Source organism: Trematomus bernacchii, unplaced genomic scaffold, assembly GCF_902827165.1.
Source record: "Trematomus bernacchii unplaced genomic scaffold, fTreBer1.1, whole genome shotgun sequence".
NCBI lineage: Eukaryota > Metazoa > Chordata > Actinopteri > Perciformes > Nototheniidae > Trematomus > Trematomus bernacchii.
This window is the reverse complement of record NW_022987608.1, coordinates 6,084,427-6,145,374: the sequence shown is the minus strand read 5'-3', so window position 1 is coordinate 6,145,374 and position 60,948 is coordinate 6,084,427. Positions and strand designations below refer to the sequence as shown.

General features: G+C 41.6%; 2 protein-coding genes across 4 annotated transcripts in view; one reads left to right on the top strand and one right to left on the bottom strand.

Annotated features, from left to right (window-relative positions):
* Nucleotides 1-491: 491 nt before the first annotated feature.
* On the bottom strand, nt 492-42,131 carry cerk (ceramide kinase). The gene is made up of 13 exons (XM_034131627.1): nt 41,890-42,131; nt 29,478-29,612; nt 27,446-27,568; nt 25,812-25,937; nt 24,670-24,736; nt 23,158-23,303; nt 11,352-11,426; nt 11,036-11,188; nt 10,404-10,509; nt 9,852-9,931; nt 7,376-7,575; nt 3,370-3,584; nt 492-1,685 (listed from the first exon to the last, which is right to left on the bottom strand). The coding sequence occupies exons 1-13, from the start codon at nt 42,056-42,058 to the stop codon at nt 1,565-1,567; spliced, it is 1,716 nt and encodes a 571-aa protein (XP_033987518.1). The 5' UTR covers nt 42,059-42,131; the 3' UTR covers nt 492-1,564.
* A 2,314-nt stretch (nt 42,132-44,445) lies between these two features.
* tbc1d22a (TBC1 domain family, member 22a) overlaps nt 44,446-60,948 on the top strand; it is a 112,167-nt gene continuing 95,664 nt past the window's right edge. For all 3 annotated transcript variants that reach the window (XM_034131438.1, XM_034131439.1, XM_034131437.1), the window contains exons 1-5: nt 44,446-44,655; nt 45,131-45,187; nt 47,616-47,799; nt 48,729-48,981; nt 52,469-52,651. In XM_034131438.1, coding sequence (XP_033987329.1) covers nt 44,594-44,655; nt 45,131-45,187; nt 47,616-47,799; nt 48,729-48,981; nt 52,469-52,651 — 739 coding nt within the window. In that variant the 5' untranslated portion in view covers nt 44,446-44,593. The remainder of the gene's footprint in view (nt 44,656-45,130; nt 45,188-47,615; nt 47,800-48,728; nt 48,982-52,468; nt 52,652-60,948) is intronic.

The following is a 60,948-nucleotide window of genomic DNA, read 5'->3' as shown; positions in this document are numbered from 1 at the left end:
CCTCACTTTCATAGTTTCTGTGTGTGTCTGAATATACATTTGTATCTGTTTGTGTGAGTGTTCAGAGGATTCAATGCATCCCACTCCTTGAAAGAACATCATAAACTAACAAAAGTGGGCACTGGAGGTGAAACATTACAGACATTGAGAGTCAGCATTAACAGAGTTATTGGATTCAAAGTGAGGAGCAAGCTGTTATGGTGTTAAAAGCCGCAGTGTGTGTGTGTGTGTGTGTGTGTGTCTCTTTACTTTAGGTGCTTGTGTTAGCAGCAGTGTCTTGGCTGCAGTGACACACACACACACACACACACACACACACACACACACACACACACACACACACACACACACACACACACACACACACACACACACACACACACACACACACACACACACACACACACACACACACACACACACACACACACACACACACACACACACACACACACACACACACACACACACACACACACACACACACACACACACACACACACACACACACACACACACACACACACACACACTTTTTATTGTCGATGTTGTTTAATATACCTATTTTTATAAATGCGAAAGTAGGCTAGCATTCTCTGATGGTTTTGCTTCACAGAAGGGAGCACAAAAGGTTAATTTAGCAGCCATACAATACATAATCTTTAATAAAACTGTGAAGAATTCTGAGCCTGGCTAATACCAAATGATGATTCAACTTTCAGTGGTTTTTGGCCAGGGAGGAGCAGCGTTCAGAGCCACAGGTGCAGCAGTGCTGAGACACACCAAATCACTTAGCAACCACTTTGCCTTATTACCCAGAATCCACCAGGGTCCTGTTAGTGTATTAGCAGGGTATTCAGCTCTTTTCATTAGAGCCCCTGGCTCATATCGGCTCTCACCTGGGTCACAGATGAAATGTTATTTCTCTCCCAAAAAGGGATGATCGGATTGCATGTGGCGTTTCATGTCTATCCAGTTTGGCTACTTGCTTTCTTCCTCTTTCCCCAAAATAAAGCATCATCTCCTTGGCTGTCTCTCTTTGCTACACAGGGAGAAATCCTGTTTGTGTTCTTCTTCATGGCAGTATAAAACCCTCCCGCCGATTGTGGTGGCTGAGTCCAGATCAGTCCTGTTCAGCTCCGTTTCATCTGGCGCCTTGAGATCCTCTGAGCTTCGAAATCTGCCTTTTTCCAAAAAGTACAGATAAAAGAACGGAATCGGAGGTTTGAAATTTGGCAGTGCTGGCACTAGCAGCTGTGTCAGTTTTGGGTTAAAGCTGCATGATGCAATTTTGCACATTAAAGCCCCAAGCGCAGCAAGGAGATCTGAGTGATGGATCTCCTTAGTGACAACAAAGAGTGCAAAATAACTTTTTCCTCTTAATGGCTGGGGATGGCAGCCACACCTTTGAGGGCATTGAGAGGACTTCCTGCTATTTTTGTTGAAGTTACTACACTAAGGAGGGATAGGATGCCATCGTTTGTGGTTCATACTTTTTGATATTCCAGGACAATATTGCCAACTCAGTTTTTGTTTCCTAGCAGCTAATTGTCCGATCTAGCTCTCAGTCCACTGAATAGTGTGTGTTTGGTTCCAATGCCCACAGTGTGCAAGGGTCTTCTAACAAACACTGCTGCTGCTCCTCGATACCCCGGGCAAACAGCCTGATCAACTGGGGCTGGACACTGCAGAGGGGAAAAAAGAGTGTACACACACATGAACACACGCATGCACACACATGCAAAACGCATCATTTAGCCCGAATAACAAACCATCAACTTAATGACTGTGCTCATTTCAATGAGACTTTACTGTCCATGTGGCAGATGTACAAGCAAGGAAATGGCCCCCCTGTGTGCAGACTTGACAAGCCAACTTGAAAGTTAAGAAATCGTTGTGGTGTGTTAAGTATAACTACCTTTTAAAGAGCGACCTAAAGCAGATGTTGGAATACAGATGGGGCTGACAAAGTATAATGACACAATAATAACACGTCCTGACGCATACGAGGTAAAAGTTTACGGGCAGAGAAATAAGCCGTAAACAGGCAAGATGGCTTTTATGGTACAGTAAGTTGTATTGCCTTAATTATGGCTTTTGCCTTTGTCTGAGAAATGATACCTTTTATTTTTACTGGATCACCTGTTGTTTACTCGCAGGCTTCACTGATAGTTATAATGTTGGAACAGCGCAGTATATCACAATTTTTAACTCAACATGCAGTTTTTTTTTTTCAGAATACCCTCCGAATGTGAATAATAAATACCAAAAGTTTAATAAAATATATAAAATAACTCTAAAATCAAGAATGCACTATTTTGTTGCCATTATTTCATGACAGCATCATAGCTTGTTTCAGTTGTTTGGTTCAGTCATTGTGGCAACTTAGATTTTAAAATTTGTATTTCTGACTTTCAAAGCAAAATTCTTTCTTTCTTGCCGTTTCGCCTGGGCTGTTACCATTAATTATCCGCATAGCACTCTGGCTGGCTCACTCCAAGAACGATTAGCCGAGAGGAAGAGACAATAAAGGACGGACTTCTGCTTTAATTAAAGGGGAGTAGCCTTTTAACATGGGGAGGGCCGTTAAATTAGCAACATTACAGCGCCATGCATCATTGGCAAAGTACAATGGAGCGTGAAATAAATGATGCCTCCAGCCGTGCCACGCTGGCTGTGTAGAGATCTGATAGTGGGGAAGGCTGAAGTGTGGACAGAGCCAGAATAATAAGGGAGGCTAATTCCATCGAGTTGCAAAGATCGTCCAGCAGGGAACAGTGAAATAGTCTCCTTACCACCCACTGTTGGACACTCGCAGCGCTAATGGCACTGCTGCTCTCATTTCTGTCTGGCCAAGTAGAAGAACTTCCTTATCACCAGCTATCAGGATGACTTAAATGTCCTCAATTTTGACTTTTAAAGGACATATTGTTATGGTGTTACAGAACAACAATGCCAGATCCCTCTTCTTGATCTATCTACAGTTTGGAACATGTGTTTATTTGCTTAATTGCAAAAAAAGTATTAATAGAACTCTTAGTTTAGCATAACGACGTGAAACTCTTAAGCTAACGTATTATCATCTTGTTTGTTTAATCAACAACAAAAAAGTTTACACACACCAATCTGTCATTTAAGGAGTTATATTATTTATTGGCCTGGATAAGTTACTTCTTGAAGTCCCTTCCTGTTGCCTGACTGACGTTTTAATTTATTAAACATTTCTGTCTAAATTATTTGTAACTTTGTTCGGTTGCACCTCAGTTATGACTAGCACAACATGTAGAAACAATGTGCTTGAAATAAGTACCACAGGTTTTTTGGAGTTGACTTGTACATTGTACACGAGGTGATTCGGTGATTAGTTACCTGACACGGATGGCAGCGTGAGGTAGAATCTCCCCGTCGCAGTTCCAGCTGCTGTGGGAGTCCTGGTAGTTGTAGTTTGTTTGAGCAGAGCATATGGGCCTGAAGCCTGTCTTATTTGGAGTCTCAGTCAGGTCTTCTAGAGAATGCATCTCATTTAGCTGTGGCTGGAAATTAAACTTCCTCACCCGGTGGACCTCTACAAACGAGTGGTCAAACTAGGGAAGGAAGCAGAGGAAGGAGAGATGAATGGATGAGGGAACAGATGTGCCCACAGATCGTTCAAAGGGTAATAGCGCCTCTCTCCGGAAGCACTTGAAGAGTTTTATCTCAAACTGCAGCAAGGGAAGGAACACAAGAGTCCATCTTGTTTTATGCTTCACCAAATTATATTTTGCGTCAAATTCTTCTAGTTTTTTTGAAAAGTCAATGCATTTAGAGTGTTTTTTTGTCATTAGATACACTTTGACATGCATCCTTCATCCAGAGAGTCACAAGGAAATATCAACCATCATACAGAACTCAATAACAGACAGTGATGGCACTACTTCTATTCTATTTTATTGTATTTACTTGCACTATTTTATCTGTTTTATTGTGTTGCAATGTTGGAGGAGCCTAGGACCTAAGATTTTCATCGACATAACTACACTGTAGCTATGTACGAATGACAATAAAAGCCTTGAACCTTGAATCTTGATATTCAAGACTCACTGTGTATTCTCAAAGTAGCTTTTCAGAAAAGTGGACTTGATGGATTAAGGTCAAATAAGTGGTTTTATTATATATAATCAACATACTGCTTGTGATGAAATTCCAGGAGCAAAGAACCGGAGCAGATCGGAGAGCTTGAACTGATTTATTTCAATACTGATGGAGAATTGACATAGACATATGCTGAGGAACCGTAGTGAGACAGCCTCTGCCCAACCAGCTCACTTCTTAATATCTAATGGCTATTCTTGGCATGTGCATCTTACCTTACCTAACCCTTTTGATTATCGGCTCATCGTGGGTGAGGTAAAAAAGTTAATTTCATCTCCATTGTCTTTTCATTGACTCCTGCTGCTTTTATAATGAAAAAGCAAAAGGGCATTAAGGTTTGTCCTTCTTTCTCTCCATTTCCAATAAAAGAAAATGGCCAACAAGAGATCAAATGCAAACTGTTGAGAGGGACAAAGGAGGTTAGATGAAATGGAGGTGCATACAAACTATAGAGAAGTGAGGATAAGAAGAAAGAGAGAGATGAAAAGAAATTATTTTGTCAAAATCCCCTTTCATCTCACTCAGTGTCGCAGAAAGGTTGAGCTCTGTCCAGTGCACTTTCTTCTACTTCACGGGGTGCCACTTTCCCTCTATTCCCTTCCCTTTCCTCTCCTCCTTTTCCTTCCTTCTCCCCTCATTCTTGCTCTTTCTCACCCTCTCATCCCGAAAGCAGAGTGACAGCCATTTATTTCACATCAGACCCACTTTATGACTGCAACCGCTTTGCATTCATGCTGGACGGTCTGCCTAAAAGGCTTTCTGACAAGGCCATGAATACGCTTAGTCGCTTCTCACTTCTTGTTTCTCTCCGCTTGGCTGGACAGTGATGCTGATATTAACTGAACTTTGATGCAAAGTCCCACTATCCGTACTCATACGACTACTTGTCTACCTTTCTGTACCGCAAGTGAAGCAGCAGAGACAGACTCAAACTAGAAACCACTACATCAGGCCATCTCTTGACCAATACCACTGAGGTTTGTGGTCATTTACGAGATATAATTCGCGAAATGATTCATGTCGCTGGTCGTTCCCACATGATATCAACAATGCTGCTCAAAGAGATTGGCTCGTTTCCCCAATAAAAAACGTTCATAAAGTTAGAAGTATTTTACCTGTATGAAAATGTAAAGTCATACTAAATTACCTAGAAACTAGCCAAACATCTGACAAAGAAAGTGCTGCTTGGAACAGTTTTTAGGGTTGCTAACTTGCTTACACAAGGCTAGCTAATGAACAAGCTAATTGCTGACCACGGGGAAACAAAAACGAACAATTGACCAAAGTCTTCTAAAAGGGAGTAACCATAAACGTAGCTAGCTGCGCTACAATGCTAACATTTGCATAATAAACTGCGAAGGTTCTCATTTATTTTTAGAAAATGTTTACAATGTTCACCTCAGTTTAGCATGTTAGCATGCTAAACCCAGATATATGATTCAACTTGTGTCTGACAGTAGATAGTTAGGCTTCAGAAATAGCTTGTATTATCAAACTAACACATACAGTAAAAAGAGCCATTACAATACAGTGCAAATACACAGATACAGCTTGCTCCCCATGTCCCACCCACACAGGCCCTCAGCTGTACAAGAAGGAATTGGTAACAATGACCCAGATAATACATCAATTAACTCAGCAATGAGAGCAAGCAGTTTGTCTTCAATAATGCACAAATTAAAATATAAACAGGGTAAATTAAGATGAGAAAATAAAGATTCTCAGTATTGGATTTTAATATATTGCGAAAATTCTCGGTCATAAAATCATCTTTAGGGCTCTCTGAATTAGCATCACCAGGGAGTGTTGTTAATTCCATTTTGCTCACATCATTTCATTCAGTCATCTGGATGTAGTATATTTTAATGGGGTCGTGATATTCCAGGGGCACGCTTCATGTCACAGAGAGCAGGAAAATCATTCCTCAAGATGCAACATTTCCCTGTAGAAGCAGACTTTCCATTATTTCCTTAATTTTCTTTTTGGTATTTTCTACCACAGGATCGTTTAAATGTTGCAAATACATAACATCTGCATTAACATCTTTTTCAAGACTAATATGAGTCGTTGTAATGTGCAAATTGGATGCACAAGTCAAGATGTGGATGTAAACTCAGCGTAGGATGTAACCGTTAGCTCAAAACAGTCTGTGAAGTGAACAGTAAAACAGCTACTGCAGGTGAAATTACTTACAAGATGCTTCTAAATGGGATGAACTTCCTAAGGCCCTTCCTGAGGTAATAATTACTAATCAACAGACTTCCCCTGGCAATACTTGTGCTATCCTAAGAGGGCATTAGTCTGGTATCAGCCTGTTCTTCCCTACAGCATATCCCTGATGCAGCGATTACCGGTGCCTCCCCGGACCAGGGTGGAGGTTATTTATGATACGTGGGAAGGCACTCGGGCTAAGGCATTTGAACTAAAGTGAACCACAGTTGGGAAATTGAGCCGAGTCAGCAAAAGGAGGTGCTAGCACAGCAAGTGGGCAAACTCCTGCCTTCTGCTCGCTCTTCTACAGATTTAACTCACTCTCAATTCATCTGTGCACGGACCGAGCAACTCCTGACGGCAGGAAAGTGTTCTGCACCAAAGTGATTGACAGGAAGAATAAAACGGTTTAAAAGTGTAGCTGTATTACAGTGACTCTTTGAAGGTCACCTATTATACAAAATGCACTTGTCTTTTCTACATAAACATGTGTCCCCCTCTGTGTAAAAAGATTCTGAAGGTTTCAGGAAAAAAGATTCTCTCACTTTTTGTCCTGATCCATTTATATAAAAACCTGTCTGAAAATGAGCTGATCAGATTTTGGCCACTTTATGATGTCATAACGATTTTTTGTCTTGTGTAACCATTAGCCAATCAGCAACCAAGGTAACCCCCGCCCACCTTATCACCTGAATCTCCTCCTAGAGCACCATTGTGTTCTTTCTAACCAAATATCTCTCAGAGGGGTGTGGGGAGTGGCTCCTTATTTTCATCTAAAGTAACAGACACAGAATCAGCACTTTTGAAACAGGGCTGAAACAGAGGGGATTATGGGTAATGCTGCAATGATCTGTTTGGTATTTCGAGCCAAACACTTCAGAGACATGTTTTGTATATATCCGAGACCTATAATATATTGATGAAAAAGAGTATAGGGGACCTTTAAAGGACCGGTTTTCTTAACTTACTTTAGAGGTATGAATTCATGAATTAAATAGTGCTTTGCAGTTAAATGATACAGCTTTACTCGTACCTGGTCTTCTTTGTTGGTGTGTCGAAGGAGATGCGTGAGGAAGTCCAGACGGGAGCACTTCCTGACCAGGATGAGGTCTGTGGTGCCGTCAGCGAGGTGGGCAGAGGGCGACAGACCCTTTGGACTGCGGGGACACGCGCAGCTCATACTGGCCGCATTTATTGCAATGAACTTTCCACGGATAGTCCTCCAACCACCAACTGAAACAGAGGAGTCAAGAGTTGGAGCAGGACCACACATACAGTTCATTTAGCTGTGATTGCTTCTGTTCGACTTACAAGACTCCTTTGTTTCTATACCTTCTATCCAAAGTTTCCATATTTAATATTTTCCATATTTCATTGAATGCCACTGCAATGCAGAAAAACACTTAGTTGTATAGTAGTCAAGATGAATTATTTTAGATGTATAAGGGGCTCTAAGTTCATGCATTACCGGTTGTGTTTTTTATAACTTTTAGACTTTTTTTCGCAATGTTAAACCCCCTCCATCTGATATTGAAACTTTTAAATGAACAGACTTTGAGCTGCAGTGAATACACTAAACAGTGATTTATTTATTTATTACAAAGCAGTTTCGCAGCGTTTGCAAACATGCCACATCAGATTTAGCTTGAAGTATTGTGTCAGCTTTCAGCTACTTACTTCTACAAGTTAGATACAAAATAATCTAAACCTTTGGATTCCTTTGAACTCCAGAAGTGCTGATGTTAGACTGAAACAAATAATCTGTGCACCATCAGGTATTGGGTTTAGAAATTACACTGTTTATTTTGCCAGTGCTTTATGAGTCCTTAAGGTTAAGTTCCCAGCATGTTACACATCAGCACTGATGCTTATCAGAGTCCATTAGGACCCAGATGTCTTGGCGGGAATTCTCAGAGCAGCTGATGATTGAGCCAATATAGGAACTCTGATGCTGAAAGTAATGAGTGTTATTGCCCTTGTAGGAGAGCTGAATGTCTTATGTTTCAAAACGCAATTAATTTTAGCCAAGCAAGGCTTCGCAATATCTAAAGAGGAAGTGGTATGGATAGCAGAGTGATTGGATTAACCTCGAGTTTGCTTGTTGCGATTAAATGCACACGTGGCCTCCGAGTCTTTAAAAGACAGACGTGTCGGTTTCACTTCACAAATCACAGCTCTGTTCCCCCGAGATTAGCGACTGTTTGCGATGGTGGCGTATCAAAGAAGCAGCATCATCCTCTGAGGCTGCCAGTGCCTGTCACCGGGGTGATAGTCACCGGAGTAAGCTGCGAAAAAGTGATCACAGACGTCCAAACCTCGGAGGGAAAATTATGTGATCTGGGAAAGCAAAACGATTCATTACCTTTCTCCCTCATTTCGCAAAGCAAACTTACAGAGGTGATAACGCAAACCGACGATAACAAGCCCGCTGAGGCTACATAAAAACAACAATATTCTAATTGGGAAGCAGTGATTAAAGCTGGAATAAAAAAGAATTCGACTGTAGGCACTGCATAAGAAGATATTTTTCCAAATGAGTATTTGCTTTCGGAGGAGAGGCTGGCTCATTTGCACAGAGCGAGTGTGCCGTGCCTCATTGATTTAGCAGTGGTCTGAGAGTCGCCAGAAAAAAGATGAGAAAAAAGATGAGAAAAACTAAAAGATCCCAAAACAAACGGCAGCACTGGCATGAGACAAACCCCCTGTCAGAGCTGGCAAAACTAAATTTCTTCCTGATTAGTAAAAGTCTGTCACATCTCACAAACAAACAGGTTGTGTTCCCCTTTTCATTTACACAGGAAAAACACACAAACCATAGAAAGACTCAAATAGCCAAGAAAGAAAATGTCAAATTTAGTATCATGACACTTATTAGAGAGGAAAAAACGTCTAAAAATTACTTTCTGTATTTCATATGCCTCCAGGAGTTTGTTCAGCAGTGTCAGTGGGTTGAGAGAACCATAGATTATTAAATGTGTGTGTATGTTTGTGACGGTCAGGGGGACAGACGAGGGAACAGGAGGTGACGTCCTACTCGAGGCTGAGCGGACAGACACCACCCTGTCAGAGAACATGTAATCTCATCAAGTAGAGGCAAGGGTGGATGCGGGAGATTTGGAAATCGATAGGTGGAAAAAATAAAAAAGGCTCCATTGTTGGGGCACGGCGGGGAGTTGTGCAGTGTCACTAAAATCAGTTTATATTTTCGCGTCAATAACTCATCAAGAATCTCATCAGGAATTCTGCCGTGGTGCGGGAGAATAACAACCCCAACTAAAAAAGAAAAAAATTAGATTTTTGAGAAGATGATTATTTAAAGTCCATCTCAGGTATAGCAGAATATAAATGTAAAGGGAGAAGAAAGACAGCGTGGGTTTTTCACACGTCTCAGAAGTTTAGAAATAGTTACAAAATAGACGAACAAGCAGATAATGAGGCAGAGAAAAGAGAAATTCATTTTTCCGTATGATTACTTTGACATATTTTGTGTGATAACCCCAAAGTCGTACCTTTATCAGACTTTTCCTTCTCCTCTGACATCTCCCACTGCGTATCCTTTGATGAGGGCTTATGCTGACAGACGCTGCACCTAAAATATCAGCATAACCTTGTTTTATCATGATCAAACCATTAGTGACATTCAAGGTTTTTAACGAGCTAAGATGACTCATTATGAGGGAATAAATGTATTCCATCTTAAAAGGGGCCACCTTAGGTTAAGCTATTTATATTTAAGTCACTTTTGTAGGAAATCCTCAAAGAAGTCTGCTGCCAGAAACGCCTTATGTAGCATAATGATATGTTTTTTTATGGTAAAATAGATGTCAGGAAACATGGAGTCTTACAGATTAATGGTTTTTGGACTCCATAACAAATGCAAACATTACCTTTTTCTGAAAATACCAAATGTGCTTTCAGTCTATAACACATCAGATAGTCTTCCTGACAATATAAAGTATCCCATTTAAGCTCTGGCAGGTGCACCGCTGCTATTGAAGAGCATCAGATAAGTAAGCACATTGAAAAGCTATAGAGTTGGATATCTGTGATGCTGTGTTTACCCGGATCGACACTGCAGCTTGTCTCTGGGATCCCCCATGTTGTTCTCAGCGGGGAGGAAAGAGATGGAGCCTTCATAGTAGTTGTGACTCAGAAAGGTTTTCACACCTGGAACAAAACAACAAAGTGTGGGCAACAGAACACATGTCAATTTGAGTATAAATGCTCCTTTTCTATATAAACGAACCTGTCTATGCACAGGCAAATGGATTTTTAAATAGGTGATATCTAAAGATCATACAGGTTTATTTTTCAATAAGCAGTTTTTATGCACACGTTAACAACTTGTTATACACTCATCTCTGCCGTTGGACCCAGTTTAGTTTTGCTGTTTCATAATTTCAATCATAAACTTGCTGCCTCTGTTTAAAGCCCCTTCCAGTACAATGTGTGCAAGTATTTAAGTGCGGACGCAGTGGGAGGATGAATCTTGCCGATGTTAGTGAGTCCCACTACGGAGCTACACAAACACTTGCACTGAATCCACAAAGGCAGAGTCTCTGTGTTAGATTTATATTTGTAATCCTCCAAAGTCTGGACCGAAGGCAGGAAGAGCCAACTCGGGGATAAACTCCAGGTAGAAAGGCCTAGCTTGTAGATTCACCCAGGGTTATATAAATGACGGTCCTCATACCTGACAGGTCATATCTAGCAGGACCCATCCATCTCTTCCTTTCGCTGTCTGTCAGTACATCACCATAGAAACCGTATCCAAGCAACGAGACAGAGTATCTGAGAAAGCTGTCGTTGTGGTGAACTGAGCACACGTCCATCGGCTGGGAATCACCTGCGAAGAGATATCGAGTAAAGTGTTAAAAAAGCCAAACTGTTGTTTGTGGCTTCCTACACAACACTGATAACATTTTGGGAAAATGTACACAGCACGCCAGCCTGACACATAGCGTGCTGTAAGTCCTGTAAGTGTTTTCCAAATACTGGTATTCACTCACCCACAATGATGTGTAAAGCAGAAGTAACTGGATCGTTGGTTCCCACTGTGGCAAAGCAGATACAATCAGTGGACCCTGTTGGATAGGAGACACACAGGTCAATAGTCAGCCATTATAGCCTGGGTATTGACAAGGTAAACACACTGCAACCTATAAAATGACTACAGTGGCACAGATACATGCTATAAAAGATATAACAAACCTCCAATATAAGCGGGATGAAATGCTGTGTTCTCACTGCATGGTGCGGAAAAGCTCTACTGGACTCTCTCTTTTGGTTTTTCATTAAAAATATAAATTTTCTTCCCACTGTAGTCATCCAAAACATTTGGAAAGGGAGATGTATTTACTTGGTTGCAATCTCTAACCCTAACTTATACTACTACTAGCAACAACTTAGCTTCTTGATGCTAAGAGGGCCTGGCATTTTCAGTGGTAGAAAGTTACTAAAGTTAGCGTTTAGCGAAGCTCTTATTTCTGCAGGCTGTATGTAAAGTAAAATGCTTAAAGTGATTATGCTAACATGCAGGTATAATGTCTTAGAATAGCTTGCTAGCTAGCTAACATTAGCTTATTAGCAGCACTGAACATAGAATACAGTCGAGGCGGTCTTTTTTATTTTGTTCATAAACCAAAGAATTGGATTAATTAAATATGTGAATTGACCAATAAGCAGGCAAATAGATATCGAGACGTTTTATTGGAAACCACAAATATGTTGTAAACCTCCTGTAGGGGTTGGACAACATTTCTGCCAATCAATTAAAAAAAATGTGGACTTTCTTTTTTAACAAGATAAGGACGATTTCCCTTTTTTAATGAGTGAACCTTTCTTATTTCTTTATTTTCATGCATCAGCAATGGCCAGGAAAAATGACCTAATGCCATTGTCATGCCATACTTTAAAATACTGTTCTTCCGCCATTGCTGCAGACAGGAAGTAAATCACACGATGAAATATAAACAGAAAGGGCAGTTTTATGTGTTGATTTCTACAGTTGTGCAACTCTATTAGCATGTAATTATGTTCATCACATGTATACATCTCTTAGTTATATTTAAAATCAATCATAAAAGTTTTGGTCCTTGGAACATGTCTTTCCACATTCAAGTGTGAATAATCCAGTTGAATGATTTTATTAGCCGGTACGTTTTTGGTCGTAAAGCAAACTAATAGGATAGCTCCGGGGCCCCGGGTTATCAGCAGCTCTCCTCAGCCAACAAATGAAGGATAAGAGAAACCCCCTGCCTTGAGAAAATGTTAGATATTACATTTTTCAACTTGAGAGACAGGCTCTATCTCTCTTTCTGCGCCACACAGCGTCATTTCAGACCTATCTGCCCCACTTTGATCATCTTCAAGTGGTGAAATGGACCCACTGCTACTGATAAAAGACAGAGAGAGTGAAGCAGAGAGGAGAGGACAGAGTGAAATCTAACTAGTGATGTTTTGAGCTGGCTCGCAGAAGCGTGACAGGGCAGATCTGGCTCGTCATTCGGCAGTGGACACACCGATGAGTATGAAGATGAGAACTTTCTCGGCCACATTCTGTGAATGTCCCTTATCTGCCCTTTGCTTCCTTTTTGAGAGCTTTATAATCACATCCGAATCCTTTTGAATCCCTCCACACAGCCTTGCACTGCCTGCTATTTTGATAGTAAAAGAAAACAGTGACATATGTTATTTGACTCTTCTAAAGCTACTCAGTAAAAGCCAACTGACTTTGAATGGGTTTAAGTGGCACACGCAGATGTTCAATGATGTTCAGTCAGTGCTAAGATGTTCAATGTTACATTTCCTTTAACCGCATTAGCCTGTTGGCATATTCGGAGGAGAAACTGTCACAAAGCACATCCCCAGCGGAGAAGCTCCACTTTTTATCTGCATCTTCCCCCAAAACTGTCGCGCCAGTAAGATCATGTTGGCAGTGAAATTATCTTTATCTCAAGAACAACAATGGAGTCGAGATGCTTTTAGTGCGGCGCCGAAAAATATGTTTTTGTTGTCTGAATTCTCAGTACATGAATGTATTTATAGCTGCACTAGTGACTGTATCTCATAAGGACAGCAGTAAACACTCCCCGACTTGACAAGTGGACATTAGAACAACAAATAACTTTTGCTTCCTTCAACCGATTTGGGTAAGGATTAACCAGCATTCCTTACACTGCCATTGGCTCTATGACCCTAGCCCAGGGACACCTACATTGCTTTTCCTGATGGCCTTTTTTGTAAATGTTGTAAAGGGGGCCAGGGGCCGAGGGATTTTCCCTGGCCCTTTTTTTCTATTTTCCATTAGTCTATTTGATTTTTCTTAATGCACTCTTGCACCTTTTTAAATAAGAAATACGAGGAAGAAACCCCATAAAGTATCACTGCCCTATAGCACATTACTTCCTACTTAAGTATAAATCTTTAAATAATGTTACGAACATATACTTTCATTAGAGAGGAACAACAGGTTAAATACCTTACTGTGCGCTGTTTTTTTTAGCCTCTTCTGGGGGTATTTCCCACATTTTTTTTACATCATTTTTTTGTCCTATCCCATTATTTTCCATTGAAGTATAAATCTTGAAATGTTGTTACAATTATATACTTTCATTAATGAAGAATAAAAAGGTTAAATAACGTTCCCCTACAGCTTGACCCTCTAGTTCACATGTGTCAAACTCAAGGCCCGGGGGCCAAATCAGGCCCTTGGTGGATTTCATTTCGGCCCGCAGGATCATTTTAATTACTATTAGATCTGGCCCGCCGGTATATTGCACGCACACCTTCACTCAATCCTGAGGATTTCCTCCGCTCAGAGCCTGACCCCACACATTGATGAACTTGCACCCAAGATGAGATGCCAAGTATCTGGCTTGAACTAGCATCACAGAGCAGCACACTGAGTTTCAATGGATGTTTCCTTTTGCACTTTTTTTCTTGCGACAGCAGGGCATGTTTGTTTTTTTCTTTGAGGGAAATTGTTTTTTTGAAGCTGTTGTTGGCCTGTGGGAAAATGTAATCCTTAGAAATGACTCTGGAAAAGCTGCAGATAGAGCCATAAGAAATGAATGCAACTGATTATTTAATGTTTAATGTTGTTTTTATAGGCAACAATTTAAGCTTTGTTAGTTCCAGGTTTAATATGTGCAACAAGTTCATTTCAATAAGTTTTGCAATAAACATTGAACCAGTCCGGCCCTCGACTAGTACCGATTTTTAAATGTTGGCCCACTTTGTATTTGAGTTTGACACCCCTGCTCTAGTTCTTCTAGAGGTGTTCCTTAAAAGTCAGTTACAGTAACTAAAAGTTTTAGGGACTATTTTCTCCGGTGGATTAATACACATTTGTTTGTGTAGTGTATATGTCAGCAGGACAGTGTACGGGAGATTTATTTAAACCAAACTACCTAGCCCATGGTCATTTTAATGAAGGGTTATTGTGACAAATGTAAGAAATGTTTATGGTTTATATAATACAGTGTGTCCCTCTCTCCCCTGGTTTAACTTGTCTCCTCCCACTAGGCACTCATCAGGTGTGCTGTTGAATACAGGTGAGGAAGGGGGGCGTGGCCCTGGGGAAGAGAGAGGGAAATGTTTGTATGGAGTTTGTTGAGAGCCAGAGGAAAGCCTGGCAGCGGGTGTTTCTCAATGTCAAGGAAGGATCCTTCAGAGCCACTATTTCAAGTTGAAAGTTAAAGTTAAAGTGAACCTTGTTTTGACTTTGCCTCTTTTGTTGATATTTGTGGTTTATGCTACAATGTGCACCAATATGTGTAAACAAGTTTTGCAGGCATCAAGTATGATATATGAATACAAATTGTATTATTTATTGGTGATGGTGATTTTATGATTTTCTTATGGCTGCTTATCCTCCAGGACTTTTTCAAGGCTGCAAACAGAAGGAGAACGTTTTATGTTAGTTTAGTGGTTCTGTCCTGGAGAGATGATCATTTTACAAAATACAGTTACTCAAGTACATCTTCGAAAATCAGTTATGAGTCTTCAAACAAATCGCGCTCAATTTAAGGCGGGGCATCTCATATGACGCACACCTGCACGCTTGCTAGCCTGTTAGCCTGTTCCATTCTTCGTTCTCCGAATGCCAGGAAGGATTCTTGCCTAGCCTCTGAAGGACCTGACTCGGAGGGACATGTCCTACCAAGGAAGCGTCCTCGACATTGAGAAACCCCCAGCTACTAAAGGGAAGTGAGGAGACTGAGGACCAGAAAGGCGGAGCATGCCAATCCAGAGCTGGAGTTACTCTTTCCCTGCTCGTCTGTCGGTGAGTTGATTCCTTTTTGGATGTTTTTGTTCTTTTTGCAAAGGCCGTGTTTCCCTTGCATTATATTTTAGCTTTTTTGAGTGACATTGGACCTGTTTCTGTTTTTCACTGGATTACTCAGCTACTTTAAGAAGACTGGTTGGACATTGGGAGCTCATTGATGATTTAAAACGATAGTTACGTCTGTAACTACGGTTCTATGAGTCCCGGATGACCGCCAGAGGCGGTGCTTTTAGCACTGGATATGTCCATCGTGCGCATGCGCAGTACGAGTACCAATATCAACAAAGTCACCTGTGACCCACGTGACACCGGCTATATCAGCCAGTGTCATCAGAGGATCTGTTCCCAGAATCTTCTCGCGAGCACACAAGAATTCTGAGTGACAGGAAACTCTGGCGGTCATCCGGGACTCATAGAACCGTAGTTACAGACGTAACTATCGTTCTATTTCGTCCCTACTGACCGCCAGAGGCGGTGCTTTTAGCACTGGATGACTTATACCAACCATGTCATGAAGAATCCCAGCCCTGGCTCACTACTGGAAGCAGCGGAGCTTGGCAAAAGGACCATGCCCAAAGAATGGGGAGTGGCGACTAGGGATGTCCCGATCACCTTTTTTTGCTCCCGATCCGATTCCGATCATTTGATTTTGACAATCTGCCGATACCGATTTTTCCCGATCCGATCTTTATGCAATGCATTAAGAGGAAAAAAAAGGTAACAGATAACGGCTGGTCATCCAACGCGATGAATTCAGCTATCTTGGCTGTTATTTTTTTGGCCTTTTCACTGTTCTGGGGAAGTTTCTCTTTCCTTTTAAAAGTCTCTGAAAGTGTCGGTTGTTTCAGTGCCGTTACCTGAGTGGCCGCTGTGTACTCGTCGTGTTGTTGTTGGTGGTGTTTGTATTAGATTGGTCATGTTGAACGTAGCTCTGTTCTTTCCACCACGCGGAACCTCCGCCTTGCAAACATTGCATCTGGCTGTTACACTGCCTTCGCTTTCAATTTTATAATACTTCCAAACTCCTGACATTTTCTCTGTCCCGACTCCCGAGTCACCAGCTGAACGTAGCCTCTTGTTAGCTTACTGCTACTATTAGACACTGCGCCCACTCTGTTGCCAGATTTGAGAGAAATAAGCAACCAGGTCTATGAAAACAAGCCCAAAAGAAGCAACACATACATGATGTGTAATTTTAAACCAAAACTAAGGCCTCAGGATGACTTTAAGACGTGAACATGGTCATTTTTGTTTTGTAACATTAAATAAAATGTATAAAAATATTTTATAAAAAAAAAAAAAAATCCCCGATTTTTTTCTCCCGATCCCCGATCACGTGAAAATCACGTGATCGGCTCCGATCCCCGATCACGTGAAAATCACGTGATCGGCTCCGATCCCTGATCACGTGATCGGATCGGGACATCCCTAGTGGCGACATTAACCCGATAACTGGAGAATGTGCCAGAAGACGCCCGCGACGCCGCGGCGCAGATGGTCTCCAGGGGCGCCCCTCTCAGGGCAGCCCAAGATGTTGAGATGCTCCTTGCAGAGTGGTATCTCAGCCCAGATGGCAAGGGGCGGCCACTGGCCCCGTAGGCATGTGAGATGGTATCGACAACCTAGTGGGGCAGCCACTGGTAGAGGGCACACCTCCTTTAGTGCCGCTATGGCAAAAACAAGAGTTGCTCCGACTGCCGTATACAGGCAGTAGCCTCGATATTCGCCCTTTGGGCACCCACAGGGCACAGCCACTTCGACGTGCCGTTCTCCCGAATGTCAAAGCGTGCCAGCTGGGCAGGCTGATTGAAGTGGGTTTGTGGAAGCACCCTGGGCAGGAATGCCAAGGGCAACACCTGAGAGTCCCACCTGGGGCATGTATCGTTTATGGAGAGGACATGTAACTCCCCAATTTGCCTCCCTGAGGCCATGGCAAGCAGAAATGCTGCCTTCGTGGGCAGCCACCAAAGCCCCACCTGGGCCAGGGGCTCGAAGGGAGGAGATGATAGGGCATCCGGCAGCAGGGGCAGGTCCCAAGCCGGAGCCCTCGGGGTGCTAGGGGGACGCTGCCGTAAAGCCCCTCTTCAGGAAGAGGGACACCGACCTGAGGCACCCCGCCGTGGCGCCGTCGACCCGAACATGTCGGGCAGAAATAGCAGCCACATAAATTCAGAGTGGAGTGAGAACGCCCACTATCTAGAAGGGACTGCCGTCTGGGCAACAGTGTACCTGCTGTCCCAAGGAACATGCATATTCTTGCCCCTCAGTTGGGGTAGAAAGTACGTGAGTGCAAGCTGCACAGCCCGAAGCTCTAGCACGCTGACATGCGTGCACCCTCCTGGGCAGACCACTGACCCTGAGCGGTCCTGCCCTGCCGCACTGCACCCCACCATAAGAGACATGCACCTATGGTGACGGTCTCCTGGCGGGATGGGATGGCGCCCATGGGCACGCCCATCAGGAGATAGACCCTGCCCCTCCGGCGTGACAGAGAGTGGAGACAACGCTGCAACGCTCTGACTTTCCTGTGCCTGTGCCACTTGGCATCCAAGAGAAGGCTGATCAGCCACATCTGCATGGGGCACAACGACAGCGGGCCTAAGGGCCCAACGGCTGAGGCAGCCGTCAGTCTGCCCAAGGGCCGGAGGAACTGAATATCAGGCACCCTCTTGCCGAGGAAGTAGGCCTCCCTAAAGTCCACGGTTGCGAACCACTCCCACTGTGCATGTGCTGCGGTCAGCATATGGAATGGCAGCACCTCCAGAAATCTGTCGATTCCTCTGAGGTCCAAGAGCAGGTGAAATCCGCCGACTTTCTTGGCCACGAGAAAGTACGCAGAGTAGAACCCCCTGGGCTAAGCAGAGGGTCTACTGGCTCGATTGCCTCCTTGGGCAGAAGGACGGACAACTCTTGGCTAGAGCTAGGGCATCTGCCATTTTGGCCCGGCCGAAGGCTAGGGGCCGGAACTGCGGTTCGTACCCCTGGGTTAAGGTGAAAACCACCCAAGGGCCGGAAGTACAGACAGCCCAGTAGCTGAGCTGCTGCTGGGGGGAGGTCGGTAAGGCTCTGAGGCACGAGGCCGCCTAGAAGGCCGGCAGCACAACGGATGAGTGGGCCGCTGGGACCTGCGCAGACCACCACTGTAAGCTGGTGGCTGAGTGCGGCTGCTAGAGGGGCCCCTGGGCCTGCTGGGAGTGGGCACAGGCCTATAAAAGACCCGATAGCTGCTGCCTGGTCTGCCTAGCTTGGGCAGCACGCTCCAGTGCCTACAGGGCAGCTGCCCCAAACAGCTCACCTGACTCGACTGGCACACTCCGGAGGACATGTCTCCGACAGTGGTGACTAAGCAGGCCAAACCTGGCGACGAGTCTGCACCATAAGGACATGACTCGTCCCAATTCCCTAGCATTAGAGCAAAAGCTTGCAGTGATGCATCACTGAGGCCCAGCAAAGAAGGCTCAGCCGGAGCCTGCTGCAGAGAGGTAGAGACAGCCAGTATCAGGTGGGAGAGGGAGTTCCCGTGCCGCTGTGTCGTAGGCCTTACAGAGCAGCTCGTTTGTGACCCTGCACTGAGGCCGAGGGCGCCTGGCATCCGGGGCCAGAATCGGGGAGGCGATGGCAGGCTCAATGGATGGCAAGCGACCCAGCCCCACCCTCGCCGGATCCTGCATGGCAGCAGAATGGGAGAGGGCCCTGGTGTGTCTCTAGCATGCATGGAGCTCCCTCAGGTACTCCTCTAAAGGAGGAACAGTGGGAATGAAAGGGGGCAGGGTTATGCCTGAAGAAGGCGCTAGCCTGGGTCGGCCTGCGGAACCTGAAGCCGCAAGCGTACCAGGGCCGCACGAATAATGGGCGCCATGGAGCCGTCCTCCGTGCCCTGCAAAGAGCTCTGAGCAGAGGAGTGGGGAGCCTCTTCGGGGGTGAGCGGGGCCCCGCCCCCCGCCTTTCAAGAAGAGGTTCAGCCGGAGCCGCTAGCGACATGGCATCCTCAAGCGGAGGTGTGGCAACCGAAGGCAGGCCAGGCGGCAAGCTAGTAGCCCCCACACCGGCCCCTGGCTGAAGGGCCAACAGGAGCGGCTTTGTCTGCTCCATGATGGCAGCTAACCGATCCACCTTAGGGGACAGCCCACATGAATGAGCCATTCTGTGGGTAGCCAGATGCAGCGTAGCCGGGAGCGGGTGCGGGAACACAGCCTGCACCAGCTACCTGTTTAACGGAAAGAGTAGAGCGGTGCTGCTACTCGCCAAACAGAAAGAGGGATGTAATTACACCCACGTTACCGGCAGAGGGAGCGGGAGCGAGAGCGGGAGCGAGAGCGCTGCCTTCGCCTAGCTGGATTAATAAACAAGGCAGTCTAGCGTCTACCAGGAGCGGGGGCGAGAACACTGCCTTCACTGGTTAAGTTCGAGACGAATGCCGGATGCAGCGTAACCGGGAGCGGGTGCGGGAACACCGCCTTCACCAGCTACCTGCTGAACCGAAAGAGTAGAGCAATGCTCCTACTTGCCGAATACAAAGAGGGATGTAACTACACCCACGTTACCAGCAGAGGGAGCGGGAGCGAGAGCACTGCCTTCACCTAGCTGGATTAACGAACAAGGCAGTTTTAGCGTCTACCAGGAGCGGGGGCGAGAGCACTGCCTTCACTGGTTAAGTTTGAGACGAATGCCAGATGCAGCGTAACCGGGAGCGGGGTGCGAGAACACAGCCTTCACCAGTTACCTGCTGAACGGAAAGAGTAGAGCCATGCTCCTACTCGCCGAACACGAGAGGGGTGTAATGTCCTACACCCACGTTACTAGCAGAGGGAGCGGGGAGCGAGAGCACTGCCTTCACCTAGCTGAGTAAATGAAAGTGCAAGGCTACTAGCAGAGGGAGCGGGGAGCGAGAGCACTGCCTTCACCTAGCCGAGTAAACGAAGCACGGAGCTACCAGCAGAGGGAGCGGGAGCGAGAGCACTGCCTTCACCTAGCTGGATTAAATAAAGAAGTTCAACAGGACAGCTTAGCCGGGCGGCTGCTGCTAGAATCAAGTACACGTCTACCAGGAGCGGGGGCGAGAACACTGCCTTCACTGGTTGAGTCAGAGACAAATGCCAGATGCAGCGTAATCGGGAGCGGTAACACAGCCTTCACCGGCTACCTGCTGAACGGAAAGAGTAGAGCACTGCTCCTACTCGCCGAACACAGAGGGGGATGTGAATGACCTACACCCACGCTACTAGCAGAGGGAGCGGGAGCGAGAGCACTGCCTACACCTGGCTAGATTAAACGAAGAAGCTTAACAGGGCAGCTTAGCCAGGCAGCTGCTGCTAAGAATCAAGCAGCACGCCGAACACGCCAGATGTTAGCCAAGTGGCCGCTGCTAATAGCCAGAGTGATACGTTACAGGGCAACGTTACCGGGAGCGGGAGCGAGAGCACTGCCTTCACCAGCTGAGTTAAATAATGAAGCTAAACGGTCCATGCAAGGTGTTAGTCAAGCGGCTGCTGCTAACAATCAAGCGAAATCAAGTCAAAAAACACAATGTTTAAGACCAGATAACTAGCTTCCAAAGAAGAGAACAGCACAGAGCTGTAGTTACAGTAGTAACCATGGCCAGCCTACACGGCCTAGAACCGTAGTTACAGTAGTAACTATGGACAGTACTTGCACGGCTTAGACCCGTAGTTACAGTAGTAACTATGGCCAGTATTTACGCGGCGTAGAACCGTAGTTACAGTAGTAACCATGGCCAGTACCTACGCGGCTTAGAACCGTAGTTACAGTAGTAACTATGGCCAGTACTTACGCGGCTTAGAACCGTAGTTACAGTAGTAACTATGGCCAGTACTTACGTGGCTTAGAACCGTAGTTACAGTAGTAACTATGGCCAGTATTTACAAGGCGTAGACCCGTAGTTACAGTAGTAACTATGGCCAATACTTAAACGGCTTAGAACCGTAGCTACAGTAGTAACTATGGCAAAAGTAACCGTGGCCGGTGAATGGCCACACATGCGGAGCACACAGCACACACAGTGAAGATTGTTCTCCGCATCTACCCATCCTAGTGCTAGGAGACTAGCACTAGGAGTGGTAAATACAACAATATAGCGCTACTGCAGTCGCTGAGAATGAAGCTAATTAGCTTCTAAGGAATAGAACAGCCCGCAAGAACCATAGGCCATGGTTACAGCAGTAACCATGCCGTAGTTGCATGGCCTAGGATCGTAGTTACAGTAGTAACTCTGGCCAGAACTTACCTTACTCTCTGCACCTAACAAAAAACAGGCAATTTATGGCACTGTGGGCTTTCCATACAAATTAAATGAGACGTAGCGAAAGCTGGGAACTCAAATGCTAAAGACAGCTCGGGCACAACGCCACAAGCAGAACTTTCGAAAGAGCATCATAAGGGCAACTTTATGGGAGAGGAGGCGAGAACACTGTCGTCACCAGAAAGTAGCCCGACAATAACAAGACAGCAATCAGGACAACTTAGCTGGGAGAGGGTGCGGGAACACAGCCATCACCACAAGTTGACACGAACCTGTCCGTCGAGGCTCTGCACGGCGCACCGCCGGCCACAGCTCCTGGAGGACGCGTTAACAACCCGTAGCTCCGACTATCAGTCGCGAAGCTCCCCGCGGCCAGCTGTATGCAGAGAAATCCCTCGGATCAAACGTTCAAACCTGAACCCTGTAGGCTGCAAGAATGCAGCCACGGTACTCTCGCGCAGCGAGAAGATGAAAGGAACAGATCCTCTGATGACACTGGCTGATATAGCCGGTGTCACGTGGGTCACAGGTGACTTTGTTGATATTGGTACTCGTACTGCGCATGCGCACGATGGACATATCCAGTGCTAAAAGCACCGCCTCTGGCGGTCAGTAGGGACGAAATAGAACTTCTCATGCAACTGTATGGATTATTTCTGCTGCTGCTACTGTTAATCTCACAAAGATGAAACCTAATGTCAGCTGGTATTTCTGTCAGTGACTGAGTAGAGAACAAACTCACCTTAAAAACTCACCTTAAAAATCATTTATTGTGCCCCAGACAATATTTAAACCCCTGCATGCACTGTTTCTAGCTCATGAAAATTACAGTGATTTCAAAATGTCACACAGCATGTTTCCATTTATGGCACTTGGACTGATTGACCCCTTGCGGCCCCTGGTGGGACCCCCTGCCACTTCACACAAAAGTATTTTAAGGTATACAATGTCAGAAGGCTGCATGAAATATGAGTGCAATTTGTGACATCAAGTTTATTTGAAGTACGTCATTATAATGGAGAGCGATTTCCTAAATATCGCACTTTGCCGACCATTTACATGCACAAAAACCTATACAACAGGAAATGGAAAACACCAACAAGCATAAAGGGACCAATTTAATTCCAAAACACATGTGAATACCATATTCTTCCTTTACCAGAGTTACATTTCTTTAATATGATAAATATTATAACAAATAATTTCCCCCAACCCCATTCCTCCTGCACTGGATATGGTTATTAATGATATAATGATAAAAGCTCACCAGCAGGAATGATCCCGATGTGCACAGAACACGGTACCAACTCAGCATCCGGTTGGTTCGGGTCCACGCCGTTGTCTGTTTGGGTCCTGCTGATTAATCCGTGCAGGATCTCACTGAACATCCCATCTCCACCCACACACACCACCCTGGGCAGACAAGTTATATCAGTATACACAAGTTTAACATTAGTTCTGTGACACATTTGCTTTTTTATCATTAGAAAACGACTACTTTGCCAGAAAACCTTGACACTAATAACAGCAGGCTGCGAGTCTAACAGTGAGAAATCATTACATTAATAGGAAAATCACACTGTGCCACCCAGCATTACCTATTTTTTTTTGTCTTTCCCAAAACCTTACAGAAATGGACCCAGACTTTTTATGAACTGCAGAGAAAAAAGCATAATGGACTCTAACTCTGAGCTCTGCGGGACTGAATATCTGATGAATAGTAGCTGTAGACAGCGGAGTAAAAAGCTTTCATGTTATTGATGCACTTAATGTTCAGCTATCAGCTGCAATTTACCCTCACATGCTCCCTTTATTCACAGTCCTGAGTGCAACATCATGTACAATTAATTGTTAGAAATTGTAAATTATCCTCTACTCATTCCTCTCATGAAGTACCACAGGAATCCGTCCTGGGGGCTACCTTTTTCAAATATTTTCAAATCATAGAATAATATCTTTAAACACATTTTCAGAAATCTCTGTTTAATACAAGCTGTTTTGAATGAACTTAATTGATAATCATGATGCTTAGGATAGATTCTATTCACTTTAGATATCCCCTGACTTTTCCCCCAGCACCTCAAGCAGGGAAACGTTTCAACTTCTCCTGTGAAATATCTTAACTTCTACTACACAATATTTTATACAGCCTATTTATTTTACCCAGATTTCAAATCCTACAGATCCACTCACGATGACATGAGTGGTTTTGCAGGAAATGGCTAAAGAACTAATGAATGAAATGCCAATAATTTTGCATTCATGTTTTCCACAGCATGGATTGTAATAATTTATTATATATGTACTTTAACTGTAAAGCCAAAACCAAAGTCAAAATAAAAACATGGCCAACAAGTTTGAAGGAATAAGTCGTAACGAAAGGATGAAAACTGTATCTCTTTGTTACAATACCAGCATGTTTACTCAAGCTTATAAACCAACTGTTTGCCAATCCTGATCTAGAGAGTCACAGAGATATAAGGTTACACAAGGTTACAGAAATCTAACTCTGGAAATGCAAGTCAACATGTGAGATCATCCAAATGAGTGTAGTTGAGTTGAGACGCCCAAATGCACACAGGGCTGTGTATCAGTGATTACAATCTGACACGACAGATTGCAGCACAACAGAGCTTCATTACAAGCTCCTAAAAGGCAATAATTGATACCCAGCTCATGGGAGAGTCTCTCAAAAGCTTTATTGCAATATGAACAGACAGGAGTCAGCTCCATGTCACAGTGAAGAACCAGTGTTGAAATCAGCCACCTGAGTACTCACCCGTCATATTTATCTAGATTGGCCTCCGTTTTCAAGTGGTCCCTGGCATGATTGGCTCGCTCTGTAACTATGGAAACAAATTCAATGTGTTAACCCTTAGATGCATAAGTGGGTATTTTTTGACCCGGTGAGGTGGTTTTCTTGAAGTATCTTTGTAATTATATTTTTGTATCATTTCCTATTCCAGCTATTCCTCAAAAAACATGTTTTGGATATCATGCCATTCAAATTTTTTGTATTTACATTTTAAGAAATTGTAGTTTTTGTATTACTACCCCAAGCTTCCATAAGTGGGTCAAAAATGACCCGCATGCATTTTCTATGGAATCCTACAGTATGGGAAAACGTTTTTTATCCAAATGTAAAAAAAAAAGTCTAAAATGTCTAAATAGTGAAAAATGTAATATAAAATATTTCTAGTGTGAACCAAAATATAATACTAAATATTATACAAGTGATTTTTCTTAACCAAAATGACAAAAAAACACATATTATTCTAATACGGGTCCTTTTTGACCCACTTATGGAAGAGTGTAGGGTCCAGTCACTCGTGCATCTAAGGGTTAATACAACTTCAATGAAAGGGAAATGTACAGACAAAGTAAGTCGATTTTGTATGGCCTGACTTGTATTGAAATACCAGACACTGCATTGTTTAAACATGAATTAACTGGATAAGTCACAAAGATACATTTTCAGAAAAAGCAAAGATACAAAGTCACAAAACAGCCTCATTCAACAATTGTATATCAGCCCGCAAAATAAGCCTTAGGCCGACAAAAACAAAATTCCAATCCGTTTTTCAGGCATGTAATATAAACACAAATGCAGCTGCAATTCACAGCTGCTGTAGGAAACCCAGGGTGAATAGAATTCAGTCTGATGGACCATCAATACCCAGACTATGTGAAGCTGTAGCAAACACTTTTTGAATAATAGATGTGTTTGGATACCCTTGCTTATCAACTATCACAGCTTCCATTAAGGCGCTGGCATGATTAATGGCACTAAAAGGCAAATCATATCCTTGGAAGCCTCCTCGGTCCCTTCGAGAGGCCACAGTGGCAGTGGAGATCTATACAGCGGGCATCGAGACTCATTTTTTATTTAAATCTTAGGGAAAGCCAGTGATAGGGACCCACCAATCACGTCGGTTGAGATGCAGGCGCGGCCAAAGAGTGGGGCCACCTTCTGCTCGTAAATACGCTTCCCGCGCCGCTTTCCCCCGTACGGATTGATGTACACCAGAAGGCTCTTCGGTCGGTTGGCTGCAAAGTGAGGGAGGGGTGTGAGATATTCATTAAAAAGGCTCAGTGTTTACCTTTTTTACAAATGTGTAACTGACAGCAGCTTGATGTAGTTTTCATTAACCAGACACCTTTCCCAGAATGCTCCGTCAAACTGACTTATCCCCAAAACAAGCCGCTCACGAAACAAATGATGTGTCTACCCACTATGGGAGGAGTGTGAAGCAATTCAGAGGTGCTGCATCATTCGCTGATAAACCTACAAAGTGCTGCGATGGAGAATACTAAATGGCTTGTTTATGGCCGTTGAAGAAGACTGCGTTTAAGACAACTAACTGAGGTATGGCAGCTGCTCCAATTAATAATGAATCCATTGGGATCAAGAGTTAAATGAGCACAAAGAAATATAGAGCGCAATATTGTTTGGCAATAAGACAAAAGTTCCATTAGATTACATAAATGGATTGTCAATGGGTGATGTAAAGGTGTACTGTGGAGGAGACTAACACTATTGGACCACACTCAGGCTTCATCTACAAAATGAATGTAGTTAATTTCCTTGAATTGATTCATCACAAACAGAACCAAGTTCGCCATTAAAAATGGTTTAAACCATCTTACACTCGATCTCCACATGATAGTTACACACTAAAACCTCTGGTACGCAATTGTGTATTACCTTGTTCCGTTAAAAGAAAGTTAAATTCCTTACCTCTTCCAAATAATTATGTTTAAAAAATGTGTTAACATATAGGACACTCTTTTAATGTTTGCATAACCACCATTTATATTTCATCAGACTATCGGCTATCGCTATTTTCATTCTTTATGCCTGAGAGGTGCTGTCTAGAAAGAGAAATGCAGGAGGGCAACCTCTATTGAAAGTTTTCCAAAGGGCTCTCCTGAGGGCATTTATACCACTGAAATGAATAAAATATTTGTTATGGACGGTAAAACTTAGCTTCTTTACAATCCGGTTGAGGTGTAGAAGAACTCATTTAGCAATAAGTCCAAGGTTTTCCTTGGGCACTACAGTAACTTATGTTACATCCTGTAAGGTGGTGTCTCACTGAAGTAGTCTATAAACCCCTCAGAATAAAGATTGTATTGCATGTCCCTTGTGCACAAAGCTGACAGCTTCTGAAATTGCTTGAGAGATAAAAAGCCTGATCCTCACAGAACACCTGTCATCAACATCTGACAGTCCAAACTCAGCTGGAAAAACAGCAAGTAGCGATTTCTAAAACCATTAAAAACAAGGCTAAATGTTTGGCATTGCCAGAATTAATTTCTTTTTCCAAATAACGTTACCAATGTGCTAATAGATAAGCAGTTAGATAATGCAGTTACATTGGCACTTTGGCTCGGTGTAGTGCAGCTTAATGACGTGTGTACTCATCTTTGTAATCTTCCAAGTACATACCAAGCCAAATTCCATTTACGTGACATTTTTATGGCACGTAGTAAACTGATTATGATTAAGTTCCAAGTACATTATCTGCTAGAGAACACCATTTAACAGTACGTACTGAGTAATGCCAGTTGCTCATTGATAACTTTGATCCACTGCTCGCTGAGTGCCTGGTTGGCAGAGTGGAAAGTCACTTCACTGCAGCGCCACTGGTGCTGCCTTGTTCTTCTGACGTAGGAAACTGTAGAGGAACAAAACAGAAGGAAGATGTGAGAAAAACCAGGCAAAAAGATATGTCTTTTTTAAGGGTTGTCGGGGTAGAATGTAAAATGATAGCAATTACCGGAGACATTTCATTTGTTTTTTGACGTATATTTGTTTTAACTGTGTCTCCTTTTGTTATGTATGGCTTGTAGCCATACAATAACTTAAGATACGATAAGATAGGACCTTATTTATCCCGAAGGAAATTGTTGTACCAGAGTTACAAAAATACAATAAACACAGCAGCATAATAATAAAACTGTACACTAAAAGTGCAGTAAAAAGGGCAATTAAATATCTACAGGAAACATAGACGGTCACATCGTTTATGTAAATATTAACAGTATTTAGTAGTGCAAAAAGAACGTAGTGGCAGATACGTAATTGCACGTAGAACATCATTAATAATAATGATATTGCACATGTTATATAGCAGCAAGTGTTTTGTAATGATGGTAATGATATTTATATTGCACATAGTGTTGGTGTGGAAGTTCTCAGTTCCCTTTACTGAAGGGTGAAGAGTTATAAAATGCTATTTAAAGAGAATTTAGGTCTAGTATGCCAATCTGTCTGTTGCAGAGATTGATCTGTCAACCTTTCTGTCGGTCCATAACCACTTACCAACACACTATACTTTCCATTTTTTGGACGAAGAATAGAAAAAAGGAGTACCAACAGAAGAAAGATGGTTTCACCAAAACAAGATCCTGATCTGAAAGCTATACTTACAGCAGGTGTGTTTACATCAGCAGAGAGCCAACATGCTGTGTTCAGACTAGACTCAGTGCCCTCTGGTTTTGCGATTGTGCAGACCTGGCCAGAGAATGAACCCTAGTTTTATCCTTACAAAACAGGTCAATTTGACGTGTGAGTGAGACATGAAGAAGTCAGTTAAGTTAAACAGGGCTCAGTGGGTATTCAGACAAAAAGTAGAGTCATATAATATCCAGTTAGGAACATTACTGAAATATTTACATTAAGGAGCGGAAAATCACTCGCTAAGCACTTTGACGTCGAATTCACCCGCTTAGCATTTCAAAGTCAAATTATCACACCAAGCATTCTTTTTATCAGATGGAAAAGTTAACTTTGAGTACTTCAGTGGAAATCACTTAACGTACCTCATTTCTTGCAGCGGGGCAGGCGAGGAGACGTTTAGAGTGGGAGCAAAATCCTCCTTTTAATAAGTTACATAATCATGAGGCAAGTGATGGGGAGTGTCTTTGAAGCCAAGTTTCCACAGATCGTGGGAAAGCAGTCATGTCAGGCTCGACTCACTCTAATGCCAGTAAAAGCTCACATTAGGGAGGTAATTTTTAACATTTGGCTGTGATAAATAATGTAAATCCGATCTTGTTTGGATATAATCTAATGGCTCGAAATGATGCATTAGCCCATAAATCACTGGCATGCTGCCATCCTAGACCCACTGAGCTAAGCTGTGAGGGACTCTCTTGTTAATGCATTACTTTCAGACTGTGGAGCTGTCTACAGGCTTATTTCCAGTGTCATCACTTGTGACTGGTGGAGCTGAACACAGGCTTTTGGCACCCTTTCTCACACTGTAACTGTGATGTGGCATTAACCTACTGTAGTAAAGGGAAAGCGACAACACTGGCTTCAGGCATGAGGGTTCAGGCATCATATTGAGTATTGCATGAGAAATTACTGAGAAATGGGTCAACCCACAACAAAATCTGGATCAAACACTTCCCATAATACCACTTGTCATTTTCCAAGACATGGCAAAACTCCCCCGGGGCCATAGAAGAAATTATACAACTGGTTTCAGAGTATTACTCCCTGTGACAAGCAGATTGACTTTGACTTGTACTATGTGTGGAATATCCCTTTAAGCGTGTATATCAGTGTTGGTTTTATACCTGTGAAAGCATGGGGATGCAGCTGTGAGGTCTGCTTTGCTTCCGCCCGACTCCTTCTGGTCTCTTTGTTGTCTTGGTCATCATCTTTGGTGTGGACAGCCACTATCTCACACACTTGCAGAGCATGGATGTGTGCTGAAGAGACAGAAAAAAAAAATATATTCAACTGCTTGATGCCCAGCAAAATGTCTTATAATATATATATATAATATATCGCTATTTCGTATTTGCAAACTATCATTCAGATTTTTCAATACCATTAAAGCTGCAGAAATCGATATTTTTACATCAACAATGGGTCACAAAATTGTGTGTAGCTCAAAGTAAAACCACAAAGAATAATCGCCCAACTCTGCAGTTCCCCGCAGCTTTACGGAACTTGTTTCAGATCATTGTTTTGGTTTTATGCCCCACAAATGTTTATCGTTTTGGTTCAGTCTCACCCAACTCGCGGGCCTGATTTCCAGATGTAGGAGGCAGCTGTTTTAGTGAAAAAGTTCCAATAAACCCACTATATGATTTCTAAGACACAGAAAAAGTCAGAAAATAGCTGATAAAGTTCAATATTCAGCTGATGAGCCAGCTGGTGGAGACCAAAAACGTAAGTGGACTTATAATAATAAATTATAAGTCAGATACATAATAATATGCTTTGTAAATGCTGGATGTGTAACTAAGCATCCAACAAGTAAGGAAATAAAAGAAGAAAAGAAAGATCTGGTTTCCCCTTTAAAATGATGCCCGCTTTGTCTCTTTGGTTACAAAAGATGACTTTAGAATAGGAGCCTGGCATTAATTTCACAAACAGTGAAATGAGTGGGAGCGTAACACAGACACATCCCAAGGGACGAGGTGGGTGTTTGGGAAGAAACTGCATCTTCTTGTTCTTTTTCGCCCCATGGGAACAGGATTTAGGCTGCTAGTTTAAAATTACTTAGATGAAACCCTTGCATGCATTGTTCATTCACAGAGTTTGTCGGGTACGGCTCGATGTGGTACCTGCTGGCAGTGAAGAGATGGGTGGGTCAGTTGCCCTAAAAAGCTGCCTAAAAAGGATTGAATAGCTATTAATTTACTGTGTTTGAAAGGCAGTTATTGGGAAAAGAGAGGGGATTGTTGAGAAATGGTTACCTTTCACATCAATAATTGTAATTGAGGTGTTAGTATGAAAAATAGTGGTCAAGGGAAATCCAGATGAAGGCAATACATTATTTTAAGAATCACTAACGACCCATTACATGCATGTAAAATGGTGGAAATCAATGGAAGGAATGTGATGAATGCATATTCTGAACTGGATCTCACAATTTGACTTTCCCCTGTGAACCATTTTTTAAAATCCAGATATCAATACATCTATACTAGAAAATGACAGTATTACTTGTGATGAGTTTAACTGACCTCTTCAACTGCTTCACATACTGTACAGGCATTACCTCCCACAAATGTATTCAGCTGATATGGGGGAATGGATGGGAGGGAGCCATGACATATTATTTCTTTCCTGGGGGAATAGGATTTCATTTCTCTCTCAAATAAAGATGATGTGCCATGCAGGCATGAATAACTTTATGGCCATCAATATTCACACTTTGACAAATAGGAAGAGTTATGGCCGTACGGGTAATAGCTTTATTTCAGAAGAAATGAGAACGAAGGAGTTTTATTCCAACTATTTGAAAAATGGCACCTACAGTAGTGCTCTGTTTGTGTTGTATTAAAATACATGATTCTGGACAATCAAAGTTACTGTTATTTAGTAATTTCAGCATTATATCTATCCAAGGTTGCAGTGACTGACATAACTGAGACACTTTTACCATTAATTCAGTTTCTCTCCCACACACTCGAAAGCCCCCCCCCCCCCCCGCCTGAAACACTTACACCTCCATTGGACTCCGTTGTTTACTTTAACATATAGACATCACTATATGACACTCTTGCTTCTATTGGTTAACGTTCTAACACATTGTACATGATAGGCGTACAATGTCGATAGGCGGGACATCTCTAAGCGGATGACCAATCACAACGGAGCCGGCCAGCTAACCAATCAGAGCAGACTGGACTCTGGTTTCAGACAGAGGGAGAAAAGAGGTTGCGTGCTCAGCCCTCTCCTCTACTCCCTGTTCACTCACGACTGTGTGGCCACACACAGCTCCAACACCATCGTGAAGTTTGCTGATGACACGATCGGCCAGATCACAGACGATGACGAGACGGCGTACAGAGAGGAGGTCGAAAACCTGACATCTTGGTGCCAGGAGAACAACCTCCATCTCAACATCAGCAAAACAAAGGAGCTGATTGTGGATTACAGGAAGCAGCAGGGAGAGGGACACGCCCCCATCGCCATCAATGGGACTACGGTGGAGAGAGTCAGCAGCTTCAGGTTCCTTGGGGTCCACATCACTGAGGACCTGACATGGACTCTTCACACCACCACCATCACCAAGAAAGCTCGACAGCGGCTCTTCTTCCTCCGCAGGTTGAGGAGGTTCAAAATGGATTCCAGGATACTCTGCAACTTCTACAGGTGCACGATAGAGAGTATCCTGACTGGCAGCATCACGGCCTGGTACGGCAGCTGCACCGACCTCAATCGTAAGGCTTTACAGAGGGTGGTGAAAACTGCACAGCACATCACCAGGACGGAGCTGCCATCCATGGAGGACCTTTACTCCCAGCGGCTCAGGAAGAAATCACTACGGATTATCAAAGACCCCCATCACCCCAGCCACAAACTGTTCTTTCTGTTGCCGTCTGGCAGACGTTACCGCAGCATCCTGGCAAAGACAAGAAGATTCGGAGACAGTTTCTTCCCGCGGGCAGTGAGACTGTTAAACAATTGAACTGCTGAAACAACTTCAAAACATTCATCTGCTACTCAGTAATATGTATCTAATACCTAATATATATCATTCCAATAACTTGTATATAGACTCGTACTGCACTATTCCACATGCTCACTTTATTTTATAACTATTTTTCTTTTTGTATTGCTCTTGCTATCTGTATTGTTATTATGTTGCATTCTTGGAGAAGCCTGTGACATAAGATTTTCAACAACATAATTACTCTGTAGCTATGTCAGTTTGACAAAATGAAGACCTTTTTGAACACTAAAGCATGGAAACATGTCACAGTAGAGACACAAAATACAAATATCTACCTGAAAATTAGCATAATAGGTCCTCTTTTTCTCTTCTCCTTGGGTCTATAAGCCCTTTTCACAGCAGATATTTTGACTTTTCATATTAGAAAAATAAGTGGGATACTAATGACAGAAGTGTCACAGTAAGACATGTCAGTGTGACAATGAGTCAGCATGCACAATAGCAGGACCCTTACGGCCCGTCCACACAGCGGCTTTGGAAAAAGCTTGCCGGCGGGCGTGTCTGAAGCTCGACCAACAACCAATCACATGAATCTCCCGCCCCTGACACACAAGCAGCGGTTTGATTGGCTAGAGCTTGTACTGGCATATGATTTGATTGGCTGACGCTTCCACCGAAAGCTTCAGAAGCTTCAAAAGTTGAACATTGCTCAACTTTTGCAGCCTGAAACGCCAGGAAAGCTCCGCTCTGCTTCCCACAATGCAGTTCGGCGAAAAGTGACGTCACCCCATTCAAAGTGAATGGGCAGAAGCGTTGGAAGAAGCTTCCAACGCCGCTGTGTGGACGGGCCGTTAGAATGAAGTGGCTTAATGGAAGTCAAACACCATCATTGGCTTTTTTTTTGACAGCTACTTGAAAAATAAAAACGTCTTCTGTTATAAAGTCATATAATGTCTCATTATTGACAATGGGATTAAGGTGTATATGTGACACTACGTCTTACAAAACTGATTATTTTTAATGTCTAGACATCTCCCAACATGTGCCTGAGAATCTGGAAATAAAAATGCATCAGTGCGATAGTCGAGGTAACTTTTACTTTTGTTTTTGTTGTGCAAATGGTTTGACTTATCATTGAGATGTGCTGACAGTGTATTGAGAATTATGTGCTAATGCCAAAAATCATTCCATGCAAGGATGCACATTTAAGAAAAGCTGATTTTCTTTGGTAAAATGTTACTTTTTGATGGTTAAAAATACTGCACATCAGGGAAGAACCAATGATTTTTTTGATTTATATTTGAGATAATTCAACATGAAATCATTTTTGCTGTTTGTTTGACATCCAAGCACCAAACCTGTACTGGATTTCTGCAAAACCATTCAGTGGAATACATTAGAATATGTTATCTCCTGTCTTACATTTACATTTTTGTTACTTTAAGCTCCCTTGGCTTAAGGTGAAATGAAAAATGCATGAACTCTTTTCTGTATTGGCCTGCTGGGCAAATCAACTTCTGTCAAAGAAACAAGCTAACATTCATCATTGAGTCAGAACAGGCGGTATCTATCTCTCTCTCTGGTCTTTTGTACAACTTGGTTAAAATAACCCCAGGAGCAAGCACAAATCCAACAATCCCAGTGAACTGTGTTAGGGAAGGAACTGGAAACAATAGCTGACATTCCCACATTCAAACACTGCTCCAATAACCCTGCCACACACACACACACACACACACACACACACACACACACACACACACACACACACACACACACACACACACACACACACACACACACACACACACACACACACACACATCACACACACACACACACACACACACACACACACACACACACACACACACACACACACACACACACACACACACACACACACACACACACACACACACACACACACACACACACACACACACACACACACACACACACACACACACACACACACACACACACACACACACACACACACACACACACACACACACACACACACACACACACAAATTCCCTACTTTGTAGCAGTCCCTAAACTACATGCTAAGCCCTCGGCCATACAAGGCAGATCCTCTCTCTGCTCTGACATACTTTTGCTCTTTGTGCTCGAAAATAATCTTAGCACAGGCAGTAAGCCAGTGTACGCTGCCCATTCATACCACAGGGCTCAGAGTGTACTGAGAGGTCTGCTACCTGCAAAAAAATCAGCTATTCAGGAATTGGGAAGCAGGAAAGTTTTTTTGTTACTAGCTCTGCACTTGAAAGAAAGCATGCACAGGTTTCTTTTGATGCTGCAAAGTCAAGATGATACCCAATGATACGATACCCAATGAAGGTGGAAGCCAATACTGGACGTGACTTTAGCTATCAGTTACTCCAAATAAAAGACTTGGATGGGACAATGAGGTTAAAAGGACATGCCGTTACATCTCCAAGAGACAAACCACAAATACTCAGACATCAGTGCAACCTAGATATATAGATAATATTAATATTTTTACTTAAACAATAGTCAAGGAAGTGTTGAGTGACCTGGAGCGCTATGCTTTGTGTTTGTGCTATTGACATTACAGTACAGTACAATAAACACTTAAGGCTGCCAAGTGAAATTGATATCAATGTTTTAATTTCAATGTTTTCAAGTTAAACATTTTTAAACTATGCGAGTCATGAAAAAATAATACTTTTATCTCCTGACGTGTCAAAGGTCATGATGACTGCATGATTAATAAGATTAAAGTCCCTGAGGCGTGGCAAAAAAACAACTATTTCAAAACACAAAGTTACTTCTGCTTGGGCCCAATCATTCTAACATTAATTATAAATATTTAGTCAAATTGACTGGAGGATTAGCCTTATATGATAGCTAGCTTGTTACCTACAGATAATACTTGTGGGGAAAATCTAACTTTAAAGCAATAGTTTAACATTTTACTTTCTTTCTTGTTGAGAAATGGTTAATACGTAGCTAAAGCCGGTAGCTGCTTAGCTTAGCTTATCCTAGCATAAAGTGTAGAGGGGGAAAAGCTAGACTTGCACTGTCCTAAAGAAAAATCCAGCATAAAGTCATTGCATCTAGCCAATAAATAGTCCCACAAATAATACCACAATATGTTATTTGTTCACAACAGATTTAACCCAACAACAATGTGAAACAACCTGTGAAGTTTTTAATTCAGGCTTCAGGATCCACACATGAAAGGTTCAAGTAGACTGCCTTGGAAATAGGGCCATGTTCAAAGAGACAATAGCATGGGATGAAAACATGGAGCAGCATACAGTAGAGGATGATTCCCTAACCCTGACATGAGCAACTATCAATGAGCAAGACATTGCCACATCCTGGCAGTGGCGGTGCTTCGCTCTGCCCATAGTGTGAATGTAATCCCTAACTCTGGCATTGTTAGCACCTTTCTCCAGTGAGCCAGAAACATCCAAGTCCTCGGGGTCCAGGGTGCTACTGGTTTCCATTCTAACCACATGAGATGGATTAACATCTGCACTGCTGTAATCTGCTAAAGGGCCGGAAGCAGATTTTTACACAATTGGTGAATTTGCCCTTCACGTGACTTTATGCATTGGTGGCTCCTAACTCAATGCGACTTCTCACGTTGCGTAGGTCTACAGATTATGACCAGTTTAACCAAGGAATTACAGTGTTATTCATACTCAGAAGCCTATAGGTTAAATGATACAGAAATTCACAAGAAAACATAATACTATAACAATCCAACTTAATGCTGCAAGAGATAACAAATAACAAAAATCAACGTGTCGTCTCCATTCAGTCAATAGCCGCTTTCACACCAAGTACTTTGCCGTACTTAGTGCCGGCACTTAGTGCCCAGTACCCCAGGGCACTAAGTACAGATCGCGTTCACACCGGAATAAGTTCCCTGAGGGAAGATTACACAAATGAGCCGCCGACGTCACTTCTTCTTCTGCTGCTTTGGGTTTATTGGCAGGCCGCAAACAACTTCACGCGTATACTGCCGCCCGAAGTCCCCGGCCGGAAGTCCCCGGAGTTGGGGACTGGCTTCAGTAGGAGCTGCTGGGACTCCCAGCAGCTCCTACTGAAGCCTTCCGAGTAAATCGCCAGAACGCCGACACCTCCTCATCTCCACCGCTCCCATGTTTTGTTTTGTGTTGCCATAAGTTATTCTCTCTCCGTTCGTGCGCGGGTCTAATGCTAATGCTAATAATGCTAATGCCACAAATACAATGGCGGCTTCACAAAACCTTTCAGAGTTTTACGGGGCGTGGTTTGCAATTCGCCCAGCCAATAGAAATTGGTACTTTTTTGGTACTTTTTTGGTACCACCTCTCTAGCAGGCACTAAAAATGGGGGTAACAGTTCCCGGCACCAAGTACTCTTTTTGGTGTGAACGCAACATAAGGGGTACTAACGGAACTAAACGGGAAAAGTACGGGGAAAAGTACTCCGGTGTGAACGCGCCTAATGACTGTATCATTGAGCTGCCAAATATTGAAGAGCCTGCCTTTAACGCAAAGCACTTACCAGTGTATTGGTTTGTTTAAGTATTTCATATTATGAGAAGAACACATTTGTAAAGTTTAAAATCAGTAAAGTGGCCCTTTTTAACTACATAAAGGGTTTAACATCAGCAGTACTCAGAGGATTGAGAGCCACTGGCCTTGGCAATAAGTGTACCCTTTAACAAAGGAACAAAGAGGATCTTTCAGTTAATGAAATGGGGCCAAAGAGGTCAGTTAAATGCAGCTCTTTGATTACATGAAAACATTTGCCCTTTTAATTGCTATTGTAACCCAGCTTTTATGTGTTCTAGCCAAAAGCACCACTGCTGGTGATTGAAGGTCAGTCTTTATGATGGTGGGTTAGTATCTTTTTCCTGTGACCATGGATGAGAAACCTTAATTGACTTTACTTACAGTACCTTTAAGGGAACATTCACCCTCAAAATACCATTGCCAAGTGTTGGAAATGTCTGCCTTCTCGAGAATAAGATGGCACTTGAGTTGTGGTGCTCAAAGCAAACAAAAAGGTATTAAATCATTCAAACAATGTATTTTTCTAGGAATTATGATTACGGTTTTTGTGAACAATTTCACATGGGAACCGTATCACTGCTGTGCGAAAGATAGAAATTATGAGTCAAATCACATAGGCTTATGTATTCTAGATTTTGGCTTGAACTGTCCCTTTTAATGTTTGTACCAGTTTAGTGTGAATTTAGAGACTACTTTGTAACTGTATCAAGAAGTACCTGCAATTATTAAGGTGCAACCTGTGAAGACTCTATTGGATTGATGATCTTGCTAACCCCTAGAAATATTAGTTTCCTTAACATTGCCTTAACATAACGTCAGTAAATGCCTTTTCACACACCTGATTGCTGACTTTCTCAGCCCAAAATAAGGATGTGTATGTTGATTTGGAGGTGATCTTACAGGATTTTTAACTCAGTATATCCGATGCATTCACGTATGTGTGCACAAGAGATTTTGTGTCTGCTTGTGTATTATGATATCTGTGACAGCGCAGTGCCTGTCCTCACCTACCTTAAGTCCTCTGACAACAACAAGCTGTCATCATATTCATATTCTGCTGTTGTTCTCTGCACCCCTCCCCTTACACACTGGATCAGTGTGTAATCCCTTTATTGTTACTGAGGTTTGGCATGAGCACAAGCCAGCGCCAGCTTAAGGAAATGCTTGCGTTTTTAGGTGTCCTCCCACTATGTATGCAGTTTTTGATGTCATTTCTGTTTTTACATTTCAAGAGACGTGCAAGAGTGGGGAAAATATTTTTGAGGACTGTCTATGTTGTCGGGTGATGCAACATGTTCTTCCCCCCATGCTGAATAATAGCTACAAATGGGTATGCAAGTGTTTTTCTGCAATATAATTAATGAAAAAGATAAATGTCCTACAACGACAGCACTGTACTCTCATACATCCTCACCATCCAGAACATTGATTCATTGTGTAATTGGCAATACAAGTCCGACCTTTCACTCGTATTGACCCCAGCTGCAGGTAAATAAATACAATCTATTTAATGAAAGCTGCTTTATTGCTTCCAGTAATGCAGTATAAACCACAGCGTCCCCAGTCTCCAGCTGTTGTTTTCTGGCAGTGTTTATTTATCTGTATCTCTCTCCATTCCTCCCTCTGCAGCTGTCTCTCAATGTACAGACAGGGCTGTGCATTGAGCACCCTCTTTAGATTACAAAGCACAGATCTTCCTGTGCACACATCGGAGTGAGCTGTCAAACAAGACGTGGATTTCTCCAAGGCACAATGGGTTTGTTAAGCCAAGGCTAAGGCAAACAGATGGAAAAGAAAGGACAGCAGAGGTGTAAAAGTACAACAGGAGAGCAGTCACTAGGGGTGCAATAGTACTGCTAGATCGCTAATATACTTAAAGCACCGCTCAATCAGTTGTTTCTTTCTATATGAAATGGAAAGATACTTTTTTGCGACCTAAGCTTTCTGTGACAACGATAAAACTTCAGATCAGACTGAAATATTTTAGCCAATATTGAATAAATAGCTTTAAAGTTGTGCACAGACATTCATGTTTCCCTGAGCAAGAATCCTAATGACCTTTGTGATGCCCTCGCTTTTTCACCAGTGTTTGCCATAGGGTCAAAAATGTTTAATTATCCAGTTAAATATCTTAACCACTACTCAATGGATTGGCCCTAATTTATGGACATTCACGGTTCCCAGAAGATAGATCCCAGTGATTATGGAGGCCATCTGGTTTGTCCTCTAAGACTTGAAGTGAGTGCAAGCTTTTGACGCTCATAGATGGATTTAACTCAAATTTGAAACAAACATGAATCTTTCCTCAGGATAAACTGTAAAAAAAAACTTTCATCTTGGCAAATCATCAGATCCCATTTTTAAATTGCATACTACTTCCCGCAAATCTATTGACATTGTCATTAGCCTCAGCTGTACTTTGTGTCTAGTGTTAATAAGAAAATGTTAGGATGTAAACATGCTAAAATCAGATGGTGATAGTGGTAATTGACATTAGTAATAATGGTGGCAATATGTTTAACAACATGATAGCATAGTCGTGTGAAATGCTAATATTAGCGTGAAGGTCAAAGTCTAACTAAAGTGTGACGGAGATACTAGCATGGCTTTAGTCTCCTTTTCCAACATTTTAAGACTTACTGTAGTTTTATGAGATACTGATGCACGAAATCCTATAGCTTAGTTTTGCTTCTGCAGTTTTCATAGGTGGATTTTGATATGTGATTTGGTAACAGAGGAAATCTTGTGCTGCTGATACCATATTACAGCCTATCTTGCAACACTTCCTGTATTGCTATAAATGAATCCCAGACTGTAACACGTTGGATCTGTATCCAGCTTTGCCATATAGGAAAGGAAATATCTAAACCCCCTCTGGCAAAGGCAGATATCCAGGCTTAGAGGGCCTGAGGAAGTACTACTTGCTAAGCATAGTGATTTGCAAAGGGGAGATGCTCTCTAGAGCATATGCAGTGATTTAGTCTAGATTTTCCTCCAAGATGGGAGCATGCATTGTATAGGAGGAGTGACTCAGGCATAACGTGGACATAGGATTTACTCCAGTCTCAGAGGCAATGCCATCTCAGTGATTGGATTTTGTTTGTGTGTGAGAGTGAATCTGTGTGTAAACGACATTCCTGGCTAGGATACCAATGCCTCGGTATATCTACTCAGGACATCTGACTGACAGATGCTCTGATTCGACCAAATCCACTTAAATGTCAAGAGGTAACATCCCCTAATGTTGTATAGAAAAATATGAAGGCCAGAGAGGTGCTCATATCAATTTATACTGGCATTTATGGCATTTGGGTGTCAAGTTCGATGTTAGGTGGAAAAGATTGGCAGACGAATGTAAGACAAGAGCAAGGCGAAGAGCTGTCAAATTTGAGTCACTCTGAATTGATTTCTATCAGTGTATCAATGACATTTCCTTAATTGTCCAGTTGCAACATTTAGGAGTTTCAAATGTATATTAAACAAACAGCGCAAAAACTACACAGAGAGAAAAGTGTGGAAATCTAATCAACACCATTTTGAAGTCTAGAACAATTGTATTTCTTTTTTTGGATAGGTGCAAATATGTTTACTTTATATTGCAGTCACAAACATCTATGTCTACCATAGTCACTGATTAACTTGATTATAGTGCCTACTAATGATAACCACAACCCTACTCAAAGACTGTGTCCATAAAGATAAAAATAATATGCAGCTTAAATTTGCAAACACCGTCATTTGATTACTTCTCAAAGAATGTGCCTCCATGGTGTTTGACGTTGGGCTTATCCATAGCGTATCCATTACTGGCAAAGTCCCCTCGTTTGATTCCTAACTCCTGGGTAAACACTTGCCACAGCTATCATTGGTGTAGCTGTGTTGAACATTCACTCAATAAATGGATGTCTTTATGGCAGGTTATTATAGGGCGCTTGATACCACTTTGAGGGAGGTCAATGGCCAGGTTTAAACTGAAGTGTGCCTTGCCAGCTGTAATAACTTCACTCTATATGGTACAGTAATTGCAGACCAGGGAACTCATCAAGATGAACAAACATTAGCCTCAGGAGGTGAAAAGGACATCTGGATTAAGTTAAATTTATCTGATGCAAAAGATGGAATGGTACAACATTTCCAGGACGGGTTGAGAACCACAGTTACAGTATAGAGATGATTTAAGGTGCAGGCCATTAATCCAGTGCATGCTGGGACTCCAACTCACTGCAACTACACTAGCACTTAAGGGTGTGTAGTATTTATGTTCTTAGGAACCACTAATCTCAGACACTGATTTACTAAATCAACATAAAAATGTAACAAATGTGTTGCTAGTTAAACAATCTGCTATGTGTAGAAATCACCTATGAAAACAGTCACAAGCTGAAACACAAGTTATTTTCCTGTTTTTTTGAATGGATGTCCTTTTATTTGTATTTTAGGTATATTATACCCCAACATGCACGGTATGTTTAAACCACATTCTGCCTCTTTTGGCATCAACTTTAAGTGACCAAGTTACAAAAACGAAATGTTTTGGCTTGGCATTAAAAAGAGGACATTTTGTAGATTTTCTAAAAGGTCACTGGGACAGAAATCCTCTTTCATCAATCTAGTTAACCATGACTAGTATTTGCTTGTAAGAAACAAGGGCCTCCTTATTATTTATGACTGAAACCCCACAGAACTACAGTAGTTTCATGACCTGACTGTTGCTCCATAATGATCCTGATAAGAAAACAGCTGCTATACTTTCTTTTTGAATTGGTGACAATGTTTAACTAAGACAAATAATGTATATGCTCAGGCAAATGATTTATAGGAGGGATTGATACACTTAAATACAATTTAACAACATTGTAAAAACATGTTTTATGGTCACTCCATTTATGTATTTTGTGTAAATATGTATCACTCACTTTTTGAACAGGATTAGATAGGCTATTTGCCATGTCCAAAATGCTTTATTGCGTATAATTATTACAAAGGTATAAACTAATTCACTTCTATGTTGTTCTTACCTGTTTCAGCACTGTTGCTGATGCCAGAGCTTCGTTTTCGGCTCTTCTCAGTTTCCTTCCAAGCCAAAACACTGCGGTTTAAAGTAACTTCTACCTGTCTATGTTTGTGAAAAAGCTTCGAAAACAGTAGTCTGTCTTGATTCTCCATAATATCGCTTAAACGTGTCATTAGTTACGCTCTCGTCCGATGATATACCATGTTAACTTTGTTACAGCCGCACCACAGACCGCTGCTCCGAGCTGGAAAGTGTTGAGTCAAGTGCAGGTCGGCCGGTGCTGTCAGAAGAAGGGTTTAAGAGAAAGATCGCTTATGAGCAGGATGACTCACTCGATTTCAAAAAGTGACACTGGCCTACTTTCCGTACCGCTTTCCTGGGCCATAAGGCTGATAAGCAAACAGTCCAAAGTGCAATTACTCTTTTAAATACATAACTCTTCTGCACTTGTAATGCACTTTACAGCTTTTTACACCATTGCTCTTAATAATTGATTACCTTCTGTATGATTGTGTATGTTTGTCTGCCCTACTGGAGTGTTTTTATTGTTGTCTGTTTTCGTTACTGTGCATGATGACAGGGTTGCCCTCCAAAAATCGTGTTGTCCAATGACAATAAAGGCTTTCTAAGTTTTCGGACACATCTACAATAGCATAATACATGATATTGCCTGCATTTATGTAGCGTGTCAGACCTGCATTATGCAAATTATGTTTGCCTTAAAAGGGAATGTGTTTGTTTTCATTTTAACCCACCTTTCATACACATTTGCATTGAGCAAGATTGCAACAACACCGACATATAAATAGAAAACAAAAGATACAAGTTTGATGGATTGTAAATGACACAACATAAGCAACAACATTTCATATCCACAGTTTAGGTGCATACAAACAGAAGGCAATCTTAGCTATTCTTTTGTGGATAACCATATGCTAGATGCAACACACATCTTTGAAAAAAATATGATTTAGGGTGCAGAGCAAGAAGATTTATAGATTTATAGAAGTTCATATCTAAAAGGAAATGTTATAGTCCAAAATGTAAATAAGAGAATATGGAGTTTAAATGGTGTACTGACCTGGTAATTCAACAATTCAACAAAAATGAAATGAAATTTTCCTTCAGACTTCAAGTACTCAATAACACATTGATTCCTTGATCAGCAGTGCCTGATACAACTTTATCGTCTGATGTATTCTGCATTGGAACTCTTTTCAAAACTAATAAGTAATTGTAAACATAGTAAGAGTTCAAGTTATTTTCTTTCCTTTAAAAACATAAATAATGAAATAACCAAATCTTAAATTATTTAACAAAACATTTTTGCAGATATAAGGCCAATTTTTCAACTAACCCCAAAACCCCAACAGTTTACTTAAAGTTTGCAGTACCGCGAAAAAGTGACAGAGTGAGAGCTCTTACATTTAATCCTGTTTGCTTCTACACTGTAGGACACATCAGCACATTGCGTAAACATAAGCTCTCCAAATCATGACTCAAAGCAGGAAGGTGATTTCATACTCTTCCAGGCTGAAGAGCTGATAAGAACCTCTCATAACCTTCTGACAGGGATAAGGCAAACACCAGCCTTTACACAGGTGATAGTTAAACTGTGTTTATGTGGGTTTGCCCTACACAGCAACTTTCTTATTCTATTAGCTGAGTTGGAACTGAGCTGATTAAAGTTGGTCTCTCTTTTGTGTGACTGTGTAATGGAGGGTGAGAGAAATTAATAAGAATGTAATTAGAGGAGTTATTGCCCAAGTAAATTGTATGCTGCTATCTGCTACTTGTATTGAATGTATAATGCATGTTTATGTTGAGCCCAAATGTGGCCCACAGACAAATATACTGAGCCATCTAGTGAAAGCTGGAGTCATAGTGTAGGTTTACTATAAAACGTTTACACACTTTTATCTCAAGCCTTTGATTTATACTGTATATCTACAGCAGATATACATGACCTAACATCCAATACTGCCCCCATTGTTACAAGATCCCCATTCTCTGAACAGGGTAGGGTGCAAGTTCAATTTTAGGATCAGTTTTAGATGATAAATAATACAGGTACATGTTAAAATATGTCCTATCTGTCCATGATAGATTCAAAAAAGTATTTGATTCAACAATAAATAGCATAACAGCCTATGCAGTAGCCCATAGATCCATTGATATACTTTCAGAAAAAAATCTAGAAACACCACAGCTTTCAAACTTGTGTGTGAATTATGATGTGTCAACACTTTAGTAGGCCTATACAAACAATTCCTAACAATAGGGCAACTGGGTAAACAATAAAAACACCAGTTTATCCTGTACATATGAACTGCAATGGAAATAGCAGTGTTAAATGATAAGCATTTGTATCTCCCTGCTTGTGGTCCTGATGCTGGTGGTCTCCCTTTTGATTGACACACACACAGATTGTGGTTTCTGTCAACAGAAGAAAAGACAGATGATCACGATGACGTCTGCAGTTTCCCATGCCACCTCACAGCGGATCTCACTTATGATTGGCTCACAGGGAGGAAGTGTCGCTCCAGCCAATCGCAGCAGCGCTTGCTTGCCGATTAGGCACTATCAACATGGCAGCTTTCTGAGTTTTGGAGGAGGGTACCTGGTGTAAATAAACGAATTTCACGTCTTAGAGATAACGACAGCGTTCGTGTGTTTGTGTCTAGGACTGGTTGGGCAATAGAGGGAAAATGTCGACTGACGCAAATAAAAAACAGTTCTGGAAAAGAAACGCAGCGAAGGTTCCTGGCAGGTGAGTGACGTGTTCCCTCTGTCGGCTAGCTTAGCCTAGCTAGCCTTACTCAACTGACGCTGCACTGTTGAGCTTAAAACGCAACTTTCACTTTCACTGACGGCCCTGCAGTACTGCACAATGTTTGCAAATATCACCTCTTGCAACGTCCCATTGTCTGTGGTAAAGTCTTACAGACACAGTTTAACCCTTCCTGCTGCTAGCTGGCTAGGAGCTAGTTTGCTAACATCGGCTAACAGTTGAGCAATTTATTCAAACCGCAGTCACATATTTGTAACTAATGATACAGTAACCATTTTATATCAATGAGAAGCTATGGGCTTACAGCAATTCAAAGTCATTTTCGTTACACTTAGTTGCGGTATTATAGTATCAACTGTCATTGTTGTTGGTAATAAGAAGCTAACATGGCTATAGCTTGACAGCCAGTTATGAATTAGCTCATTCATACATGCTTTCTTCTCTACTTCCTCAGCATTCAACATGTGTATGGTGCACAACACCCACCTTTCGACCCGCTCCTTCATGCTAAGTAAGTTAAATGTACTTTGTTATTGTAGCTAAGTGCCCTGTGATGTTAATTTGGAAAGATGTTATACTTAAGTTTCTGTGTTGATGCTAACACTTTGCCTTTGTTGCTAAACTACTTGAAATCCTAGCTAAAGTGGACATAATTTGCTTCCGCCTTAATATCTTTTTAACAATGATACAAAGTAATTGTTTTGCATGAAACACTGTTTGCACGCCCTGCAGTAAACGGACACACTGTACATATTTGTTTAAGTCGTGTTATTGTTTTTTTTCTTCCATTTTTGTGTTGTGCTTTTCTATTCTATATTTATGTTCTTCACTTTTTCACTTTTTATTTCCTCTTGTATTTATTGTAAGCATCAAAACACCAAATTCCTTGACAACGTACTGGGCAACAAACCTCATCCGGGTTCAAATCCTCACTAAAACTGTCTTCCCTTCAGATCATTCTTCATTAATCACATGATGGTTTATGACAAACATCACATTTATTATTGACTTTATGACCAACACTAAGGCCCCATTATAGACTGTTATACAAGACATTTAAGGAAGCTGTTCCCTTGGTAAAAAATAATACACATAAGCACAAGTCAGACATACATTCACTGGTTTGAAGTTCTTATAGCTTTCTTTACTTTTATTTTAACAGTAAAGGGTGTATTAAAAGAAGTATTATTGTCGGTGCTGCTTTTTGGATCTCTTCCTGTTTTCCTCAGAGCTTCCAACAAAACAGGAAACACTGCACAACACATTTTCTGCCCATTGATTTCTTATGAACTTGAAGTTCACTATACAACATTGTTAGAAACATGGCAGTACCAAAGACCTACAAAACCCCCATCTCATTGCTATTAAAGAGTTAGAGGAAAACACTGGGTAGAGTTAATAATTACGTACTGATGTAGCTTAATAATAGTAATAGCTTTTTTCCTCACTGAGTTGCAAGCTATTATTCTGAGTTGCCTTCTCAGCCAAATGCTTCATGGTAGGCAGTGATGCTGTGTGTACATCTTGAGCTTTTATTTTGAATTGATAACATGTGACCACTGGTAGACTGAACTGCATCCTGTAGGAAGTGAAGCAACACTTATAGGGAACCAAGATAAAAGCCTATGATGTATTTTCTCTTCAGGCATCTCATTGTGCAATCAACATATACTTCATAAAAATGTTGAGTGAAAATTACAATGAAACAAAGTGTTTTCTATGGACACCAAACAACACAACAAGCTGTATAGCTTAGCTACCTAGCCACTCACAGAAAATAGGAAAATGCTGAGTCATGATTGTTACTGTTAAACATGGCATACTGTCATAAATTCAAATCAGGATTGCGGGAGTGTTTGTTTTGTAATTTGACAGCTGACAAAGAAAGCAGCTATGAAAACATGAACTGGAGCCTAGCAATAATTCCATGCACATGTTCAAATGTGTAAAACATATATAAATTGGGTCTTGCAATATCATTCGAGTGATCTATCGTTCAAATGTATGATCTGTCCTATTATGCTGCGTCTGTGGAAGTGCAGTTACCAGACAGACTAGTTGCTTTCACTTTTAATGTGAACTTATTAGAAGTTTATTTGATTATGTTACATAATGTGCAGATCTAGCATTTCAAATACAAGTTGGAAGGATTAGTATTTCTGGAGTACTGGGTACCAGCACAGATCTATTATCATAATTTACTTCTGCATTGCAACATTGTTTAACCTTTCCTTTTTCACTTGCACACAAACACTGACACAGATAGCAAAACATCCTCTTATTCTGTTCAAAATAAATGTACTTCTTCTGACTGATGTGTAATCATGTAGTTTGAATTCAATGTGCTTGTTTTTGGTCAGCGTAAAATATCAGACTTTCTTTCAAATTATGACGGAAGAAATCGATACTAGACAAGTCTTTCTATATAAATGGTTAACCTTGTCTTTGAAAGAAATCACAGTCCCCATTTCCCTCTCCAGCCTTTTTTTGTTCAACATCACATGATAAGAAAAGGTTGAGTTTAATTGAATTCTCTTTTATTTGTTGCATATCTTGTTCCAGGCTGAATGTAATGCTGCTCTTGAAGCACAAAGACAGCAACTCAGTGAATGTTGTCTTTTGAACCACATTGATTCTTAGGTGTTGGAGGTGCTTTTAATTCTAGTTTTTAATATTACTATTGTGTAAATAGAGGTGGTGACAGACTCCTAGGTTTTGCTGATAATTATTTCAAAAGCCAATGCCATTGTGTGTTTTGTGTCAAAATAATTAACTTCTCATATCTGTCTTTCCCCCCACTTACCTCCTTCCTTTTTCCTTCCACTTACTGCCTCTTTGCCACCTCTGTTTCCTTTCTTACACCTTTTCCCTCAATTTCTTTAATCTTATCCTCTGACCCTTATCTTCTCTCTTTTCATTTCCCTGTATCTGCCGTGCAGCCTGATTAAAGCTGGCAACAAGCCTCCTCCAGCCACGCCAGGCAAACCCAAGAAGGCTACCACGTTCCAGGAGTTTGAGAGCATCACAAGCGATGCCTGGGATGTCGGGGATGATGATGACGAGTTGCTGGCCATGGCTGCACAGAACCTTAATATTGAGGTTGTCATGGAGACAGCCAATAAGGTGAACAACTAGATGCAGTCCTCTCAAAAATGTGTTTTTCTTATGTTTGTATCCTTAAAGATCTCAGACCTTGACTATACTGACTTGTGTCTGTGCACAGTTTGTATCTAGAGGGGTGATTTCACATTCCTTTGATGAAGGGGGAGATGTGTGTGCACTTTGCAACAATCTGAGATTTCAAATGTACCCCAGGTAAACTAAATTAGCTATGTCATGAATACGATACAGCAAAGTGCAGTCTAGGACGCAGGGAGACGGTCTTAAAAACACCTCGAACACACGGTGAACTTATCATAGAGAGTGGGAGTCAGCTGTAACATAGTGAATGTTTTGACAGAAAAAAAGGGAATTTGCAATTTTTGGGATGTAAACCAAGTTTATTGTATGTTTTAGAAAAGTAACGCTGTGTCAGCCCCTGCCGGTAACAAGCTAACAAACAAAATAAACAAATAAGTGATGCTCAATACATTTACCATTCCGTTACGTTAGCTAATTCCCAATTTCTTGGTAAAAAAGAAAACTCAAACATGTCTAATTCTTGTTGTTTTTTTTCACGGAGAAAATACACAAGGCACCGAAATGTATCCCTGCGGAGCTCCGAATGTCTAATTTAGGGAAAATGGGTAGTTTGGAGAAAGGGGTTTACAGCACTACAATACATTTAAGATTGCGTCAGGTTATTTTAAAGTTGTTTTTCTACTTAAGATAGGGCAGTTAAACAATGGCTCGCACAATATATCTGGATCTGATCTGGATAAGAACGTCACCTTTGACCCGCTGATCATAAATAATTATGACATTTACAGAATCTCAAATTGCAAATGTATTAAACAGATTACAGAGAACTGCACACTTTTGTTATATTTTATACAGAGTTTCCCTAGTTCTGACCACCAGTGATACATTTCTGTTTTCCATCAACTGAACAGGTCATCGAGAATCACAGCAAACAGCAAGAAAGACAGAGGCAGGATGACGAGACAGAGCTAGAACAAAGAGAAGAGGACCCACAGGAGGATGTGGCAGAGGACGAGGAGGAGGACGAAGAAGAGGAGGAGGACAACCGGGTGGGGGAAGGAGACGTGACCAGCCCAGAGGTCTCGTTTGCCTCCCAGAGCAGCCCTTACACTGATGGCCGCCTTGTAAAGTCCCAAAGCGAAGCTCCAATTGGGTCACCTAAAGGTTAGTGAGCACCATTTCTCAGTGTCCAAAAAGTTTTCTGGCTCACCTGCACACTAAAAGCCACACTGCTTTTACTTTTAGAGCACATTCTTAAACCCCTTTATAACAGAAAAATGGTTTTCAGCATGTTTTCAAGAGTCTACATTTGAGTTTGGTTATTATTCTTTTATGTGTCTGTACAATAAAAGTATCTTTTTTTATTTTAATCTAACTATAAATAGAATGTTTGGCCAATGTGTCCTCCTATGACATAAGGGTTGAATGTGGTGGGAATGCCACCATATCACTTTTTAATTAATTGAAAATATTTTATATTCTTTCTAATGATTTTAGCGATTACTGATTTTGTGTATTTATTTTACTGTGGTCTCGACGCTGCTTTGTGTCGACTCAACACATTCAAACGGTATCAAGTTTCAACAGGAATGTTCTGTATTCAAAGGGCAAAAAAACGAGCAGAACATATTTGGCAGATGTTATCACTCTGTACAACAGTGTGACTGATACTGCCACTGCTGTGCTTTTAAATAGATATATGTTAATGATAAGTGATGCAAATGATAGTTATTTTGAATACTGAGGTTCCTTATGTCATGTCAGCCTACATTGTCATTCTCTGCCATAATCAAAATACAAACAAAGGAAACGAGGGAATACGCTCAAGAGCAGTTTTTCATAATAATCCTTGAGGCGTCTGGTCCTGCCCTTCCCCCTACATTCTTCTACTTTTAAACCACAGCTTCCTAGTTCAAAGATAAGTGATGATATTCTAAGAAAAATAGTGAAATTAAGATATTTTATATATAAGAGTTTACTGTTATCACTCTACCCTTATCCTATATGTTATTGTTATTATCCTATGCATGCCTAAGCAACCCAATCCCAACAGTTGGGAGAAGCAATAAGAACTTTTAAGAATCTGTAAATGGAGATTTCTTAATTACCAGCACGGTAAATCAACATAACCAAATAAATATAAGTATTTATGTTTTTAAACATTTTGTTGGGTACATTACATGAATTAAAGGTCGATTACACACATTATTGTTCATTATTACTTATTAAATTGAAATGTCTATGATTAGGCCTTTTGATTTCACAGTCCATTCTATGCCCCTTATCAGTAGGAGTAACTTTCTTTTAATCAACAAATCACACCTCTTTAAAAGAATGTGTCATACCTAGCAACAGGTTCAACAACACCTTCTCAATAATGGACAAGTTTCTATCTCTTCCTCGCTCCTAATCTAGGAATTCTTAGTAAATGTATTAAAATGAAGTTAAAAGCTCTCTGATAGTATTTTCGGCCCCAGCTGACAGCAGACAGAGACACCTTTCTCTTCCTCTCCTCTTCAGTTTGGGTCTGTTTTCCATAAGCACCTTATTTTAACCCTGTACTACACAACAACTGCTCTGTCTACTCCTGAAACCTTAGTGTGTGCACAGCAGCACTGTAAAGCAATAACAAATCCACATGTTAAACTATTTAATCTGTGTAAAACTATGAAGAAATGTTGCTTTTATAGATTATAACACTACATAGCAGCAGACGCCTTACACAGTGACCGTCTGACTGTTGTCTTGTCTGGCAGGTCATCTCCCTGGGTGCCATTCTGTCTATCGCTGTTTTTAGATACAGATAACATAAGGAGCCAATTGCCTTCAGGCATCTCTTCTTATCTCCTCAGAGAAGACTCATACGCTTACATGGGAATATGCAAGACGTCATCTTTCTGCACCTCTATGAGCATATTACACAAACACTAAAGCTTAATGCATGCACTCGATGTTCTTGGCAGGTAGGTAAACAACTTGACACCCACAGTTATAGTAAGCTTGTTTTGCTGTGTCTCATTTCTTTGTAGATTTGATTTTCCTCCTCCTCCTGGTCCTTTTTTCTTCTCCTATTGTGTGTGAAGGATGACAGCAAGGCACACACATGCCCCGGTCTAATTAGATAATGGCAGACAGCATAGCTTTCATTAGTGAGGCCCAGACTCTCCCCATATACTTCTACATTATGCACTCATACATAATGCCTCGCAGGCTAGAGAGCGTGAGACACACACACGCACGCACACGCACACACTCACAAACGCTGGTGGTTATTAGGACCGCTGAAACTCCTGGTGACATATCTAAATAAGATACACACTCCATGTTGGCATCTTTCCTTGCTTACTTGTAATAAATGATGCTATTTACTGTGATTAATAGGTGAAAACTACTGACATTATCTAACTTGTCTTGATTACCCTATTAAAAGTTATTAAATGGACTATAATATAGGCCTTTCGTGAAAAATGCACAAAAGGTTTCAATGCAAAAAAAGCGTCTGCATGCTTTGGTAATCGTATTTAATTTGTGTAAGTGCATATAAAGCAGTTGAGATTGAGAACATGTTTGTAGATTTTTTTTATTTGCTCTTGTTAAAAGGGTATACAAATCGGAAGCATTCCAGTTTTCTTAATTGCCGAACACAGTAGATGTTTAGGGTTTGATCGAGCCCTGAGAAATGTTGGCAGTGCTGTTCACAGGAGTGTTTATGAACTCTTGCTTAGTGTCTAGCGTGACAGAAGGAGCATCCCCCTCCACATTGAAGTCCCGACCCCACCAGCTTGTTCATAACTTGTTCTGTGTGCTGCCACTGTTTAGCTCGGTCTCATTCTGTCTTATTTTGGCACATCTGGGGGAACATGTGGCGGTGGCAGACTGAATTAATATAGCTGTCTCGCCGATATAAAGGCTTCACAGTTGAAGCACATATTTTGTTGCAAACGTAACTGCGACCATCCTGGAAGCTCATTGCAAAACAAGACACGAACAGCAACTGCTTTCATCATCACCTAGCTAGGAACCATAAAAAATACATTTGTTAGATTCACATTACTATGGCATGATGGAATTCATAGTCAACATTTCTACTATTAAGTTATTTCATTAAAACAGATTCAAATTTTAGCTCGAAATATATCCTTCCTTTCAGAATTAATTATAATACCTTTACATACCTCTTAACTTTTGATTAAGTGCCATCATCTGGTCAGAATTCAAGTTTGTTTATGACCAACAATTCACAAAACTGATATTTCCATCAACCTCAGTTGTACTCCTGGTTGCTAACGAAGCCTCATCACACACTGAACTCTAATGTTTAACATGGTAAAGAATTCACTAGCTTACCATGAGCATGTTAGCATTGTCGTTGTGAGCATGTCAGCTAGTGATGCATTTCAAATTGGAGTAGCTGAACAGTCATTTTGAAGCTGCCATTTCTAACTTTAAAACTTACAAGCAGATACAATGCAAACAGAAAATCCACGGGCTCCAACATTTCAATTTGCAGTTGTATTTACAGATGTTCTCAAGCTTTAGGCCTTCAACCTGACCCCAAGATCCTTTGCAGCATCATCTGAAAGCCCTCTATTTGTTGAGTGTTTGTGTGTGTAACCCGTCGCCCTCTCTCGCCTCTTTATCCTCCCTCCAGATGCAGCAGGTGAGCATGCATCACTCCACAGACAGCGGTCTCTGCCCCACCGGCCGCCCACCATCCCACTGGTGGCTCGCATCGCTGACCAGAACACATCCGGCACCCCGATCATGACCGAGAGGGAAGCGTCCCGTCTGGATAAGTTCAAACAGTTGCTGGCGGGGCCAAACACAGATCTGGGTACGTGATATTTCCTCGTCTCGCTCTACATTTGATCTTTTTCTTTTTGTTACCGAAGCTCTTTTCCTTGCACCCGTTTGCTCCTCACTCTTAGTTTACTCGCTCTCGGTCTGCCAGCTGTGCCACGCTTTTAATGATGATGTGAGGGGGAAAGTCATCCAGCCATCTGGACATGCAGATTACAAGGGGAAAAAATACCACCAACAACAAAAGCAAATGACAGGCCTTTGTTCTAACCGAACGACAGGCCTTTTATTGTTTATCCAACCCCAGAGACTTTGCTCCCACTGCCATCCCAGTGGCCATGAAATCCTCGCAGACCTCCTTCTTCACAGCCGACTTTGTGTCCTCTGAAACTAACTTTTGGCAACCGCTACGCTAACTCGGTGCATCAATCTCATAGTTTCAGAAGATTAACGACGTCAAAGTGGCTATCGGAAGAGTGTGCGAAATGAACCTGTCTGAAGCTACATGGTAATGCTAAGATCCAGCCAGAGAGCGATCCATCATTTACAAACAGAATGTTGTGTAATGGAAACGCTTAGGCCTGCGGTTCAAAGGCAGTAGCTTCCTGAATCGCAAGTCTTTTTTTTTTTTTTACATGATTTAAAAAAGGTAAGGCTGCATAGAATGAAGGTCACAAAGTAATGATTGCTGAAGCAGAACAATAATCAAATGCCAAGTCATCCCATAGGTTAACCGCTGTAAAAACAAAATGCATTTAAATAGTGATCACTGAAATATTGGGTTTTTCACATTTTTTTTTAGACATAATAATAATCATCTTAAAGGTGGGGTAGGTAATTTTGGAGAAACCAGCTCGAGTGCGCTAGAATTTGAAAATACACAGCCCGGAAAAAATCTGCCACTTCCTTACAGAGCCCCTCCTCCAACACACACAAACGCGCACATGACCAATGAGGGCACGAGATAAGTTTGTGCACAGATGTAAGGCTGACAGGCAGGTAGGCCATCCAGTTATTTTAGCTAAAATGATTGGTCATGCTTTTTACAGTATTACGGCTTCCACAGATGACATTTTTTAATGGATTTTTTGTCAAAGCACTTCAGATATTCATTGCTATCGGGATGTTAAGAGCATTCCATGGAATATAACAAAAAGTGTATATCAAGCCGGTTTCTCAAACTTACCTACCCCACCTTTAATCAAATTATGATATATATATATATATATACATATTTTTTAATTATAAATAATTATGAAAAATACTGTAATAAATAGATTTAAATAATAATACAAAATTGTAAATATTTTGTTCTATGAGCTAAACACTACATATCAATATCTAACATCACCATAATATATCTGATGTGATGCCATACCAGTCAAAGACCTAGGCATAAGCGATAAACAAAATGTCGATTTGTGTTAGACTTCATGCTCTCAATATGGCTGTAAAATACCAGATTTCCGATCATAAAAAATAACTCCCTGACATGATGATTGATATTTTCAAGGGGCAAGCACATGCTGCCTCATTTAAACCAAGCATACAGAGCATCTTACTAAATGAGGGGCCAGAATTATGAGAATATAGAATCTGTGCGTGTTGTGAAAAGAAAAACTTTGCTAAAGTTGTGGAAGCACTGTGACTGACTCATGAACTTGAGTTGTGTGGAGAGCGAGATCAATTTAAAAAGCCTATTTAAGTTCAGATATGTTCCGTGTTAAGATAAAAAAAACATTAAGGATGCGGTTGCATTTTGCATTGCCGCATCGTATGTGTGTGTGTGTGTGTGTGTGTGGAGTGTGCCTGACAGAAGGGGAGCATGAAGTGAGTCTGGAGGAGAGAATTATGAAAGTGCAGTGCTTAGCAAGAGAATGGGTTATGCGCCTGTCTAAATACCCTAAATATGCTAAATACAAAAGGAGTGTGTCGGAGTTCTTTCAGCGCAGAAATGACACAGTTTAAATACCGTTGCTTCCATTCTCAAATAGTGGCTGTGGTCCTAATTTACCACAGCGGAAAAGGCTACCAGGCATTCATTGGAGACAGGCTATTATTAGAGATGAGCCTTTTGTTTAGATTTTCTGGTTTGAGTGTATTTGAGTTATAATCTTCTCTGCTGTTTGCTGTTAATACACTTCCTCCTCTGTCTCATTCAGTGATTCAGAAGACATAGTCCTGTGACTGTAAGGCTTTATTTTAACAACAGTTCAGTATAGACAGACTGACACTAGATTTTTCTTACAGATAACAATATTAATATTTAAAATGTTTGATTTATTAGATGATTATGTTATTTTTTTACATTTGGTTATTAAAGAATGAACTTGCTTGAGCTCGATGATCTAACATTTTGCCATTCCTGTGCTGACCTTTCTTGAAAATGTTCTGCTGACATAATTTGTTTGCTGCTAGAGAGCACAGACCCCGGTACAAAGCAGTTTCTATAAGTGAAAAATATTGCGTTTATTCTCCCCGTTATGCAGATCTACTGCAAAATGTAATCGTTTTATTTTTAAAAGGCGTTAATTTGCAAAAAGTGTCACAATTCCCTTGAATTCTCTGTATTTAAACTGGGGCTGTCAATCAATTAAAAATATTTAAATCGCAATTAATCACATGATTTCCTTGGTTAACTCGCGATTAATAAAGAATGGCACAATTTCTATCTGTTGTAAATGTTCCAGCAGCAGCAGTAAAGTAATTTGAGTTAGCTCCACCTTTACCAGCTGTGATGAACACATGCATCCATAGTCGTAATGCATCATTTCATATAGAAATTGTCCATGCGTGGTCCGCCTTTAGTGAGGGGGGGGGAAGCTATCTGCAGCAGCTGTATGCTCGGCCAGCAAGTGGTGTTTAAGACTCGACGTACTCCGGTGGAAACTGGATTCACACCGACAGTAAATATAACTGTGGTGTTGTGGAGAACCATCTGGCGGTGCTTTGAGGCCGAACTGTTCTCTCTGCGTTTAAGGCTTGTTTCTGCTCACTATCCACGATGTTACTGCGGCTGTTTCTCAAACTACGGAGCAGGCCGTGGGTCAGAAAGCATGCGCGCATTAATCGCAGTTAAAGAAAGTTGCATTATTACCCCGTTTGACACCCCTTAATTAAACACAGAGATATTCCTCAGTACATGTCGTTAGTTAACCTGCATCAGCAAAGCATATTCTGTCAAAACATGTGGCACGTTGGTTTACAACTCCAATAAAAGTTTGTGTGTTTGTACCCCTTGTCGCCAGTTTGTAAATTCCACATGCAGGTACACACACACTGTGAGCATTGGCTAAGCTCCTAAAATGTAAATGCTGCATTACATTAAGTTTAAATGGCCTTAGTCAGCACAGTGCTTCACCTCCAAGCACGATCCCCTTGAAAACTTTTTGTACAAAACAAATAGTTTCACAAGACGTCAGCGTTAGTCAACGGTGGTCGCGAGTGAACCCTGTACATCAGCAGAGTGTCTCGAGGTGTCAGTCCCCATTATGGCCCGCCAGGCATCACAAGCCGGCTGTCTAAATTTAGTTTAGTCTCCGCGCCATGATTAGATAGCCCAGAACGGGGCGAGCCACGCTGCCGGCTGCTGGCAGCATGAAAGATGAACTTCATTCACGGGACATAATTAAGCGCAGGCTTGGGGAGGGGGGGTGATGAGGGGTGATAGGGGAAGGGAGAGAGATAGGGGCAGATAAGATAAGATGAAACTTTAACGATCCCCATGGGGAAATTGGGTCATGGTAGCAGCAAAGAAGGGGATAAAGATGAAAATACAACAAAAATGGCGACCATTAGAGCGAACTGTTAAAAAAATATTTCTGCGACAAAAATAAATAACATCAATGCCTGCTCGTAGTTTATGTTTGGATCTTGGTTTAGGAAGTTGCCGTCTTTGATTATGTACAAGACATTTTTACCAACTAAACATCAGGAAGATGACAAGAAGGATTAATCCTAGTCCTGAAAGCTGAGGGCATTGTCCCCACACGGCGTCTGTGACACATACCCCGCCCCCCCCCATACTAATTCCCACACGTAGCAGTGGACACTGTCAGCAGGGGATGACGCCCCCCCCCCCTATTTTAAAGAGAAACTGTGACTGTCCTTGAGCTCAAAGGAAGAGCAGGGCCGCGATGATCCATTGGTTGGTTCCTCTCTTGGACGTGTAATTAATTGCAGAGGCAGCCATGTTTTTGGGCCAAGCCCCTCGACATCCCGGGGACTGCCGGTCTCAGGAGAGCGGAGGCGTGTTCGTCTCTGACCGTGTTGGTCACTGTGTGATTGATTTGTGATTTTCTAAAATGACAGACCATTACTTAACATAACAGCTACCTCCACTATGTGTTAGAGGCTTTTTTTTGTCACGTCAGATGGTGTAGCAGCGTTGTACTATTTATGCTTTATGTGTTTTACAAATATTCCTGTCGATCTGGATTGGATTGAAGGCAGTACATGGTGAACAAAGGCAACAGTTCGGATGCTTGAATACACTTTTCCATATTCTCAATTATCTGTGTTTTATTCAAAAGCCTAGCACTATGACTTCATTGAGCAGTAATACCTTATTAATAATGATAAACCTCTGTATTTATTGTAATATATTTGATATTTATTGTAGTACAATGTGCACAATTTGAGTTTCAATTTCTTATGTTTATGTAAATTATATTATTTTAAATATTTTTATTATTAACTTCTTATGTTTGTATAAATATTTTTTTTTATTTGATTTCCTTCTACTTTTTTTATTGCACATTCTTAACTTTAACCTCTTACGTTTTATATAGATATTTTCTTCCCTTTTTTTATACATATTTTATTTATTTATCTTTTATTTCATTTTAAAATGTCCAACTTTACAAAACAGGGTCACAAATCCCAATTTGACCCAATGAGTTCAGATTTTGATCATGTTAAGTATGCCCAAATTATTTGTAATCTTTTAATATTATATTTAATTAGTTTTTTAGTACAGGCAAATGATACACATGAACATGGGCGTCACAGCCATTATATGAGGGTGGGACAAGTCCCCCCCACCTTTTTAAAATGATTAGTTTAGACCCCCCCCCCACTTTTACTATACGGAAAGTCCGTGAATCGGTCTATCCACTCGCAACTCGTTGTAGAGCGCTGTGCCAGTGCTTCATTATCAAATCCATTCCACTTGCTTTTTGTGAGAATGCCCAAATCAATGAAACTCCGTACCATGTTTTCACTGCTACTTTGTACCAAGGCAGATTCTCAGAGCCGTACACATGAGCCGTACACATGCTGCGTTTTTTGTGTAGCTTTGTCTTTAGTTGTAAAATGATGCGTGCCACAGTTTCCCCGCTGCGAGGCTCCGGCGCTATAACAGTTCACGAGCGTGCTCCACTAGCACCCGGATATAAGGCACTGTTATTAAAAGGGTGGAGGGAGAGTGCTCTCCTGTCAGACTGAGAGGCTGATAACTACAGCTCAGTGAGGTAAAGGACTCTGAGGGTTTAGATAGTTCACTTTAGTCTAAGTAGTGGGTCTCAAACGGTTTGGTAATCATTTATGTAAACAAGTATTTCCAAGGCACACCTTTTATATGATCATTATAGTTATAAAAAATAAGAGAATAACAGGTATGAAATAATTCCAACTCATACTATAGGACAGTAACACAAAAACACAGTTTAAATGGGTAGTGATTTGTAAAATATGCCTAAGGAAAAAGTAAATCTGTTTAAAGTTCTGTTTCATATGGGTATTGTTGAGAGTTGTATCCATAGCTTTAGTCCCTAATTTTGCTCTCAAAGTGCACCACCTGCCCACACCCCCTGTCAAATGGTCCCACCCACATTGAGGATGCTCCCTACGCCCATGCACATGAAAGACACGGCAATGTGACTAAATAACAAAACCAGCTCACAAAAACAAATGACAAGATAAGTAGTTAAAAAAAGACAATACAGAGGATCCCTTTAACTCTACAAACAACTTTTCAATCAACCAAAACAAACACATGACATGCAGAACATATTTATAATCCCACTCTTTGTTCGAGCTAATGTTTTACCATTTACACACGCACCCTGAACATCCCTGTCAGTCTCCCTTTCTCTTCCTCTCCCCTCCTCTTTCTCTCCATTGAGCCTTGCGACAGGTTGTGTCAGTGGCCTGTTTAGCATGTAAGGTCGTGTAGAAGGTGACCTGTGCGTGTGGTGAGAGCAGGGTGATTGATGTCAGGTTGATTTCAGCTAATTATTCCTGATGTCCTGAGGCGAGCCTGTCTGCTGAGTGAACCTGAACGCAACGCCCACTGAACGCTCAGACACTGAACAGGGACTCTTTTCAGATACTGAGGGAAAAGAGAACAGACTTTTTAGCACGTCCATTCACGAGTTTCACTTCTGGTGTGGTGGCAACACAGTATCTTTTTGCGAAGATGTTCAACATGTTCACATAAGCTGCCAGATTGGAGGAATATGCTTAAATGTGAAGCCAATTACCAAGCCAATTACACATTTCAAATCATCATTTGGGACATCAAGTTCCTAGTTCTTTTGCATAGTTCCAGAAACTTGCAAAAAAGTGCAGACACTATGGTGGACTAACATATTTTTGAATTCATTAAATATTTGTAATAGGACATATTATAATCATCTTCAGGTTCATATTTGTATTATGTGCCTTGTGTTCAAAAAGTGCTTTATTGTTCTCATACTGCCTGTGGTGCTGCACCTCTTTTCACCCTCTGTCTGAAACCAGAGCCCAGTCTGCTCTGATGTGATAGGTCAACCGCTTAGAGATGTCCCGCCCCTTAACATATCACGTAAAATTGAGGCGTTTCAGACAGGGGGATAACACACTACAGGAAAGGAAAACTAAAAAAGGCATAATATGGCCTCTTTAATACTTTTGAGCTATTCCATTTTTTTCTGACAGCTCTGTTCACAATTCAAGATGAGGTTGTGTACGTGGCAGATTTGTAGTGTGTGTTCAAGTGTATTTGTAATGTGTTTTTCCCCTAGACTATGTTTAATGATGTATACTTTCTATGATGCGCTGTGAGTCACACTGTCAGATTTATGGACTCCCTGCATATCTTTCTTTTCTTTTTAATTGATTTTAAGACCGAGATCTGACATCCGGCAGTTATCGCTGGATGGCAGAAATACTGCTGTTGCTATGGCAATGGTCCTTTCCCCTCTTCCCCTTTCTTGGTAATTTATCCTGACTCCATCTTTTACTTCCCTTTTCTGTTATTGTTTGTCTTTTCTTCTTATTTGTACTTTCAGTTTAGCTCGGATATGTACCTCCGCACTTGTTGACAAACTATAGTGTCAATTTATGTGAAATCCACAACGCAAATAACATAAGAACACATACATAATTGTCCATAATAACACTCACTTTCCTTGCCTTGCTGCCTGTGTGTGTCTCTCCCCTCTGTTGGGGGTGCTGCAGCTCTTTGTTACACCTCACTACAGCACGCTTCTCCCTAACTCCCATCACCCCTCACTGCAGCATCTACAGTTAGGAGGCCTGCCACCTTTCTGCCACAGTTCGCTCTCCACACACCCCGCATTGCTACAATCCTGTTACACAGCAGCCACCATATGATAGGCTTACCATCAGCGCTGTTTGCAAAGTTAATAGCCGCCATCAAAGTGGGAAGTGGCGATGTAATTCAATTTAACTCGGCCCTAATGCCGCGTTTGAATGCGCTGTCCGTGTGTGACAATTTCAGGGGTGTGTGTCACGGGCTCGGGAAGTGTAGAAGTAGAGATAACACAGCATGACTGTCCACGTAGGTAAATCTTTGGGGAACAGTACAGGGAGAAGCATTAGCTGCTTTAGACTAAAGTTAGTTGGAAGAAAAGGAATGCACTGTAGGTTATTCTATTAGAAAGTGGCTACTGTGAGAAATGCTAAATCTAGTCACAGCATTTTGTTGTTTCTGCTTTACCACCCTGTGTGTTCCTTTTACCAGTCCCTGGTATATGTATGCATCTGTGCATGGATGTTTATGTGTGTGTGTGTGCGCTGCTTGCTACATGTCCCCAGGCAAAACACCTGACTTAATAAGGTTGGTCCAACCTCCAGCTGTCTTCTGTGTCAGTAGCCTCCCAGCTTGTCTGAATGAGTTTATTCAGATGTTACACGGTGGTCTTCCCTGTGAATTTTTCCTCTTTTCTTTTCTAAGTGAAGCTTCACTGAACACACTTACAGTCCGCACCTGTTCTCTGCTGGGCACCGGGATGCTTTATATCCAGGGGAAGACATTAAAAACCTGCAGCTTATTTTCTATATTTAGTTATGTAAGAAAAAATGCGTTTTATGTGCAAGCCAGATTAG

What these genes read in the sequence shown, in the direction of transcription:
- cerk (XM_034131627.1), bottom strand. Translation starts at nt 42,058, where the DNA reads ATGACACGTTTAAGCGATATTATGGAGAATCAAGACAGACTACTGTTT. An exon ending in CATCGGGATCATTCCTGCTG is followed by an intron (nt 11,427 to 23,157) that starts GTGAGCTTTTAT and finishes CCTATCCAACAG; the next exon opens with GGTCCACTGATTGTATCTGC. An exon ending in ACACCAACAAAGAAGACCAG is followed by an intron (nt 3,585 to 7,375) that starts GTACGAGTAAAG and finishes TTCCTTCCCTAG; the next exon opens with TTTGACCACTCGTTTGTAGA.